The sequence below is a fragment of the Cornus florida genome, unplaced genomic scaffold (genome assembly GCF_030987335.1).
Source record: "Cornus florida cultivar Cherokee Brave unplaced genomic scaffold, ASM3098733v1 CherokeeBrave_3.0.0_Hap2_Chr05, whole genome shotgun sequence".
Lineage (NCBI taxonomy): Eukaryota > Viridiplantae > Streptophyta > Magnoliopsida > Cornales > Cornaceae > Cornus > Cornus florida.
Window position 1 is genome coordinate 105,395,927 of NW_026775575.1, and position 72,089 is coordinate 105,468,015.

A 72,089-nucleotide genomic window follows, 5' to 3' on the forward strand; every position below is an offset into this window, starting at 1 on the left:
TAAATGCTCTACCAACTTTGCTGCCCCCTTCTTGTTTTATAAGAAATTATAAAATTTTGAGTTCACATGACACATAGGATAGTTGCATCAACAATTTGTTGAGTATGCACAGCGGAATGGTTGTGGAATATAATATGGATAAATAATTTAGAGGATGATAAATATATTTAACTTTCTCTTTTATTCAATTTTTACTTATTTTAATTTTACCGAAATAAAACTAAAATCAAACCACAAAACAAAAATAAAGTGCAAATAAAGTTTGAGAGATGATACCAGGATTTTAGTGAGGAAACCCTAATTGGTAGAATAGACTAATTGTAACAGGAAAAACCTCGTTGGACTCTTCAGTCCTGAGATAAACGATCCACTATGTTTGAAGTAAAGTATACCGAATTTTGACTCAGTCTCACACCCTATCGTTCTACTAAAAGCCAATTGTTGACAATTCCTGGCTTTGCGACTTACCCGTCCAACAGCTCTCGACCTCAGGCATACTCTCGATCTCTATAGAAGAGTTGCAGGTAAATCAGATAACACTCCATGAATGCTCTGACCCCTTCAAAGTGTGATCGTTTCACCCCTTTTCTTCTAGATCTGAATTTGACGAAAAACGAATGAATTTTGCTTTTCCGAAATTTCTGAATCTTCAATTATGCTTCAATTCCGATGAGATAGAGAATAACACTACTAAATCACTCTTGTATTTATGTGTGTGCTCTCAAAAATAAAATCAGAAAAATCAGATTGATTTTCTGAATAAAAATATCTCTCAAATGGCTCTCAATTGGATCTAAATTTTCTATGCAAAAGCCGTGTATAAACCTATATGTATGATAAGGTTTATATAAAGTTTAGAATTTCCTAGTCCCTCTGAAAATATGGAAAAATTCGTGCATAGGACTTGGAAGTAAGCCTAGTCCAAAAAGGAATCAAACAGAGCAAGAAAAGCAAGTTACCAAAACTGTCAGGATGCCTTGAACCGGTTTAGAGGGGCTGAACTAGTTCAAGATGGCCAGGAAAGAATCGACATGATTCTTGAACCGGTTCAGCATCGACATGAATCTTGAACCGGTTCAGCCCCCTTGAACCGGTTCAAGATGGCCAGATTTAAACTTTTCACTATTCTGTTAATGTTGAACCTGTTCGATTATTCTTGAATCAGTTCAAGATGGACAGAGAATGCAAAATCTTCCTTAAACACTTCCAAACTCTTCCTATGTGTTTTCACTACCTCTCAAAATTTCTTAAAGCATTGTTCTGATCATTTCGAAGTGTAGTAAAACATGAACACTTGAATTTCTTCAAATCCGCATCCGATCTTTTACCTTGAAATTTTGAACCGAAAAATTACAACTCGATCGAACTTGTTTTGATAACGAAATTAGCCAAAATACAATATATATATTTTTCATAATCTCCCCAAAATATATATTTCACAATCTCCCTCTTTGGCAATTTCGTGACAAAACCCTAAAAACAACATGTAATCTACCCAAGCAGAAAAATCAAATTACAATAATTGTCAAAGAAATAAAACAGAACTCTTCTTGAACATCATAAAGCTTCAACACATGTAGCCACCTGTAAACTACACATTAGCTCAACAAAACTACCCGTGAAGTTTAGTCAAGAAATAAAAACAATAAACATATATCAATATGTAAATATCAATATATAAATCTCTCCCTCAATTCTAGAAACTCTCCCCCCTCAAATATGCACACTTCTCCCCCTTTTTGTTACAAATTGACAAATAAAGGTCAACAAAGAACGAAAAGAAATAATGTGGGAGAATTAACAAAAAAAGAGATCAAAATAATCATCAATGCATAAGATATTGCAATAAGTATAAAAACATGATGATATATAGTAGCAATGGTACCAAAGAGAAGTATCTAAGATAACACATGTTCCATTCACAAGATATATAGAACCAATCATGCTCAAAATCATACATATGATATCTCCATCCAATCAAAAACAAAAATTCCTAATAAAAACTAAAAGGAAAATCTTTTTGAATTTTTTTTTTTCCATTTTTCTGATATTCGAACAAAAAAATATAAGATAGCAATTTCCATGAATTTCAAACATATGTGAGAACCAAAAAATTCTGAAGAATTCAAGAGAATTTTTAAACACAATTTTTAGACTCCACAAATTATTGAATTAGATCCATTCTCAAACATGCAATCACAACATGAAATTCAACTTGCAATTTTTATAAAAATTTAGAAATTTGTCTAGCAAGTTCAAATGTGTGTGTGTGTGTGCGCAATCTAATCTCATCAATTTCAATCAAATCACATTAATCAACTGTCCAAACCATACTGATCGAAAAGTATCAACATAAGATTGTTTTGAGCAAACTTTTCTAAGTAAGGTGGCTTTCACCCTAAAAAGTAGACAGCAATTCCCTATTTTGACTTGTCTCCTCCTTTTTTTTTACTCAATTAGCTTCTCTTCAAAGTCTAGTAAGAACTTTCGAACTAGTCTCAATAGGTAGCCTTTTCCTTAACAAAGATTTTCAACATTCTTTTGATTTTTCTTTTCTTTTTATACTGAAATTTTTCATTTTTTTTTTTCTCAAACACATGCTCTATATATTTTTTTTTTTAAATAATAAACTTTATAGCTTATATGAGCAATATGACCTAGTCAACTTCACAGTGATTTCTAATTAAATTTCTCAGAGTTGGACTAGTGCACATGAAAATATGAACTCAATAGACTCATCTCTAAAAAGAAATAAATAAAGCAAATTATCTTTCAACATATAGATTACACATCAAGAATCTTTTCATCAAATAATCATGTGTCCCCAATTTGCATTCAAAAATAATTAATTCAAGAGAAATAATTATCACTCATGCATTGACAAGAAAAATATGATCATCACTTTCTCATGAAAGAAAAACAACATAAATCCTAAATTACAAGATATGGTCCAATGGAAACAAGATATTCATCAAAGCATAGTCCATGACCATAAAACCTTTTTAGGAATTAGTTAGGGGGGTTTGCACCAATAGATCTACTAGGAACAAGTCTCATAGCATCAACAGGCACATAATTAACCAAGTCTTCCTTTTTGATCCACACAGTCTTTACATTCAACTTTCGAAAAGACTTTTCAATTTCAACCTTTTTCTTATTTGAGTAATCCTTAGCATAAGAATTTTTGTGTTGATTCACAAAATTTTGCTTTCTAACATGAACCTTATTCTTAGCATAAGAACTAAAAGTATGAAATTCAGAAAAAGATTCTCTTCTCTTCCTAAAACAATAATATTAGCTATGTTCATTCCTACCACAATAAGTGTAATGCAAAATAGTAGGCACATAAGACATATTAGCATGTGATGAATCAACAACCTCATATTTATTTTTAGGCACATTCAATTATTGGGTTTCACAAAAACAGTTTTACCAACTACATGAAACCTCATTAAAACATAAGCCAGTTTTGTCATTCATATTCTTACCAACATTAATCATCTCATCAAGTTTAATCTACCCAAAAGTAAATCCAATCAATTTCTCTTGTGACTTTTTCAATTCAAGCTCAAGAAAATTAAATTTGGCAATAAAAGATTCTCTAGCAGAATTAGCTTGACTTACATCACTCTCGAGAATTTTTACACTTCCTTGAAGATTCTGAATTTCAACTTTGTTTTCCTCAAGCAATTTCTGTTTTTACTTATTCTCATTTTTCAAGATATCATTCTCCTTTTTCATCAACTCTAGTTCCTCAGACTGCTTCTAACTAGCCTTTAACATTGCCTCAAAGATTTTCAATGTATTACTTTCACTTGGTTCTTCTTCAATTTTCTTATCATCCGAATCATAAGAACCAACCTTGCTCAATGTCCTAAATTTGTTAGAATCTCCTACACAAAAAGAAGAATCATTAGGAGTATCATTATCAACATGAGCAACAAAAGCAATAGAAGTATCTTTCCTATTTTTCTTATCTTTCAATTTAGAAGGATCTCCTTTAATAAAATTTTTATTCTTTCTATTTTTAAGGAGTCTTCCATATCTTTTAGATAAATGAGAAAGTTCTTCGTCAAAACTTAAACCATTAAAAACAAGATCGGAACTTAAACCATCAAAAAGAATATCCAATTCACCCTTTTTCATAGGATTTTCCATTATAAATTTTTGAAAACAAAAATAATTTTATTTTTCAAAAAAAAAACTTCCACAAGGATTAACTCAATGTATAGAGGTCAGCTCTGATACCACTTGTTGAGTGTGCGCAGCGGAATATTTGTGGAATATAATATGGATAGATAATTGAGAGGATGATAAATATATTTAACTTGCTCTTTTATCCAACTTTTACTTATTTTAATTTTACCGAAATAAAACTAAAATCAATCCACAAAGCAAAAATAAAGTGCAAGTAAAGTAAATAGAGTTTGAGAGATGACACTAGGATTTTAGTCAGGAAACCTCAATTGGTATAATAGACCAATTGTAATAGGAAAAACCTCGTTGGATTCTCCAATCCTGAGATAAACGATCCACTATGTTTGAAGCAAAGTATACCGAACTTTGACTCAGTCTCACACCCTATCGTTCTACCAAAAACCAATTGCTGACAATCCCTGGCTTTGCGACTCCCCCGTCCAACAGCTCTTAACCTCAGGCTTACACTCAATTTCTGTAAAAGAGTTACAGGTAGATTAGACAACACTCCACGAATGCTATGACCCTTTCAAAGTATGATTGTTTCACCCCTTTTCTTCTAGATATGAATTTGACGAAGAATGAATGAATTTTGCTTTTTTAGAATTTCTGAATCTTCAATTATGCTTCAATTTCAATGAGATAGAGAACAACACTACTAAATCACTCTTATATTTATGTGTGTGCTCTCAAAAATAAAATCAGAAAAATCAGATTGATTTTCTGAATAAAAATATCTCTCAAAAAGCTCTCAATTGGATCTGAATTTTCTGTGCAAAAGCCGTGTATAAACTTATGTGTATGACAAGGTTTATATAGAGTTTAGAATGTCCTAGTCCCTCTGAAAATATGGGGAAAAAAAATTGTGCATAAAACTTGGAAGGAAGTCTAGTCCAAAAAGGAATCAAATAGAGTAAGAAAGGCAAGTTACCAAAACTGTAAGGATGCCTTGAACCAGTTCAAGATGGCCAACAAAGAATTGACATGATTCTTGAACCAGTTCAGCCCCCTTGAACCGGATGGCCAGACTTGAACTTTTCACTATTCTGTTAATGTTGAACCTGTTCGATTATTCTTGAACCAATTCAAGATGGACAGAATGCAAAATCTTCCTTAAACACTTCCAAACTTTTCATAAGTGTTCTCACTACCTCTCAAAACTTCTTAAAGCATTGTTCTTGTTGATGCCAAAAATCTCCATGCTCTGGAGACCGTGACGATTCCTGCAAGACAAAAAAAGTGATGACCGGCGTGGTGCCGGTCGAGTGCACTCCGACGGTCAAGTTAGTATTTGACGATTTAATATCTGATAAGGATTACATATAAAATTTATGGCGTACCTTTTTAGGTTGACTGATCCTTTCTTTTATAGAAGCATTAATGGTAATAGTTGTTGAAGCGAGATTCTCCCTGATCCAAGATGATATCGTTCCCTTCTTACAGGAATGGTAACTCTGGTTACATATGGTAACCAGATATTTTTTATGATTCCATAGAGATTTTGGGTAAGATAAATCCCTTACCCGTATCTTATTTCTCTTTTGATTTTGAGTTGCCTATTATTTTTATCCTTATCAGTTGCCCCTCATTCTCGTGCTTGCTTGTCAAGTATCGAGAATGTCAAAAGTGTTTTTTTGAGTGACGTCTCTTTGGCATAAATCAATCTCCTTTTAGGTTAACCCTTGTTGGGCGACCTTTTTTTGGTTGATCTCTTAAGATTTGCCCGAACTTCATGAGCTGAGGGAGTAGGCTTTCTTAAGCTGAATGAGCTTACCTTTTAAAAAAAAAAAGGAAGTATATTTACGAGCTTTACTTAGCTCGCCCCTTAAAAAGGAAAATATATTTTACGAGCTCGCCCTTTAAAAAGGGAAGTATATTTTACAAGTTGATTTCAACCCCTTTTAATACGAAGGACAACAATTATGAGCTTCATTCAGCTCGGGCCCTTATAGTACGGGGCACTTTTATATCAATCCCTTATAATACGGGGATGGTAATTACGAGCTTTATTCAACTCGCCCTTTAAAAAGAAAAATATATTTTACGAGTTTCACTCAGCTCACCCTTTAAAAAGGGAAGTATATTTTACAAGTTGATTTCGACCCCTTTTAATACGGAGGACAACAATTACGAGCTTCATTCAGCTCGGGCCCTTATAGTACGGGGCGTTTTTATATCAATCCCTTATAATACGAGGAATGGCAATTACGAGCTTCATGAACTTATCCTTTTAATATGGGAGGTTCATCTTCATGAGTAACTGATTTTCCAGAGTTTCGTGAGCTCGTGTCTTTAATAAGAGAGGTTAACTTTCTGCCCCCATTCCCAAGCTTGCCTCTCACGCACAAGGAACACTAATGTTCTCTTTCTATTTGCAAAGTTAGCAAAGCAAAAATAAAAGGACAGATGTACAGTTTGAACGGATAATATATATACATATTTATATATATATCAGAATTGGTACAATTAAGGCAAAAACTTATCATTGAGCATCATAGGACCAAAATCATCAATGGAGCTAACTATTGTTCTCTAGATAAGAAACTTTTTTTTTTTTTTTTTTAAACCCTGTGAACAGTACCCGCGGTACTATTCCCGCGGGTACTCACAAAATATTTTTTTTTTTTTTTTTACACCCTGTGAACAGTTCCCGCTGGTACTATTCATGTGAATAGTACTCACAGTTTTTTTTTTTTTTTTTTTTTTTTTTTTTTTTTTTTTTTTTTTTGTGAACAGTACCCGCAAAGCGTAGTATTGTATCGAAGGGTTCCTAGGTGAACTACATCATTATGTAGGTGAACAATATTTTACAGACAATTGGAAACACATAAAAAATTGTTTCTCTTTAAATCATGTGAGGAAGTATACACATATATTTTGATATACACGTAATGCATGAAACTTACCCGGTTAACAGCGATGATGAAACAACTGCTAGCGGTCGGGCGGGGCTTTCCAGCAATTTTACCGGATTGAGCAACTGTATGCAATCTATGAACTGTTCTCTTTCTTTTAGAGAAAGCGAGATTGTAAAGGGACTGAATTGCTTTTAAGTTTTGTCGTAGATTTCCCTTGTACGAACCATGATTTGTTGGGACTAATGTACGTTCCCACAGACGGCGCCAGCTGTTGATGCCAAAAATCTCCATGCTCTGGAAACCGTGACGATTCCTGCAAGACAAAAAAAGTGATGACCGGCGTGGTGCCGGCCGAGTGCACTCCGACGGTCAAGTTAGTATTTGACGATTTAATATTCGATAAGGATTACATATAAAATTTATGGCGTACCTTTTTAGGTTGACTGATCCTTTCTTTTATAGAACCATTAATGGTAGTAGTTGTTGAAGCGAGATTCTCCCTGATCCAAGATGATATCGTTCCCTTCTTACAGGAATGGTAACTCTGGTTACATATGGTAACCAGATATTTTTTATGATTCCATAGAGATTTTGGGTAAGATAAATCCCTTACCCTTCTTATTTCTCTTTTGACTTTGAGTTGCCTATTATTTTTATCCTTATCAGTTCTCATCATCTCGAAGTAAACATGAACATTTGAACTTCTTCAAATCCACATCCAATCTTCAACCTTGAAATTTTGAACCGGAAAATTACAACTCGATCAGACTTATTTTGACAACAAAATCAGCCAAAATACAATATATATATTTTTCATAATCTCCCCAAAATATATATTTCACACAATTTAACTAAGTTGTTCATTTTAGAAGAACTCAAAACCAGTTCAATAAATAGATAGACAATTCTGCAAAGTACAAAGGTTGTGTTTGACGGCATGGAATTGGAGCCTTGGAATTATAATTGGTGGAATTTCAAAAAAAATTGGTTCAATTTCCTTGTTTTTCTCCATTTCTGCATATTCCAATTTAAATGGCTGCCAAACATAATACGTTTGTCTCAGACCTCAATGAAGATGAGTCGCCTATTCATCCAGAGTTAATAATATACAGATTTATAGTGTACTATTATTGTTTGTTTGTTTTTTTTATTTTTCCAGAAGTTAAATGTATTGTATAGAAGAAGATGGAATGTACACACACCATGGCATGCCCAAACATACAAGCCATGGCATGTATTAAAGCATGCTGATTTATCACTAGCATTGCATCTAGCAGAGGCACTTAGCGATTAAATGGAGAAACTGAGACATAGTATTCCGGAAAACTTCCATTCATTAGCATTTGATGTCGGTCTAAAAAAGTCATTCATTCAGATTCTTCTTAGGTCACTACTTAATATTCAGAAATTCAGTAAAACTAGTTGCAATTAATACAGAAATGCTTAGTAGGACAATTAAGTGATGGGATGAACTGATTTCACTACATGTTCAACCATAAACACTTGAACATATTTATCTAAGAAGCTTCAGGGCTTTCACTACTTTTCTGGGTCGTTTGCTGCTGCAGATTTACTGTATTCTTCCATTTCCTTCTTGTACGCCTCCATAGCTTCTGCAGCCTTTGCATTCCAAATTTGTTTCTCTTCTTCACCCAATTCCTATCATTCAGAGAAACACCAAAGTGGTTAGTTTTCAAATTATAAACTATGGCCTTCTAAATGCTAAAACCACCAATAGAGATATATACCTTCCATTTAACTGAGATGAGGGCATTAAGGGTAGAGTTGTTAACTCCGGGCCGCTCTTCCGATAAATTCTTCCTTGCTTCCTTGCTGCATTAAGAAAATTCAGCAATAGGATCAGAAATTTAATTATGCAAATTTCTCATTGATGTATGATATAAACTGTAAAATGAATGACTAGCCTGAATAGAATATATGAAGATGCAGGCCTCTTTGGCTTGTCAGGGTCACCATTCTTCTCTTCCTTTTGCTTCTTCTTCTTCTCTTTTGTTTTCTGCATATATATAGTACAGGTTCAATATTAGCCTGTGCATTGAAGTTTCATAAACAACAATATCCAATAATTCCATGTTAATAATCAATGTATAAGAAGAAAAGAACCTTAATTATGTTCTCTGTTTTCTCTTTCTTCTTCAGCAATTGCAAGGCTTCCTGCTTCTGAATTTTCATCATTTCATCTTCTTCCATTTTCAGATTCGCAGCTTCCTCTTCCTTCTTCTGCTTGTAAACCTCCATTTCTTCCATATATCTCTCCTTGTTTTTATTTCCCATCTACAAGTTTCAATTTAAAAATAAAAAATAAAAATAATTCCATTAGCAAAAAGGTCTTGCTTTGTCCATTAACAAATAATTCCATTAGTTTTATTCCATTAACAAATAAAAAAATGTGTTGGGCATGAAGTAAACCTCTTCATAAGGCTTTTTCTGTTTCTCTGTCATGCTTTTCCACTCTTCACCTGTGATCTTTGCAGCCTGCAAAATAATCCCAAATTCACAAATTAGAATAAAACTAATGGCAAAAACTGAAGAATTTGAAGGTTGGTTGGGTATCTTCATTTATACCTCCAAAACATTCTTGTTCTCTGCAAGTAACACTGTTCTTCGCTCATTCGCGAACAGGAAATATGCTGACATTGGATGCTTTGGCTTCAATGGATCTTTTTCTTTCCTGTAAGAAGAAAAAGGAATAAAGAAAGTTAGAGAAGAGTTGTGGAGGAAGAGAGAGAAGGGAAATGATTGAAATTTACTTTTTCTTCTTCTTCTCTTCTTTTTCAGCTTCCTCTTTGAACTGAAGATACTGTTCAAGTAATTCCATTGCTGTCTTCTGTTTCTGTTCCTCCTCCAATAAGTTCATCGCTTCGTTCTCGCGCTTCTCATTTCCAACAATCTTCAAATAAACTTCCTTCTCAGCTTGATATTTTTCCTCATAAGGCTTCTTCTCTTCTGCGCTGACCGTCTTCCATTTCGTCCCCAAAATGTTGGAAATGTCCTTAAACTCTGCCTCTGGATTTTCTTTCTTGACCTAAAACATCAAAAACCAAATAGACATACAATAGTTCAGTAATCAAATCAACCAGATCGAAACATCTCATATTTACAGAAACGCTTTCTCTGTATACCTCATTCCATTGATCTTTGCACCATAGGATATAAGGTGGAGATGGCCTTTTCTTTTCAGGGCACCCCTTCTTCTTCTTCTCTTTCTTGTCTTGCTCTTTGTCTCTCAGAGATTGTGCGATGGTAAAAGTCTAAGAATATATAATAATAATAATAAAATCAAAGAAACATCAAAAACATTAATCAAAATCTCAACTTTTTTTCATATCATATGCTATCAATTATAATGATCGAGAAAGTAGAAAATCAAGAAAATGGGAATTCAAGAAAAACAAACCATGGTGGGTTTGAACTCCTTCAGTTTCTGCAACTTCTTGAGCTCTGTCTGGAGTTTCTCTTGCTCTCGGCCACGGGTTTCGAGCTCTTCCTCTTTCTGCTTCAACATATCGTCTCTGGCCTTCAACATATCCTCAGTCTTCTCCTTCTCCAGTCGAAGCTGTTGAAGCCTTTCTTGCATTTCTTCCAATTCCTTCTCGAAAGATTGCTTGGATTGTTTCTTTGATTTCGAGGCGGCTCGAGTTTTCTTGGCCGAGAGCGACAGACTCTCGTGGTTCTCTTTCCCGGCAGAGTCGTTGTCCACCGGGGGCAAAACCGGTGAGGGTTGAGAGGTCGTTGCGGCCAAAATGTTGGCCTCATTTGACGATGTGTTTTTCTGCTTTAGTGCCTTCCTGTTCCCTCTCTTTCCACGGATTGGTGCAGCACCGAGGGGCAAATCAGCAGAAATTGCAGTGTCAGCCATGATTGAGAGAGAGAGATTGAGAAAGAGAGAGATTATGAGTGGTGATTTGTGAATATTGGTTACGAGGGGTTTTATACTGAGAGAAAGGGAGCCTAACGGTTCATTTTTCAAATTTGAATGAATTGTTGGGATTTGAAGAACGATTTGAGTTCCACAAATTGGTAATACAAGGATGTTACCGTTTGAAGATCTGACGTGGATACTTAACCTGGAAGGTGGAACTGTGATACACAGGCCCAACACTGCAATTGAATTATTGGCCATAGCATTCCAGCCCTCGTTTGTAGTGTTGGGCCTGAGAAACATTTTTCAATAAGGGTAAATTTCACTTGCCTCCCTGAAGTTTATCAATATTTCACATAAAGTCTCTCTATCTTTAATAATTTCACTTACTTCCTCTATCAGTGATACTTTTACTGTTTTGCTCATGAAATATTTGATGTCATTTTAGAAAAATCTGTTACATAGACCAAAACCTTAAAGGATGTAAGTGAGATTGTAAAATGTAGAGTCATCAATGTGGAATATGGACAAACCTCAAAGGAGGTAGGTAAAATTTATTCTATAGTATATTATGCTACTGCTAAAATGTTTTAGAATGGCTTAAGAAGCTTTTCAAGTCACAGTGAAACAACCTTGGCCTTCTCAAACCTTATGCACTAGATTTGCCCTTTTTATATGTCGTCGATATGGTAGTGATTTTCAACATTCACGATTGGCCTCACAGTTAAAATGTAAATTATGACCAACAAATCCGTCTCCAACACTACCTTGATTACAAGAAAATATTAAATACTCCGGTGGCATGGTACCCGGGGGTCATCTCATCCCTTGGATGTGGTAGAGGCCCACCATCACATCCATGATCCAATGACTCCCACTGCCCCGGAGTATTTAATACCAGATATGGTATCTCGGGTTCATCCCAACCCTTAAATGTGGTGAAACTCGTCATCACACCCATGATCCAATGACTCCCATTGCCTCGGGTACCATACCCGGGGTATTTAATACGTGGCCATCAATAATACCATATAGGAGAGTTATGTTCTTTGCACTACCATAAGGCTCTAAAAAGTCTTGCAATGTTGAAGATGAACCATTGAATTTCAAATTAAATTTACTATAATTAACAAGAATAAGAAACAACATAAGAGTATTACAATGACCATCAGTTTCTCCAACTGGTGATATCTGATAATATGCATCCAGACTATTTAGTGCCGATATAGTAAACTCACGGGAGAGATAACACCTGACAGGTATGCCCTGAAAATCTGATTTAGTATTAACAGTGTAGAGATCGATCATCTGTCCGTTTGCCTCTGAGAAAACTCAATCAGTACTCAATGTGATAATCCTTCTCAAGCATTTACCACCATCTCCATTAGCACATCATTCCAAGAGTCTATCGGCCCAGGCAAACACCAGTGCAAACAGTCATTAATAACTTTTTCTTTTTTGTTCTTCGCAAATGGGTAAAAATGTCTATACGGACCCGGGTGTCCATCAGGTCTTAGTAGTGAAAGCTGCATTAAATCAAGAAGCTTAAGATTCACCCCCTTCTCGGAAGCTCTAGCTGCTGCCTTCTCAAATTCCTCTAATTCAACATCACGAAGAATTTTTATCAACATATTTAACTCAAACTCACCTTCCTTGGCTGGTGTTGTTCGTCTGCAACTCCCACCACTAAACCATTCCCCATTCTCGAAGTGATCTGGTGTTGTTGTCCTATAAAATATCATTCCCTTGTGATTGGATGTGATGATGAAGTCGAACAAATTCCTGAGGACTTTGCGATAAGCAAAATTGAACCCAAGCTCTGTCAGGTTTCTTTTAGGACAGTAATGGCAGCCCAGTATTTTGCCATTCTCATGGTAGACAGCAGTTTTGATAAACCATTTACCGCTTGAGAGTACCATGTAGTCCAAGCCATGATACAGATCAGTCAATTTTGGGTCGAGTTTGTCAAGATACAGCTCAATTTCAGATGTTGAAACACCATTAATATCTTCAAAAATGGCAGCTTTTGCAAGGAATGGGGACCAAATACTTGAGATAGTGAAGTTGTGCCGAGGGAACTTCCATCTTTTGGATCTGTATTCCTCATCATGGTAAACTTCAACGGCTTGTTCCTCCTGAAGAACAAAATTGTTCAATTTGATTAGTCGCACAATCTTCTAAAAAAGGCTTTTTGCTTTCTGATAAAAAAGACATCTGATGCACACTAGGAAGCTGCTTAACAGAACCAGAAGCAATACCAGGATTATTCAGTGTTACCATGTGAGAACCAATCAATATAAGTCAAAACCACAGACGGCAAAGATAATGTCTTTTTTTCAATAGATGGTTCCAATTATATGTCAAGACCACAGAAGTGGAGAAATTGACAAAATCAATAATTTAAAGCAAAAGCAATTGATGTTAAAACAAAATTCATATGATATGTATAATGGAAATCATAACTAATAATGAGAAAGACCCATAACCTTCTAAAAGCCAACTGGAAGCCACCAAAGTCTATAATTCCATAAAGGAACAAAAGTCTGGCTGTAGAAATGGCATATCAAACAGTTGCCTTTTAGAGCAGAACAAACGGAGTAAACACCATTCAAATAATGCAAATCCACGCCAATCAACAAAAAAATTAGAAAAAGAAGCAAATCATTCAATTACTACAAAAATAAATGTGACTAAAATACAAAAACAAATTATATCCAACATGAATTGCACTCCAAAAAAAAATAAAAAAAGAAAGAAAAAGAAAAAAGAAGAAGAAGACCTATTTGCATTTCTCTATAATAATACACAATAATGGTACATCAAGATATTTTATGCTTCCATATAATTGTGTATATACCCTAAGCATTTCGCTTAAAAGTCATAATCTCTCTTTAGCACCAAATAATTGTGCATATACCCTATGCATTCGACTCTGTAGAACAACCACCATATACTTTTTGTGCACCAGTAGTAAAAGCTCAGACCAACTCTAATTAATAATCAATGTCAAGTATACATTATGTTGTGAATACTTACGAACTCTAATTGACAGTCAATATTGCACAATCATACATTCTATCAAAATTAAAATATAACCTTTCAATGCTTATTATCTCATGATATGAACAATTTAAGGATCACTCACTATCTTCTGGGCTTCTGGCTCCTAAGATACAGGACGACCTACAACCACCTTCAAACAAAAAATGCTAATCTTTACTCTTTTTCTTTTTTAATTATTATCCTGACAAGAAACTCACACACCCACATGCCCCTACTGGGACTGGAACCCATGACCTTCTACTTTGGAAGGTAAGGAAGTACCACCGGGTTATAGCCCTTGATGATTAACATCTTTACTTGAACTGCACCAACTTCCTATTTTATTAGAACATGAAAGTTCATCCTCCAAGAAACAACAGAAAGCAGATGGAAAACATAGGGCTCCCAAAGAAAGTGAATTGTCATGTTCACATTGCCGGCCAGGGAGCAATTAAATATACTGAAAATTGGAAAATAACTGAGGAAACACATAATATAATAGAGTGTGCGCCTTGCATAATATACCAAAGTCAACTTAATATCATCATAACAAAGTCAACTGAGGAAACACATAATAGAAAATGAAGCAACTGTCTGGTGTCGGTAGGCAACTTAATATCAACATAACAAAGTCAAAAATCATTTTCTTTTTACTAAAAGAATCAAAATTGAAGCTGTTTAATTGCAGCATGAAAATGAAAATAAATTAATACCAACTCACAAAAGTTATGAACGAAGCCATAAATGAAGTGGGCAATCAAGATCACCAACACAAACGACCACAAATCAAAGGCAATTGAAGAAAGATAATCAATGGTGGCAGATAACTGGAAATCAAAGTACTTGAAAACATATTTTTTGACCAAAAAAAAATAAGAGTCTGAATGGCAACCAGAGATAGTGATCAACAACACAACATATTGAACACCAACAGCACAAATTTCTCAGATATTAATGATGACAAGTTCATAGAGATGATGCTTATAGCACAATCCAAACATAAAGTGAATGCAAAAACCATGAACAAAAATATATTAAAACGATGAGAAATTTAAAGTTGCCTTATAAGTTATAAAATTACCAACCTAATAGAATAAGGTGTTATCAACTGCTACTGGATGACATGAGGAGGCAACCACCACATTTTGTACTAAATGATGACGACGACGATGACGACAACAACAACAACCATTTGAAAACATCTTGGACTACTTTACCTTATCAACTTGTCCATGATTTTTTCTAAAATTAATGTAAGCATATCCATGGAAACATCGTTAACATAACCACGATATAACCAACAGTTTATAGTTAAATTATTTCTTTTAAATTGTTTTCCCCCCTTGAAACAACCTGCTTCAAAATTCATGATGTTCAACTTCTCTTCAAAATATAATGACAATTATCAACTGCTGGTCCTGAATTACCAAGAGAAGTATGTTGGATACAGACCTAACCTCTGGCGTATAAAGTGATTGCCCTCAGATTCAAAACTAACTTGGCAACCAAAAATTTTACCGATCCACCAAACAATGGCCCCTTCCAACATCTATGCAAGATTAAAAAAGAAATCCAAAAACCTACAAAAGCCGCAAGGATCCAAATGGAAGTAACTCCTTTTGATTCTACAAGTAGAATACAAGTTTAAGTAGCCCCCTGAACTTAAAGATGCACAGCAAGTGAAGAAAGCGCTAAGGAATGGGATAATAAAAAAGAACAAAGGTGTGTTTTAGGATTCAAGAAGAGTGGTGAAGGATTATAATCAATTTACAATTTGAATCAGAAATCTAACCATAAAGCTACCTGAAATTACCAGTTGATTCACTCATATTCTTATGAAGGATTAGCTAATCATACTCTTTCTCTTTCTGTCTCTTGCAAAATGGCACAAAATTTTGATAGAGAAAAGGGAAAGAAAAGCACAATTAGATAAGACTCCAATCCAACTCAATTTTATTTGTTACAACTCTATGAGCAGGAGAATGGAAACAACTAAACATGTATGATGACAACTTTAGCACTTTTGAAAATTCTCTTACATGGAATGGAAAGTTTATTGCTGAACATCTCCGTAACAATTCCTTAAAATTCTATCCACCAGCTGCAGCAAAACTATGTAGCAAAAAGGAAAAAGTAAAGGGTAGCAAAGTTCTGCTTTCTCAACCTTGTGACAGTTACTTAGGATTATTACAGGGAAACCAATGCCTCTGGAGTAGTAGGAAACTGAATAAACGGTGAGAATGACTGAATGAACCGAGTACAATGGATGCCAATAAAGATGAGATATTAAGTAATGCTCTTCTAGAAGCACTTCACCTATCTGGGGATCTCATGTGGAGGTGACCATCTGGTGGCACATATCAAGGCCACTGCAGTTTCATAGGGAATCAAAACATGAAAAATTAAAACCACATCATTACACAATCAATTGTGTTCTGTTGCGACCCACGTTGTTTCCCTAATACATAGATATTTGATGTTACTAATTTATAAATAAGAGAAACAACATGTTTTATTTGAAAATATACTAGCATTAGATGCAAGGCAGGTAAACAAGGAACAGGGCTTAATTCAGTTCAAACAGCTAAAAATAACATCCATTTTTCTTATAATAGTATTGGCATTTACCTTTGAGAGAAGGCAAAGGAACGACTGAATGTGGTTTCGAGATATTGAATCGCCAATAAATGCCCACACTTTGTTTCTCATCAGCTCAAGAAATTGTTGTGCATTAAATTGAGGCAACTCGCAATCTCTCGGATTCCATCTCCAGTAAAGATACCCAGTATCCGGCCTCCCATTCTTCATACAATTCTGATGGGCTTCAATGACGTGGCAGCTCTCATTAGAGTAAGCAGGACCAGCCGGGTTCGGTATCCAATCTCCAGTAAAAAGATCACACTTTTCTGCAAGAAATACTTTCAGTTCAATACAAAATCTATAATAACTGTGTATGCATTGGGGAAAATAAAAGTAGGTAACCCTATTAAAGAACGATAACAGTATAGATAAATCAAGCTTGCACTATGAGCTAATTTTAATACAATCCCGCCAAAGTTTTCAGCATTTTGAATCAGAAAAAAGAAATTAGAACTAAACCCATCAAAATCCTAGGTCTTCTAAACCAGAAAAAGGCATTTCTTTTCCGTAGATCTCAAGCTATCTTAATTTATGAATGCCCACTCTTTTTATCATCTCTGCTGATTTAGATTTCTAGTGCATAAAATTGCAAACAACAAATGTAAAAATCAAAGAAAAAAAGTGAAACCCAACTCGATCTAGCACAAGATTTGTGTACCTTTATGAGTAATCTGATCTATACTTTCCTGGAAATCCACAGGCACTGGTGATTGTTGTGCGCTCTCGTTTTTCTCGAGAAAGGGGGTTTCTGCAACAATCTGATCTCTACTTTCCTGGAAATCCTGGAAATCGACAGGCACTGGTGGTGGTGGTGGTGGTGGTGGTGGTGGTTGTGTGTTCATGTTTTTCTCCAGAAAAGGGGTTTCTGCAACATTCGAAAACCCATTGGATCGAGAGTAGAGGAGTCTAAAAGCAAGACCCAAAAAGAGAATTGAAACCCCCAATTTCACAAGCAAGTGGTTGTGCTTATGAAGAGACGACCACCAAGTCTTCCAACCCAACTTCATTTTCTTCACCATATACTCACTCTCTCTACTCAGACCACAGCTTCTCTCTTTCTTTCTCTCTCTCTCACACAATAAAAGAGCTAGCTATTAACACAAACCGATCTCCAGCTAAATACCAATTAATGAATGATTAATAATGAGAGAAACATCATATTAAACCGACAATGCACACTGTTTTCTTCTGGGTGTAGTTTATGAAGGCTGTGAAAGTGATTCATACATATATATATACACACACACACACAGACACACACCTATGGAATAAATTAATAATTTTCAGGCAAACCACAAGAATCACGGAAATGATACGAAAAATAAAATAAAATAAAAAAATGTCCTTTAACAAGACACTCGGCTATAAATTTAAATTAAATTACTCTCTTTTTTATGCTGAATAGTAATGCACCTAATAAACTTTTTAAGCGGTTGGGTTTTAAAAAATTGTAGTAAATTTATTCGATTAAATAATTAAATTTAATTTTTATTTTGATTTAAGAATTGTAAGATCTATAAAAATTAGTTTGTTCTTGGAAAAATCTTTTTACAATAAACTAGTAAGTCATGAATTTGTTCATTGTTGGCTTAATGATGAAAGCATGTTTACAAAAATAATAATCATGACAATAAATACAGAAAAAAAAAGTGTTACCTTATTCTTTTTCCTGTTTTTAAACAAAAAATAAAATAAAAAATAAAATTCATGGTATAATTTCTGCATATTAATGTACGGATAAGCTGGTAAGATTTCTTTCAATGAATCGTAGGAAAAACCTACACAAATACTTGGGCATACCCCAAGAACAAAACAATACGTGGAAACCCCAAGTCCAGTGAAAAGAATCCAAAATGGGGCCCAAAACCAATACAATTTCAGAAGCACAATGACCCTACAAAGTCCAACAACATACAACATAAACAAGTAGTTGAATTTTCCATGATATTTGGCCATTTAGTACCGATCACATACGGTAGAATCTCAAACCAACGACCCCATTTTGCAGAACTTTATAGAATAAAGAAACATTGTAGACCAGTCCAAAGATAGGGTGAAAAAAAAAAAGCAGAATGCTATCAAATAGATTTCGTTCTCTGCATATCCATCTATTAGATTGGTTAGCCTGAATTTTTTTGAAGAGAAATTAATCTGTTCCTAACAACAACAATGATCTCCTTCTGTAACACGTCTTTATATTCATTAGTGCAGAGCCTACTATTCCTTTCCCTCCATAAAGTATAAACTGGGGCACCAAATGCTTAAATATATATATATATATATATATATATATATATATATATATATCTGATTCATTGAGCTTTAGATGGAAAAGGCAATTAGTCAACATTCGTCCTGCTTGCGTGATTTTAGGAGGAAAAAAATTAGAAACATTTTCCTTAACTTATTTTTACACAAAAACTAGATTAAGATCATTTACTTCTTAATTCATCAAAATGGCATCAAATTTAATATTATTTGTCATTTCCACTATAATCCACCACATTACACATGAAATGCACTGATTGTTGGGGAAATTTCTTTTATTATTTAGTATACCTAGGAATTTAATTGAGAAAAACATATCTTTAGGACAACTTTTTACAACATAAATCACACTAATAATTAATATACAAATTAAGAATAAATAAAACACAAGAGATGTAATACAGGTATAAAATTAATAATGAGAAAAATTAGAGTTTAAGAAATAATTGGTCTGCCTAATAGAGAGGCAAATTAAGTCTAAATATATATTTCGTGTTGTCTATAAACACATAAAGTAGAACAATACATATACATTGTATAAGATAGAGATTAAATGAGAGAACCAGAGAGATGAAGGAACTACACCAAAAAAAAGGTGCATATGAAGTGATATGTAAAGGTGGAAGATGTTTCCTTCTTTATAGAGTGTAGAGAGATGTGATGGCTTTGATGAACTTTAATAAAGGATTTAAAAGAAATGAATATGTACTATTTAATATATTGAATACGAATTTAAGATAAAATGTAATATATTTATTTAGTTTTATTAAAATATTCCTAACCTTAGCTACTAGAAAAGAATAGAGAGTGTCTATTAATAACATTTCATTTCCGTTCAAGAATAAAAAAATGTAATAACATTAGAAAAATAATCATAGTGATACAAAGTCTGAGAGGCAAACTATTTACCATTATTATTACTTTTTTGATAATTATGAATTTAGAATCAAATCTTACCTTTGTTTTCGAGTTAAAAAATTCAGCTACATCATGCTTTTCTTTCATGCCAACTAAAACAGATTGTGGCTTCATGCCAAATTTGGGAACATCCATATGCTTTTGTAAAAGAGATTGTGAGATGATTTAGAACTATCTCATCAATAGCTCTCCTGTAACAAAAACTCATTATTGGTTAATTATTGCTCCAAATTAAGATGGTATTATTCCTATTCTGTTAAATAAATAAAACATTATTAGAAAAAATAAAAATTAAAATTAAAAGACTTATTATCTTAGAGTTATGCTACACAAGCAAGGGGGACCAAACATTATTTTGGTTCCACATTCATCTCATCTAAATCTTCATAGTTCAAACCCTCTGTCAAGAAAGTATTATATATATTATACATTATACATATATATTATATTTGTTTTCCTTTCTTTCCTTCTTGATTTATTTATTTTTCCTTTTTTTCTCCTTAATTTATTTCTTTTGTATGCAACTTTATTCTTATATGTTATATATCAATACAATGTAAACATATCAAGAAATACAAACGAGAAATGTAGCTCCAGTGGCACTAAGGTTCAGTGGCTCTTGATGTAGGTCTTAATGCCGAACCATGCATATACTGTGTTGAATAATACTTAAGTCTTCACTAGTGAGGATTTATATCATCCTCACTAGTGATGTGAACCAATAATAAATCACGAGATGTGATTTGGTAAGTGTGTATTTACCGATCATAATAAATCACTATCGCTGTAATAACATGTCTATTTATTATTGACCCAGATCACTAGTGAGGTTGATATAAATACTCACTAATAAAAATCTAAGTATTGCTCACCTGTGTTATTTATTTTTCTCTCTTTCATCTTACTATTTTACATATTTGAAAGTGAGGAGGGTTAGATCCTCGTAATTTAACAACTTGCCAATTATAAATTGGGAAAGATAATTAAAGGGTTGACAATCTCATTATCCATAAAAAAGAAAGAATAAAGAGGGGAAAAAATAACAAAAATTAAGATAAGACAATAATTGTATAAAAAATAAAATTTGGTCATGTCATCTACTGCTCCACTCCTGAGTCTTAAGATGTGGAGACAGAGAGAGAGAGAGAGAGAGAGAGAGAGAGACTTGCAATCTGCCACTATTTTAGGATGAGATTAGGACCATGTTTTTCCATTTCCCAACTTTATTCTCTCTACCACGCATAATAAAATTATAATGGTGTCCTCTAGCAATCACATGGACTGTTGGACTTGTTAATGTCAATATCAATATCATGAATTGATTGACTGATTGTAAGTCTCTCTCTCTCTATATATATATATATCTGCTAATACACATGCAGACATATTTCTAAATACACATGCATAGAAATACTAATCTACGAGTAGTTAGTTCTTCCGTCCCTCTCAGTCAAACCTTCTTTGTAGTGGCCTGGTACCTTTTCTTTAGACAACTTAAACAAACTCATGTAATAATAAAAGGAGTGAAAAGGAAATAAATGATAATCAATTCATGGTAGAATACTTGGTCTTGTTCTCTTTATGCTTCTAGGATTGCATTATATATTATAGACTTATGGTATTCTTTTAAGAGAAGATACAAAGTCCCTTCTCCAAAAGCATATTAGAGTCTGTGCCTTCCAATTGTTTGTTTCATCATGTAAACTATGGGCTGTTTAGTCATTATCGGTCTTCGTGTCTTATTTTCATATGATGTGGAGCTCCCCTCAAAAACATTCCATTTAACTATAGAGCATGGTTAGTAAATGAGAGAAAAGGAAAAATATGCAAAAAAAAAAATCGTGAACTCGACCCAGAAAAATAAGAACAACACATTCAATGAAAAGAATCAAAACAATGCATAATAGATATTGAGAATTTTTTGATATATTTCATTACAGCCTTATGCCTCTATTTATACAAGATTTGGTGGTAAAATTATGATAAGACTCGTCTTGCTTGCCCTCACAATTTATTCACCATTATCCTTCAATATTTTGTTTCATATGAGGTTTTTTTCTATACAAGGCTCTTTCTTCATATAGCTCCTTCTATATAAAACTCCCTTAATCTTGTGACTAATTGATTCGGATCATAAATTATATTTGTCAAGGCTCTATGTTTGACCGAGAACAAGTTAGACTGATCCTGTGATAGGCTAATCATGTGATGGGCCAATGATGATTCTTTTGAGCTGATCAAATTGGGCCTTGGAAATCCAGTGACCCAAAAGAAATTGGTCGTAACTCATTTGCTGACATGGTTAGTTTTTATTGGTAGGGGGATTTTTCCCTCCACACTATTGAATCTCTTAGAAGACAAAGTTGCGATGAGGATAATCGAGCTATAAACTTAAAATTCTTCTTCTTAACGAGTATCGCTCTCATATTTCGTGCATGTTTTCACTCTCATTTTTATACTGTATGACTTAAATTTTACCAGTTTTGCACTCCCACTTTCAAATTTCTTCCACACCCGCTATATTAATAGTCTCTATTAACACTCTTTAAATCCTAAAATTGAACATGTTGCACTAAGTTCAACAATTATAGCTCCCTGACATTGAATTCATGAATCTAACTCAGTTCACTCTTAGCTTGAGCCCACAAGAAAAACATGCAGTAATGATTAATTATTATACCAAGCATTCAAAAGAGTCATTAAACATACCCTTTATTGAGCTCATCTGAACAGAATTTTTGTTTTTTTTTTTTTTTTTTTTGTTTTCCCAATAGATATGTTAAGTCATCAGCAACATCCCAAGAAATCTCGTAGTAACCAAAAGTATATTCTTCAGATTCAAGAACAGATTACAAAGTTGCAGTACGAGAAAATGAAGGAGACAGACAGACTTGAACCTAAAGACCTAAGGAATCAAAGAATATATTACTATCTGAACTGTTGAATGATGAAGGAATAAAAGTACAAAGATACAGCAAAAACAAACAAGATGGTGATTATGCACACCATACACAAGAAGTCAACCAAACAAGACAATAACGCAATTTAATTCCCATAATGTCTGAACTGATATATGATGAAACTAACATACTCACAATATATTATAATCGGCGGCTAATGCTAGTGAGTGTTCCAACAACATAAAACCTGCCTTATTTAACAAATGAACCCATCATAAATAATAGATACATCAAATAAAATAGAAAAACCAGAATAGACATATGACAAGAAGAAAAATGAATCAGAAAATTTTAAGCTGTAATCGGCCTTCTTCTACCACTCATCTTTGAAAGCATGTCTTTGAGATAATCACAGCGATCGCGGTGGTAATCAATCCATATACACAGCTGTCTAATGGCCTCCCTCTTCTCCTCCCCGAGGCCCAAAATCCCCTCATCCTTCTCATTCATTGTCTTCTCTAATTCTTCTATCTTCTCTTCAAGCCGTTTAATAGCTTGCATTAGATTCCCCTTCTCCTCTTCATCCTTCTTCAACTTTATCTCCAACTCCCCAACCTTCTTTCTGTACACCGTTTCCTGTTCTTTCTTATTTTGCAGTTGCTCAACCAGGCTGTTAACCTCCTCCTTTAGCTCTTCTTTCTCACCACTTGTTTCCTTAATCCAGTTCTTTGTAATCTGCACCTCATTCGTGATTTCGTATACACGGGTCTCAAAGTGTCCATGATCTTCTTCAAACTTCATGGTAAGTGTTTCCACTCCATTCATGGTGTCATTTATTTTCTCTGAGATTTCGTTTATCATCTGGACTTGAGCTTCTTTGTAAACGGCAATCATTCCAGACAATGTACCAATCCTTTCTTCAAGCAACCTACTCTCTTCAAGGAGCTTATGTTCCTTATTCCTGTGGCTCTCTTCTTTCTCTGTCAGTAACTGTTCTGTCACTCGCAGCTTCTGGTTCGATAGACGGAGCTTAACTTCAATGTTACTGACATTCTCTGTCAATGTACTGAGTTCATCTCCTTTAATTTCCAAATCTCTTTTCAGGTCTTCAATCGACTCTTCCAAATTGTCAATCTTCTGATCTTTGGATTCAATACTCTTGTGGAACTCATCTGCCATTTCTTCCATCTTCCTTTCTGCAACTTCCAGATTTGTCTTGCACTCCTCAAACAGAACTTCAAGTTGTTTGTGCTCCCCAACCAATTTGCTGAATGCATCTTCCTGTTCTTTCAGCATTCTCTGATGCTCTGTGGTCTTGCTTGCAAACTCAACATTTCGATTCTCCAGCAGGGTCAGGCTTCCCAAAGATTCTTGTTTACCTCTCTCGATCTCCACCTCCAGCTGGCTTTTCTCAGCCTGCAAGGAATTCAAGTCTTGCTGCAAATTGTTAACTTGTGCTGATAAGGCCGCAATCTGAGCAGACGCCTCATTCTCTGCATCCTCGAGTTTCTTCTGGAGAACAACGAACTTGTCCCTTGTCTCTGCTAATGACGTCTCTAATTCAAAAACACTGGCCAGTAGACTCGCCCTTTCGTCTCGCAACCCTTCGCTCTCACGGTCTCCATTTCTTATCTGCTCTTCCAGTTCATTTCTCTGGTTGCAAACAGAATCTACTTCCAGTTCCAGATCCTTTACCTTAGCCGTCAAACCCTCATTCTCTTCCAGTAACCTCTGTTCATCCAGAGTCTTGCTTGCTAACTCCTCTTTCAAATTTTCAATATGAACTAGGGAATCTGATATTTCTATAGTCTTTTTATCAAGTTGTGATCCTGATTCAATTTTCTGAGTTCGCAAAGAATCCAGCTCCACTTGCAAATCGTTCACCAATGCTGTTAAGGACAATATTTGAGCAGAAGATTCATTCTCTCCATCTTCGAATTTCTTCCGCAGGGACTCCAGTTCCTGTTGCTTTTCATTGACTCGATCGGTCAAGTCCTTGACTTGAGCCAATCCTTCATTGCTTTTATGCACCAGTTGTTCTTCCAATTCACCTTTATGAGCACGTAATGATTCCACCTCCAGTTGCAGATTCTTGATCTGTGCCGCCAGATCCTCCATTTGACACAATAAGTCTTTTTCCTTATCTTCAGATTTCCTCAGGAGAGCGGAGAGTTCATCATCTTTTTGCTTTTCTATCTCTCTTCTCTGGGTGTGCAATGAATCCAGATCCAGCTCCAATCCTCTCATTCGAGCAGCTGTTTCACTCTTGTGGGCCTCATGCTTCTCTGTGTGAATCGAAAGTTGTGTCTCTCTCTCACCCAATTTCTCCTTCAACTCGCTAGATTCAGTCACGAGTTCTTGTATTTTGTCCCGTGCCTCCTTGATCTCGCTTGAAAGCTTTCCCGTCTCTTCCACCAATCTCTGTCGATCTGATGTCTTGTTATTTAACTCCTCTCTCAGAGTTTCTATCTGAACCAGACACTCAGAAATCTCTTGAATTTTTTTCTCCAGTTGCAACTCTGATTCAGTTTTCTGGTTGTGTAGGGACTCCAGTTCCTGTTGCTTTTCATTGACTCGATTCATCAAGTCCTTGACTTGAGCCAACCCTTCACTGCTTTTATGGACCAGTTGTTCTTCCAATTCGCCTTTATGAGTACTCAATGATTCCACCTCCAGTTGCAGATTGTTGACCTGTGCTGCCAGATCCTCTATTTGACACAATAAGTCTTTTTCCTTATCCTCAGATTTTCTCAGGAGAGCGGAGAGTTCATCATCTTTTTGCTTTTCTATCTCTCTTCTCTGGGTGTGCAATGAATCCAGGTCCAGCTCCAATCCTCTCATTCGAGCAGCTGTTTCAGTCTTGTGGGCCTCATGCATCTCTGTGTGAGTTGAAAGTTCCATCTCTCTCTCACCCAATTTCTCCCTCAACTCGCTAGATTCAGTCACGAGTTCTTGTATTTTGTCCCGTGCCTCCTTGATCTCAGTTGAAAGCTTTCCCGTCTCTTCCACCAATCTCTGTTGATCTGACGTCTTGTTATTTAACTCCTCTCTCAGAGTTTCTATCTGAACCAGACACTCAGAAATCTCTTGGATTTTTTTCTCCAGTTGCAACTCCGATTCAGTTTTCTGGTTGTGTAGGGACTCCAGTTCCTGTTGCTTTTCATTGACTCGATCCGTCAAGTCCTTGACTTGAGCCAACCCTTCATTGCTTTTATGGACCAGTTGTTCTTCCAATTCGCCTTTATGAGTACTCAATGATTCCACCTCCAGTTGCAGATTGTTGACCTGTGCTGCCAGATCCTCTATTTGACACAATAAGTCTTTTTCCTTATCCTCAGATTTCTTCAGGAGAGCGGAGAATTCATCATCTTTTTGCTTTTCTATCTCTCTTCTCTGGGTGTGCAATGAATCCAGGTCCAGCTCCAGTCCTCTCATTCGAGCAGCTGTTTCAGTCTTGTGGGCCTCATGCATCTCTGTGTGAGTTGAAAGTTCCGTCTCTCTCTCACCCAATTTCTCCTTCAACTCGCTAGATTCAGTCACGAGTTCTTGTATTTTGTCCCGTGCCTCCTTGATCTCACTTGAAAGCTTTCCCGTCTCTTCCACCAATCTCTGTTGATCTGACGCCTTGTTATTTAACTCCTCTCTCAGAGTTTCTATCTGAACCAGACACTCAGAAATCTCTTGGATTTTTTTCTCCAGTTGCAACTCCGATTCAGTTTTCTGGTCGTGTAGGGACTCCAGTTCCTGTTGCTTGTCATTGACTCGATCCGTCAAGTCCTTGACTTGGGCCAACCCTTCATTGCTTTTATGCACCAGTTTTTCTTCCAATTCACCTTTATGAGCACGTAATGATTCCACCTCCAGTTGCAGATTGTTGACCTGTGCCGCCAGGTCTTCTATTTGATACGATAAGTCTTTTTCCTTATCCTCAGATTTCCTCAGGAGAGCGGAAAATTCATCATCTTTTTGCTTTTCTATCTCTCTTCTCTGGGTGTGCAATGAATCCAGGTCCAGCTCCAATCCTCTCATTCGAGCTGCTGCTTCACTCTTGTGGGACTCATGCATCTCTGTGTGAGTCGAAAGTTCCCTTTCTCTCTCACCCAATTTCTCCTTCAACTTGCTAGATTCAGTCACGAGTTCTTGTATTTTGTCCAGTGCCTCCTTAATCTCACTCGAAAGCTTTCCCTTCTCTTCCACCAATCTCTGTTGATCTGCCGTCTTGTTAGTTAACTCCTCTCTCAAAATTTCTATCTGAACCAGACACTCCGAAATTTCTTGGATTTTTTTCTCCAGTTGCAACTCCGATTCAGTTTTCTGGCTGTGTAGGGACTCCAGTTCCTGTTGCTTTTCATTGACTCGATCCGTCAAGTCCTTGACTTGAGCCAACCCTTCATTGCTTTTATGGACCAGTTGTTCTTCCAATTCACCTTTATGAGTACTCAATGATTCCACCTCCAGTTGCAGATTGTTGATCTGTGCCGCCAGATCCTCTATTTGACACAATAAGTCTTTTTCCTTATCCTCAGATTTCTTCAGGAGAGCGGAGAGTTCATCGTCTTTTTGCATTTCTATCTCTCTTTTCTTGGTGTGCAATGAATCCAGGTCCAGCTCCAATCCTCTCATTCGAGCTGCTGCTTCACTCCTGTGGGCCTCATGCATCTCTGTGTGAGTCGAAAGTTCCCTTTCTCTATCACCCAATTTCTCCTTCAACTCGCTAGATTCAGTCAGGAGTTCTTGTATATTGTCCCGTGCCTCCTTAATCTCACTTGAAAGCTGTAAAAGTTTCAAGGACAGAGAATTATTCTCTTCTAAGGTAGCTTTCTGTGTCTGGCTTAAATTTGCTACTTCTTGTTCTGTGGATTCAAGTTGCTCCTTCATTGCAGATAGTTCCCCTTTAACAGCTTGGAGTTCCAGCTGGAGGCTCTCTCTCACATTTGTAAGTTGATCAGTCATTGCTCTTAAATCTTCAGTAATTTTCTCTCCCTCTTCAACCCTTTTCATAGCTGTCTCTTTCTCCATGATTAGACCAGCGTTCTCTCTACTTATATCTTCCAATCTCTGATTCATTTCAGATTTTGATTTATCAGCATCATCCAGTTTTAGACTCAGGTCCCTATTCTCAACCGAAAGATCTGATTTCTCATCTTGCAACTTTTCAGCTTCAGCCTTTAAATCTCTGATCATCTTCTCTGCTGCTTCTATTTTGTTCAAAGCAGCCTGATATTCTAAATGTAAAGCTTCCTTCTCTTCTACTGTAGCTATTAATTTCCTTTTCAAATCAGCAACTTCTAGGTTTGCAGTTTCAAGTTCTTTCTTAGTGCTGTCTGCTGCCATCTGAAACTCGTTCTCCAGTTTTCCATTTTTAATACCCTTTTCCCTCGAAGAATAATCCGAATCTGAATCTGAGCTAGACGAGGAACTTCCATTCTCGTGCTTGCCATGAACTTTTTTCCTAAGCTCCCCTGTGAGATGGTCGTAGCGAGCATAGAGAGATTGATATTGTTTGTGAAAATCCTTGATTAATTCGACAAGTGGCTCTTTCTTTGAATTTCCTACTTCATTTCCATCCAGTTCCTCCTCATTTTCATCTTTGATGAGCTTCAAGATTTTCTGAACTTTGTCATCGATTTCTGCAATATGAGGGAATTTCTAAATGTGAAATTCAACACTTGCTGAAGGTATCAGGGAATCAGCAGTTCATGACACACAGCAAGCATGGTCACTGATAAGTCCACAAAAATAAAAGCCCTGGCAATTTGAACTCTCTCTCTCTCTCTATCTATATATATAGAGACATATATATAGAGAGAGAGTTAGAGATAAACATATATACACGCACACAATTATTAATATATATAATACAATCCCAAAAGCAACAAAACCATATTGATTGCAAAACAACTCGTCAAATGATCAATGAGCTCTATCTAGCGCAATGGTAAGGTTGCCCTACTGCAACCTGGAGGTCGCGGGTTCGACACAAGACAGTCTCTCCGCATGCAGAGGTAAGGCTGCGTACATTTGACTGTCCCCAAACCCGACAATGTCAGGAATCTCACGCAATGAGCTACCCCTTTTTTCTTGTCATCAACACGAGAATTGGAAAATAAATTTAAAATAAACATGCGGGTGAAAGTAACCACAAATAAGGCCTGTCAATATTGTATGTTAAAAAATTACTGAACATGAAAATTATTGTATCATCAAAATTGAGGGTGATGCAGGAAACCTGGTATTAAGATTTGAAGTTGAAGAGGTGCAAGAAGGTCAGAGGCAACAAACTGCTGCATTGAAATAAGAAGCTCTCTTTTCTAATTTCATTTTAAAACCATCATTTCTCTTTTTTACTTTTTTCTTTCGGTTTTTATGAAAGAATTGACTTTGGTCATCAAAGCATTGAGCATCAATTTTTTTTTTTTTTTCATTAGCAAGAAACACACACACACCTACTGCCCCTATGGGTACTTGAATCCTCAACCTTCTACTTCAGAAGGCGAGGAAGTACCACTAGGCTACAGCCTTTGGTGGTTTGAGCATCAATTTTAGTTCAAACTGAGACCATCCTTTTGTAATCAAGCATCGAAAACAAATAGGAGTTCCTTAGAAGCTAGAGCTACAAAACTTACCAAATGCAGCACATACATCATCAATTTACAACAGAATCATAATTATGCAGTGTAATATGCTAATAGAATATCTACAGTGCATTCTACTATTTTTTTGCGGAGCCAAATCACGGCCACTATCAAATTCTAGTGTTATTTCTCAGCAAATATACCTATTTTAGATCCTTTTAACTGTTCGTCTCCTTCAGGATCAATATGACTTCCAAAAAAAGACTTGATTGATTCCTTCCAGCGATGCTTCGTCATCTCTACTTTTATTTTGTTAGCAAATATTCCTTAAACACACATCAGAACAAGGCGATATCCATTCAAATACCATAGACTCCAACCCTGAAAAACATAAAAGAATATATTATTATGAAGTTTCATACAGCAAAAATCGTAACCCTATTGACACACAAACTAGTTTGGGATTTGACACCTACTTGTATGGAGTATATCAAGTTTGAGCAAGTAAAAAGAGGAAAAAGAGTCTCAAGTGGAATCTATGTCTTGTGAACCAAAAACTAGCATGATATTAGGTCTTGTGATTTGCAGTGACAAACAAATTCTAGTCGTTGAAAATTAGAGAAAGCATAGTCAAATCTGTCTTAGTTGACAATGTCATTTACCCTGGTTTGTCATCATTGATGTCCCCGGAATCTAGTAAGGATGGCCAGTCATGCCATTTCAATACAGTTATAGCCTTGTATATAGTCCAGCACAATTTGATATTAAATGTAATAAATGCTATCAAGTCCATGACAATACAATTCGACTAAGCAGGACAGAAGAAAAAATATATAAATGTGTAAGAACAGGGTCTATATACCCAACTAGTACTATACAAGCATCCATCAAAAAGGAAAAATGTATAGATATTACGCGAAGTGAATGTTCAAACAGCCCACAATTTTAGTTGGAAACTAAAAGTTGTTACTAATTCCTTTTTTTTTTTTTTTTTTTGGAAGGTCAACTAAACACACACTCCCATACCTCCATGGAGGCTCGAACGCCCGACCTCCCCTTTGGAGAAGAGAGCTTGCACCAGCTGGGCTATTTCTCATTTGGTAAGTTGCTACTAATTCTGCAGTTGCCATTATTGCCAAAGTAGCATTAGTTCTTACCCAACCATGTTCTAGTATAGACGATTGTATCAACTGCATTTACATTATGCATAAATTTAGCAACACATATACTTCTTTGACAAAAGGGCCATGCTAATATTTCTCTTATATGAACTCCCATAAAAATTGTATTTCCCATATCAAAACTATAACAAACATATCATATATCCAGAGAGAAGAAAATTCCGCACTGCCCATTTTATGTCCTGCCTACACAGGGTGCTAGGAGGGGTAGATTATAGACAGTCCTATCTGTTGTTCTTATTTTGCACTAAGTGGCCAAATTCAACCACCCCAAAAAGCAGCTGCAAAAGCTGATAGTGACCAACAGCTGAACATTATCTGAGTTCCCAAATAATTCAAGACCCCTCGATGGTAGGGATCACTTGTGAGCTTGGTGTAGTGGTCCTAATCAAAATACCCCATTTTACTAAAAGGAAGAAAAGTGAAAAGCCAATCCATTGTTGTAACACACATTTTCAGCAAAGCTGTGCAGGACATGGTACTGTTAGGGGTGAAGTTAGAAGTTCATTGACTCAATAAATAGATAAACATATACACGCATATAATACAGACACACATATATGCAATGTTAAAGATATTGAACCTATGGAAACTGGACTAAAATAATATTCTTAGTTTCACAATTAAGCCAAACACGTGAAAAGGTCCATCCACAATCATAATACTAGTAACTAATTCATAAAAGAAATGTTATCTGGTGATGTTAGTTCCTGACTGATATGGTCCTGGCCCATGAAAAAATGGTCCACCAATGAATTCAAGCCATCCTTAGATGGACCTAGAAACGTGACATTTAATGTACAATTTAAAATGCTTCAAAGGCATTTCATCAATTGGTAACGTTCTTAGCTGGGGTCCCCTTAATCAGTTCTAAATTCAGAAGACAGCTAAAATATCAAAAAAATGATCTGTTATTATTATTATTCTTTTTTGTAAGCTTTGTCATAAAAGGCCATAAAAGTGTTATTATTTAGAAATTCAAAAGTAAATTATGTAGCATTTTAGGTTAATTTCGATTTTCTAATATAAACATTTAACATATGACCTTTGATTTTCTTTTCTGTAATTTTTCTTTTTTTCTTTTGTAAAAACAAGAAATTCAATTGAGCTTTAAAGCCTAAATTAGAAGAACATTCACCTCAAACTTTAAAATAATCTCAATTATTATGTTGTTAATTGAAAGAAAAAGACAGTCCAAAAGTTGCAACATGCTTAAACATCTATTAAAACTACAAAAACGCAAATATATTTGAATATATCAACACAAAATCCAAGTTTTGAGTATCAGATAACTGAACTAATCGATCAAAGCTTAAAAAAATAATAGATAAAAGACAGAGTTTTGGTTATGTTTTCAGGACTCTAATTAAATTATTAGACAGAGAACTTCATCAGCTTCGTCTGAATTGTGAAAACTATATCGAAGCAGACAAGTTGAATCAGTCAATCAATAAAACATGACAATTCATTCAAAGCCAATTGAATTTATCTCAGAAGAGCTTGATCTAATCGATTTAAACCCTTGAAAATTTGAAAGGAAAAAAAAAAAAAAAAAAAACAAAAACAAAAACAAAACCCCTCTAGATTCAATCACTAAACGAACGATTTATTCAAACTCAATCGCATCTGAAGTTCAAAGAACCGAGAAATGGAGGAGTTAGTGATCCATCACACCCAATTCACACTTCAGAAGTTCATCGACAAAAACTTAAACTCAATTTACAATTTTTTTTCGCAACTCAATTAACACTTCAGACACAAGTTTTTCAAGGAGAATTTCAACTTGAGATCAAAACTTTCTTTTTGGGTAAAAAACAGTTAAGAGATCAAAACTTCAATGAACTGAAAATCAGAAACTAGAAGTTGAAGTAGACAACTAAATTCAAAGTTTTCGAAGCTTAATTAATGAATCAATTCATCTATTAGTGCCAAAACTTGTAGAAACAAAAAGCGAAAATCACAAACTAATTAAAGATTTACCTGAGAATCAGAGCTCTAAAACTTGGTCCCCCGAGACGAACCTCCTTATTTTACAGAGTCCAAGACAAGGACAACAACGAAAAAACTATCCAATTGAGATGTGAAAACAAAGAGAGAGAGGGAGAGACAGAGAGAGAGATCTAATATTGTAATTTTGAATATGAATTGAATAGAAATAAAGAATAAAAAAGAGGTTTTGTCTGGTTCAAATCACTCAAAGCGACTTGTACCGCATTTGTAGCTTCAAAGCCGAGGAGATGGAATCTTTGGAGCTTCTTGCAGCTAAAATGACCTTTAATTTCGGGATTTATTACAGAAATGCCAAGGAGCGTCCGAGTTCGACTCGGTAAATCGGTCAGATTCTGTTCCAACCTGGTTGAATTATTACACAATTATTCGGCTATTTTTTATGCCATTGCCACGCCGGCTGCTCTACTGTGTTTGTTCTTTATGTTGGCTGCTGCAGGAAAAGTAGGAAATGTTTTTACTGCTTTCTTCGCCTTTCCTTTTTAACTTTTAGTACAAAATTTTGGGTCTCTTTTTTTTTTCCTTAACAGGATGAGGATTATATAGTAAAAAATTTAAGTATGATCTACTGTGTTTTTTACCATTTACTTTTTAATTGAATAGTCACATTTGACAAAGTTAGTACTCCGTATAATTTATTTTAGGGTATTTTGATATTATAATTTTATGACAAGATCTTTTAATATAAGTAACAAAATGATCTGTGCATAATTATTTTTTTTTACACGGTGTGTTAACTTAGGAAAAGTTTATTACAGTTGTCATGAGTTACATCTCATCACAATCTTTTTTAAAATATATACTTTATATATGAGAAAAATATTGTAACGAACCCTTAATTGGATCCCTTTGTTATTGTTGGGATCAAGTTCATTAAATTATCTTTATATAAGTTGTTGGTTCGCGTATGCATGTAAATATTAATATTTTTTTAAAAATGTCTATCTGATATGCAATCTTTATAAAATTAGAATTAGCATTTTTTACCTGGGCATCCCATCATAAAATTACCAATTTGACCCAAGCTCTTGAAATTATAATTAATATAATTTTGGTCGTAATCATAGAATCTTGCATAGCTTCTTCATATAACAAAATAAAAAGCACACTTAGTGAATCATTCAAAAATGATATAAGAGTCTAATCACCGTGCATCAAGTTATTTGAAAGAGACTTCTCAAGTGGTCAAAGTTAGAATGATTGAATGTGATCTGAGTCCAATGAGAGTCACCTTGTGTGACAATAGTGTCAATATTTTATTTTCATATTTTTTTTTTTTTTTTTCCCTCTCATCATTCTTGATTAATTTTACTCCAAGCTTGGGTTTATTATATGAAGTATAAATGTAGTGCTTGAAAACCCATTACAAGAAATCTATCATATTTCTTCTCTGTACTTGGAAAGTTTTCATTTTTTTTTTTTTTTTTTCCCCTTTTTTTAAGTTAAAAGCAAACACAATATCTCTCTTGGAATTCGAAATCTCCAATTGGGTGGAGGAATCATGCCATTGGACTAGTAGCCCTTAAGCAAATCATCAGAAAGTTTAAGAGGAGAGGTTCAAAACACAATTTAAAAATAATAATTAAAAAAAAAAAAAAAAAGTCCACTATCCAGACAATCACATTAACAAGGCCATCAGGATATGCAGTAAACATTGCAAACCCCCGTAACACTTGTGAAAGAAAAATATTAGTTTAATAATGACATGATTTGCTGAATACAATTCCACATTTACAGAGAGAAAGCAAACAGAGCAGAGGATTGTACTTTCCTGTACACTCTGGTTAGTGAATAAGGAAAATTGAGGCTGCAATCAACTTTGATGCAGTTCCATGACTATGAGGTTTGCTGGAGTCTTGATAATGTTTACTCCTCATTAGCCCCACCTGTCTTGTTGAAAGAATGAACAAATTGTTCATGATTTGCTAGGTAACAATTGTCCGTCCTATGGTGTCCTCTTGCTTCTAACAGACATTTTTAGCAATTTCTTTACATAATCAGATCGGTTGCGGTGATAATCAATCAACAGACATAACTGCCTTATGGCCTCTCTCTTTTCTTCCCCCACAACCATCACTCCTTCCTCTTTCTCTTTCACCATCTCCTCCAGTTCTCTAATCTCATTCTCTAACTTCCAGATCTTCTCCCTGAGTCCCAATATCTCTGCTTCCTTAACATCCAGCTCTCTAATCTCATTCTCTAACTTCCAGACCTTCTCTCTGAGTCCCAATATCTCCGCTTCCTTAACATCCAGTTGAGCAACTTCATCAGTTATAACCTTTTCTTTGAGGTCTACGTGTTCTTGCTCACACCTCTCCTTCATCTTCACATAGCATTCTTTGTTCTCAACATGTAGTTGTTCTGCAACTCGGATCCTCCTGCTCAAGATACGCAGATTATCTTCAAATTTCTTGCGGAATTCTTCTGCCATTTCTTCAATCCTCTTTTCAGCAATTTGGAAACTTAACCTGGTCCCCTTCTTGCCTTTAATTTGTTTATGCTCCTCATTTAACTTGTTGATAAGATCTTCTTGTCCTTTAAGGGTTCTCTGCTGATCTGCAATTTTGCTTGTCAGCTCGATGTTCTGTTTCTGCATCTGAGTCAGGCTCTCCGAAGACTCTTTCCTCTCTTTCTCTATTTGCAACTCCAATTGGCTTTTCTCAGTCAGCAAGGAATCCAGCTCCTGCTGCAGATTGTTAACCTGTTCTCCTAATGACTTGCCGTGATTAGATGCATCATTCTCCAAACCCTCAAGTTTTGTTTGGATAGCAGAAAGCTCATTACTCCTCTCTATTAGTGATTTCTCCATTTCCAATATTTTAACACTCGACCTTTCCTTTTCTTCTCTCAAGTCATCATTCTCCAAACCCTCAAGTTTTGTTCGGATAGCAGAAAGCTCATTACTTCTCTTTATGAGTGATTTCTCCATTTCCAAGATTTTAACACTCGACCTTTCCTTTTCTTCTCTCAAGTGATCAGCCTCATTATCCTTTACTATTATCTGCTCTTCCAATTGATTTTTCTGGCAAAGTAGAGTATCCAACTTTAGTTCCAAGTCCTTAACCCGAATTTTTAGACTCTCTCTCTCTTCAAGGGTCTTGTGTTCATGTTCAAAAATACGGGCTTTAAGTCCTAAATTTTCCTCTCCCTCTCTTTTAGCTTCAGTTGCTCTACGTTCAGTTTGCTCTTCAAGTCCTCTTTTTTGAATGCGTAAGGTCTGTAGCTCAAGTTTCAAGCTAGTTACCTGGTTCTCCAACTTCTTTATCTGTGCTGATGCTTTACTCTCTTGAACCTGATGTGTCTTCTCTCTTTCAGCCAATTTCTCCTTTAATTTTCTAGATTCAGCAATAAGTTTTTCTTTTATGCTCTTCGTGTGCTCAGCTTCAATTGTTAGACCCTCAATGATTTTCTCTGATTCTTGAATCTTGTTCAAAGATGCCATATATTCCAAACCTAAACCTTCCTTCTCCATACTCATCGAGGTTAATTTATTCCTCAATTCAGCGACTTCTGCATTTGATGTTTCAAGCTTCTGCTTGAAGCCATCTTTCACCCTCCGACGTTCACCTCTTGAGTCACTAGTCCTACTACCTGTTTCATCTGGGGAATAATATGATTCCGAGTCTGAGCTGTGTGCAGAACAGCCTTCCTTCTCTTCTCTGCTATTAACTTTTCCCCTTGCCTCTCCTATGAGATTATCATAAAGTACATAGAGTGATTGATACTGTTTGTGGAAATCCTGAATGAATTCAACAACTTCGGAGTCTTTTCTTGAGATCCCATCTTTCTTGCCTTTGTTTTTATTCTTTATAAGCTTCGTGATCTTTGCCACCTTGTTATCAATTTCTTCAATAGACAGGAAACATCTATTTAAATACTTGAACATCAAATGATAAGATGAAGAAAAGATCGATAGCTTAGGAATTAGGATGTAACAGAGAAACATGACAAATGCTCAAATCTCACACCAGTAAGGATAAACTTTGATGAAAGTCAAGCAAACTATAAATGCATTTAAAAGTTCTATAACATGAAATTATATTGATGCCTTGGTAACAGAATTAACCTGAACAGTGAGATCGAAACTTATTAGAATTATTGAGGTAACAAGAAAAAAAAAAACTCTGAGTGATCCAATAAGTTGGCACGTCGAAACATAATTCAAACAAAAGCCATGTATCAGCAAGTAATGGAATTGCAGAATGTAGTAAATACATATCCTTTAGTGGCACCGGCTGTTGCCTTGTTGCTCACATTCTCTACTTTTGAGGGCATCACATAAAAAAATAAAGAAGAAAAAGATACAAGCTTCTATTAAGTTTTTGCCTACTCAGAAATTTTATTGTTTTTTAAAAAATTAACCTTGGAAAAAGAAACAGGTGCATCTATTTTTTTCAGATTTTTGGATGATGTAAAAAATTATTGAAATTTGTAGTGATTTCTCTCTTCAGTTGTCCTGCAACAGAAATATATAAAATATTAAATAGCCTGTGAGAAGAAAAATGGACACAGATAAGTCCACAATCAATATCTCTGATACCAATCGAGAAATTTAGGGACCATGACCCAAAGTCCCATGGTTTTTCTCCCTTGGGGTTTTCCACGTAAACATATATGTCCTTGATTTACATTATTTTAGTGCTTTGTGGTTTGGATTGTTTGATAAGATGATGCTTTGCATAAGCATTTTAGTTGGTTAAATTGTTCAAAAATGAAATTAAGTAAAAATTATCAAAGTTTTGAAAAGACCCATTCAGAATGTGGTACCCTCCTTCCACAAAAAACTAGATTTGGCAACCTAAAACCATTCTTATTGCCTTAACGTCCTTTTTTAAGAGGTAATATCAAATAATAAATCAGAAGGGCAGAAACAATTACTCATCAAGATACAGATGCATATGAGAAATAAAAAGTTGTGTATTGGCATAGTTCATTGATATCAGACATGCTTTTGAAATGAATAAAGAATTTGTACCTATCCCTTATTAATGGAATTAAATTTGTAATTTTAACATAATGTTTTCATGTATCATTTTCTACTGAATAATATAAAAATAAAAAATAAAAAATAAACAAAAAAAACTACATTTACAAGTACCTTACTGTATTCTAGCTTCAAAAGCTCAGAAATTTATATAAGAGTTTCGTCATGTCCAAAATTTGAAAATGGAAAAAAAAAAAAAATATATATATATATATATAAGGGAAACAAGTTATATGAGGCTATGCCACCATACTACGTTAGCGAATGAGCAACATATCATAAGCACTAAGGTTGTTAGAGAGAAAATTTACCTATTTTAGTACTTTTCAGTTCTTCGTCTTTCTCAGGATTGATATGACTCCCAAAGGACTTCATTGAGGCTTTCCCGCTATTCTCTGTCATCTTTTAGAATTCAGAGAAAGAAGTCTCAAAAGCAGGGCATCAAGACAAACCTCTACCCGAAAAAGAAAAAGCAAAATAAACTTATGATCTGAACACAAATTCATAGAATAATAATAGTTTCATTTGTGAAATTGCAGTTGCTAGATTAAAAATATCTAATTCAGAAACTGAATCCAGGAATATTTTCCAAACATGCTTGCATATATAACCAAAACCTCACATGTATAAAATGGAAATGTAAAAGGGTTAAGAGTTCACAACCAACACATAGAAAATCATGGAAGTTTATCAGTGTGATTGCAATGGAAAATCATGGAGCAACGATTTTTTGTCATACAACACATATATGAATTGAACCAAAAATAAATAGAAACCGAGGTTCAGGGTAGAGGATTCTGGTTTTGTATATCACACAGAGCAAAATATTTGAACTAACACGATTGCATCATTTGCTATACCCAATGTTGACAAAAACATACATAACAAAAAATGGAAAATAAAATATTTGATTTTATAATTTTAAATCCCCTGATTCTTTTTGGTTTTTTAATCTTAGAGTCCTAAATTCCCTGAACCTATTAGGTTTTCTCCGTGGCTAAAAATCGCAGTCCAAAGACAAACCTCATTTAATCCTAAAATGAATGACAATATGATAATCAGATCATTCAGATGGCAATATCATGTGCAATGTATATAAAACATTTTTTTAAAAAATAAATAAGTAAATAACATCTTTATGGTCACTATACATAATCCGGTATGAGCATATGAAAAAATGAACCTGTAAATTTTTCCACTGAAATGAGATTAATGCATGGGCAAATACTTGTCCGTGCACGTACATTCACATATGATACAATAATGAGAAATTTTGATAATCAATTGAGAGGTGAAATTTTAGACTTCGTCAAACTATCTGACAATAAATTCATCAACTAACACCACCAGGAATAGACCCAATCATTTACTAGACAAATGCTGAATTCAAGCATATAGAACCCAATTGTGCAATTCCCATCAAACATATCATCTAATCTAATCCAACATTTTAAACCAAAGTACTAGCAATTCCCACTTTATAAGGAACTTCTGGGATCATTGTTTTTAAAAATTCAAACACATTCATCAAAACCTAATCCTCCGTTTGGTTTTTCATTCGTTGTGCTCCTAAAAAACACAAGAAGATTGCCTTCTATTATTCTGACAAACCCAAATAAGATTTCAATTTTTTTTTATAAAGATACCTAGTTTCCTTTAGTTTTCCCAGCAAACAAACAGAGATAAAAATGTAGTTGATGCCATACGAAGCCATAGAATCAAAATAATACCTGAAAAATGAAAACTGGGAGCTAATGGTGCTCTGTTTTCTCAGCAAACAAACAGAGATAACAATGTAGTTAGTGCCATACAAAGCCACAGAATCAAAATATTACCTGAAAACTGAAAAGAGGGAGCTTCTATATCAATGACGACAATGTCGACCTGAACAAATCGATAAAACCCCAAAAAGTTAAAGAGGTGAGAATGGTATAATTAGTCTTATTTTATTTTTAGGTAAACCCAGAAACAATTTGTTTATAAATATATTATTAGTTTCCCTCTGTTTTCTTTTTCTTTTTTTTCATTCATGTTTATTTATTTATAGGGTTGAGGGTACTGCAGTCAGGTGGAATCTTTCCTGCCGCTTTCATGTTATGATACAAATACCCTTTGATTTGCGTATTATTACTGTAGTACCATTGATTTTTTTTTTTTTTTTTTTTTTTTTTTACCGTTATAAAGAGCGCCATATCGCCTATCCTTATTCTCTCCATATAGTTTAGAACTTTTGAATTTTTTTGGTGTGTGAATTTCTTAATTAACTTAAATTTTTTTAAATGAAAAAAAAAATATTATTAAAAATTGTCAACTTGATGGATTTTTTAATTATAATTGTATGCACCCATATTATTGAAAACGCAGTTGACAAATTCTACGAATGGTAAACTAAGAAAGAAACTTTCTAGAAAAAAGTTCTCAAATTAGTTTTTTCTTCACCAAATCGGTTTTTCATGCTATTCACGTTTTCTTTTTCTTTTTCTTTTTCTTTTTTATCATCTTATGTTTTCATCATTTCTACAAAAAACAGGTCTCATTCAAATGAGCACTAGAATGTGAATTCGAATTTTAGCATTTTTTTTTTTTTTAAGGAAATAATATCAAAACATTTGAATGTGTCTTTCAGGTCTTCTCCTTCTGGCACAATGCACAATAATAGCCTTCTGCTGTCAACAAACTAAAACTTTAATCAAGTTTGACCTGCCATTTTAAGAAAACAGTATTTTATTTCACTGCAGAATACAAATACCCTCCAATACAAACATTTATCTCATTTCTTCCGATTAAAATTCGTGAGGAATGGAAACAGAAAAACAAGATATAAGACATTCAACAAGTTGGTCGTAGGCCATTGTGCTTGCAAAATTTTGGAGCCATGTCCAAATTTGACTAATTCTCTTCTTGAACAACTTTTTGCTTCTTCCACTTGTATGCAGCTTCCAAAATTTTCAGATTTGTAGTCTGTGTTTCTTCAGGGAAGAGGTAGTCTATATACTCCTCGTACCTGCAAATTTAATAAGTATTAGCAGGTGCAACCCCAATAGATAAAAATTAAGACGGGCATACAAACATAAGACCAAGGACACCAGTATATGCATGGGTTTCATGTCTTCCTGGAAGTCGATAACTATGCATCTTAAAAGATGTTTAAAATGTAAACATTATGAATTTTGGAGTCTTGAAAATCAGATCAGCTCAGCTTCTTGTTCATATTTTGGCTCGTTCAAATTCATCGGTACCTTAAACAAGCCAAGCTCCAGTTCAGCTAGGAGATCGATTTTATTTGCGAGGTGATCTCAAGAAACCCCTTGCTCGGGCATGGAATGTTCACAAGCTGAGTGCCTATGGCACTTAAAACAAGACACTGGGATACAGGAGGGATTTGACTCTACTTTTAAACGACAAAAGAAACTATGACTTAAGATTTCTTTTAATATGCTTCTATCCAGGCTTACTTCAATTGTTAAACAGACTAATCTCGAGATCATCTGCGGAGGCAGGAATAAAATTTACACGCTTTCCAAGCGAGATTCATCAGAGGTTCTCTTAAATATTCGTGTTGAGGTGATGACCACCCAAGCGTGAGCATATTATCTAATTCTGGCTCAAGCTCAAACTGACATGGACAACAAACAACCTGAACTCAACAGAGCCCGAGTTGCCTAAAACTCAGCTTGGCTCACATGAGACTCGAAAGATTAACAGGTTGTTGGACAGAATTTAAAATTTGGGCAGTGGTGGGTAACATATGTGAATCAAGTTTTATGATTTCAAACACTGTTGAAAGAAGATAATTTCATATATTGGCCTTTTTTGCAAGGGGTCCACCCACCATCCACATGTTAGAGACAATAAACTAACTAAAACCTTAGAATGAAACATAGAACATCTGAGTTGATGAGCATACCCGGCCGGACCGTCATCAGTTTCTATTTGCCGTCTCCTTTTGAGTTTCTTTGGAAGTTTAACACGAACTAAATTAACATCGCCTAGCTCACTAAAACTGGTCTCCATGATTAACCATTCTTCCAAAAGCATGGCCCTTTCTTCCTTCAGTTCAGGTGCAGATGTTCTAAAGTAGTTAACAGCTTTCTCGAAAACCGCTGAATTGCATGAAGAAAAAGAGAATTTCAGTTCCAAAAAGAATGAGAAATGACCTTGTTTGGGGGGTTTGAGGAGGGGTGTGTGATGAGAGTATCAACTAGGAAAAATAAATAAATAAATAAATGACAAAAATGATGGAAATATAATAGTAATGAATATAACAATTGTAGAAATCAAACTTATTGGCATCCTTTACCTCTGGCTCGCTGAAGGCATTGCTGCTTCTGCTCACGAAAAGATTCTTCTTCAACATCGTCTGCCAAGTCTGAACCCCGACCATCCTCTTCTATAGCAGATGCCTCGAACTTTGCAAAACTGATCCACACCTTCAAGTGCTTCGTGCGGTCTAGAAGTCTCTCATAGAGCTCTCTAGTTCTCTCAAATTCGCCTTCTGATATTTCAAAATCAATGTATGCCTGTTACCAAATAAATAACAAGTTATTATCCATTCTCAAAATGGTTATTATACTTTTTTCTTTTCCTAAATGGCTGAATATTATATATATATACACACACACACACACACACATATAAATATATATACAAAGAAAATAAGAACATAGAAGAATTGAAGGCATCACTTCACGAGAGAGAGAGGGAGAGGAATGGATGAATTCTACCAGGAAAAACAACAATAAATAAATAAAAAAGAAACCAAGTTCTTAGAATAAAACTATTAAGAGCAAACTATTAAAAGAAGGCCTGCACATCTTTTAGTTTCAGTGCATAAACATCAAGTATCTCCTAAAGAATTGAAATTGCAACTTCAGAATCCTTTCTACTACAGTTTTAGAACATCCTAGCATTTCTTTCTGTCCATGGACTCCAAATAACAGCAGTGAAAAACCATTCTGAATATACAATCCTTAGTAGATGACACCACTGTACCAATAATAAACCACTCAAACAGCTCCTGAAAATGTTGGAAAGAAGGCCCATTCCAATTGAAAAAATTTCTGAACCAATCCCAAACTGCTATAGCAAAGGAGCAATGTAGAAGGAGATGATCATCTGAATTATCATTTCGGTAGCAATTATGACATATAGTAGGAATAATTAATCCTTTTCTCTTCAGATTCATATAAGAAGGAATGGTTCTATGGAGTACAAGACAAGTAGTGAAAGACCTTATTTGTCTGCATTAATTCAAAACAAGTCTGCTGCTCCTCAATGGATGTAATTCAGCTCTAAGCATACATATTCCAAACAGGCTTGAAAAAAAAGAAAAAAAGTGATGATATCTAGACAAGCCCCAACTCAAATCCAATTATACCAATCAAATATGTCTCCCTTAGTACAACACTATTATTTGATTAAGCAGTCATTTGTAAAATACCAGAAAAGGGGAAGAAAGGAACAACGAATTCTTTTCCCTCAGTTTCTTTGCAGAGTGACTGTGGTAGGGAATGCAATTTTGATAGTGCGGTACCATATTTTTTTTATAATACATCATTTACCAGTCAATAATATCAATTTTTTTCAGATAGAAATCTCTAAAAGTTTATGGAGATGCGATATATCAATTCTTTTCCAGATTAAAAAAAAAAATTCCCCCAGAAAATCAAGCTAGTGTATATATATATAATGGAGAATGTACAGAGGGAGCCAGATATACAAGGAAGGAAAAAAAACTTCCTCAAAGCAAATGGAGATGTAGCATAAATAAATAAATGCTAGACCAAGTAAATCTAATCAATAACTCGATATTTTGATCAATTAATGTCATCAATGCCATGAATATGAATAATCTACATCATATCTACGTCAGCCACACTTGATACTTGACAAATATTCGAGAGTACATTATCATGTTAAAAATGGGGAAGATATGAATGACAATTCCCTTCCCTCTGTTTCTTTCCGCGGAGTGACCGTGACAAGGCAGAGGGAGGCCCACCCCAAAAAAAAAAAAAAAAAAAAAAAAAAAACTATATTACTTTTAGCCCAGCCCAAAATAAAATAAAATAAAAATAGTAATATTAGCCCATCCCAAAATTAGCCCACTCCATTCAGAAATCCTGGATCCGCCCTTGCGTGACAAGGAATGCAACTTATAGGATGCTGCACCATGCTTCTAACTAAATATCAAATCCGATCAATAATATCATTTGCTATATCAATTTTTTAAGATAGAAATTGCTGAGACTAATGGAGATGTACACGTTTGAAACAAGTCAATATATTCCATAACTTGATAAGTCGATATATTCATCAATCATATATCAGTACAAGTACTTCACCAAATCTATGTCTGTCCTGGTTGATATTCAACATACAGAGTCCATTGGTGATATTTCTTCCCTGGTCATAACACAATGAAAATGATAGACTGCCTGAACTAGAACCAACGGAAAATATTTGGACATCAGATGAATCAAGCGCTTAAATATACACCTGGAGCTTAACAAGACTGGACACATATACAGGACACAGCCATAAAGTATATATGTTTTATATGTAAAAATGACGTTTTGCACTACAAACATTACTCCATGACAACTAAATTGATATTCTATGACCAGATGATAATCAGTTATCCTTGACATAGAGAAAATCACAAGGACATGACATATATATAAATATGTACCTGTATATGCATCCAAATGTACATGTACATGTACACAGAATTGATGACAACTTTTTATAATTTTATATAAAAACCCGATTTGATTTTTCTTTACATTTATTCTTTTTTTTTTCCATACTATCCGATGTACAAGAGTGAGAGGTTGGCAACAGGCAGAGAAGTATACGCCATGCGTCCAGAAGTAAGACATTTTATAGACATGTCCAGAAATGTCCAAGAAGTAATGCATGTGTTTGATGTATGTTTGACACAAGCACCACTAGTTAGAAGTTTTATTGCTTCTTAGCCTGCAAAAATGAAACTAGGACTGAATTTTATATAATACAGTCAACCTTTTTTCTCTGTATCATTTTTTCCCCTCTTTCAACAAGTATCAATTGCTTCTCTCAAGCCTCTTCTTCCCACAGTTGAATAATAGTATTATTAATAATAATATTTAGCAACCGTCCTCTTTTCTCATTATGCCTTCATTATCAAATACGAAGCTAATAAACTAGTAGGGATGATTATAGCCACAGACAATAGACTCAAGAGTATCTAACACAGCAACAACCAAAACTAAGAAAGGACAGAAATAAATCAGGGTTCTTTTTTATGGTTTCTAGTTCTTCTGGACCTTGCATTTAAGATGAACACGCCTTCACCTTAAATTATGCTAAAGAGCTCTGATCCGGTGCTTGGCTCTTCCATATTTTTGGTCCAATAGAAAGGCTTATTCATGGGACATGACTATAGGAATTCAAATGCATCTTGTTGTGTTTGTCACACATAGTTCTGCCATTAATAGATTGGCACACACTCTGTGCCCACTTAAATAATCTCTAGCTTTTTTAAGTTCGAGAAACAGGAAACGGGCCTGCTTGGTTTGGAACTTTGAAAACAGTTATAAGAGAACTGAAAATCAGAAAATTATATAAAAACTCTGCTTGATTCAGTTTTATAAAAACTTAGTTATAAAAATGTCTATTTTCAAATAACTGTCTTTTATAGTTCTCTGAAATTTTTTTCCATTTTATGACTTCTTGAGACCTGCTTTTAGAGTTACAAACCAAGCAAGCCCGTAATTTCCACCACAGGGAGAATCAAGAGGTATTGTGGTGGGTGAAGGCTCCGCGTCAGAGAGTAAAAGCATTATCACAAGAAACATCATTGCAGTATAATCATCCAATTTTAAGAGTTCGATTATCTTTATTAAATTTTAAGACATATTCCAAGCATGTTAAACGGCCAGCTATAACTTCCATAAAGAAGAAGATTTAACCAGGGGAATGGATCCAAATAACAGATTTAGTATACTAAGAACCTTTAACCATATAAAACATTTCAACTATATATAAATTGGTAGATTGTCATGTAAGTACCTTCCATAAAACCTCTGGCATATCCAACGCAGGTTGTGCAATTGCAAGCTCAAAAATAGATCTAGCTCGCTCAGTTTCGGACAACGATCTCTCTAATTCTGCGTACTTACTCCATGCATAGCAGTTTTCTGGTGACCACTCCAAATACTTCTCATACAACTTTCTGCATCGATCTATGTTACCAAGATGCAGCTCTATCTCAATATACTTCTTAAATATCTGTTTATTAACAAGAAAAACAATAAGAACACAAGAACAACTTTTGAGCCACAGTTACAACCAAAAAAGAATACACTGCCACCTACAGAAGTTAAAGTATTAATCTATATGATACCTTATCTTTAGGAGCCTTCCCAATTGCATTGCCAAGAATTAGTCTCGCTCCCTTTAGATTTAACTGCCGTATCTCAAACTGGGCAGCCAACAGCCAAATTTTCGCAAATGAAAATTTTTCATGAGGAATCAGCTTGAGCAACTCCCTGGGCAAATTAAAAGCGAGAGAGGAAACTCTTACAATTATCAAACATCAGATTTTACTTCCACTATCACATTTATACAATTATAAATAAATAAATAATTATATTCCTTACAGGACATGTAACTAAACAATATACATAACCACCAAGGGTTGTACCTTAGTCATATCAACTCTGCTTTCCAAAGTGAAAAGTGAGGGTTCAAGTTCCTAAAGGGTAAATGAGTGTGTGAGTTCTTGCCAAGGAATAAAAACCGCATGTACATTCTTTCTATTTACATCTCTAAGTTACCACCAAGAACTTAAGCTCAAGTGGTATGTCTCTACTTTCCAAGTCAACGGTTGAGTGTTTAAATCCCAGTAAGGGATGTCTCACATCTTCACTTGCCAAAAAGTATTATATTTCTAATTTTTTTTAGGGTAAAGTGCAAGAAACCCCCTTCAACTATTACTCAAGTGCAACTAACCCCCTGGAATTACAAATAACCCCCTTTAACTATTGATTTCGTTTAATTTAAGGACAATCAGACAGTTGACTTGGTCAGAAAAATCAAAAGACATATTTGCCCTTATTTAAAACTACATAGTTTTGAGGGTTATACAACTAAATTGATGACGTGGCAGCTAAGAATCTCAACAGCAATCAAAATGAGACAACTCAACACATCTCACCCAACCTTATCAGTTATCCACAGACCAATCCAAAAATAATAAATAAATAAATATGAGTTAACTTCTGGGGGAGGTATCAACAGGGAAGAACACAATGCCAATTGGAAGGCGTCAGAGTGGCTGTTCAATGTCATCAACGTTTTTAAAACGATTAAAATTTTAATGTTGAATTCGAAATTGTGTTTCAGATCAGTATCTATTGTTATTCAGAATCGAAGAGATCCCAGTCTGAAGAATATTAGGAAAAGCAATAAAGAGACCCAAACAACTCACTTTCGATTGGGTTTATATGTTGGGATAGCTGTGGTTGATTCAGTATAAATTGTTTGAGTTTCTAAGAGTAGAATGTCGTGGTTTGATTTGTTGACGTTGAGGCGGCGGAAGTGGGGTGGTGGCAGTAGATTTGCAGTGTTAAATTGGTTTTATCACGTATGAATGTTGGGGGTGGTGTGTGGTTGAGTATGAATTACTTGAGTTTCCAAAGACGATAGAAAACGTTGTCCGCCAATTCATTCACGTCATCGTTAACTACAGACAAACAGTCTACAATAGTCGATGGCGTTGGGTTTCAGATGACGAATCTGTTGTAGGTGCCATCAACCGCTCTTCCACCTGTTGTCATCATCGTTGAAGAGGAAGTGAACTCCACGGACGATGCTAAGTGGATATGCTTTTCTGGGCAGTGCCATTGTTGCAAGAAAACATTAGTTGATACCATTAGGATTCAATCGCATTTGAATTTGGGGATTTTTAGGAAATTAGGGCTAGGGTGCATTTGAGTGTTATAAGATAGGCACTATGGTCTTTTAGTTTTCATAAGGGCAGTTTGGTCATTTAAATAAAATTGGGTCATCACGTGACCAAGCATGCACAACTTCACAGTCAAATTCAATTCACCAGATTGGGTAAACTGCAACCAAATGGTTAGTTCAGGAGGTTTGTTGCCACTTTTATAATTGAGGGGGGTTATTTGCTAATAGGGTAATAGTTAAAGGGGGGGTTTCTTGCACTTTACCCTATTTTTAAATAGCTTACCTGTACCTTGGTGAGATAACTAGCCTAAAAATGATAATGTGGAAGGATAATTGCAACTATTTTTTTAATCTAAAGCACATGACATTCACAACTAGTAGCTCTTCTAAGAATATTAATAAAGATAATATGAATTCTTAAATGATTATTAGTTGACATCTAGACAGATATTAAAGTTACTAGCTTTCTACCACTAAACCAAATTAGTTATTAAAAAAAGTATACATGTATTGGGACATCTCTCTTGGCTGGAGCATTCAAAAGGGGAACGCGTCCCTCAAAAGCTACACAAGGCCAAATAGGGCCTCTAAACCCTCAACAAGTCCAAAAAATCAAAAATATCATCCATGGATTTAAAAATTCTCCCTAGGACCCAACAAAAAGGGTGCAAATAATGGAGAACTTCAATGTCCTAATAGGATTTCTTTCCTTTGAAGGATCTCCTATTTCTCTCAAGCCAAACACACCACCAGATGCACAAGGGTGTAACCGTCCAAAATCACAAACTTGAGCCCCCACTGACCACTATACAACCTCTCCAAACCTCTTGAAGACCTGGGCATAACCAAACAAGCCCAGCAACAAAACCCAACAATCCCAAGCTACTGGACAATGCAAAAGAATGTGATCTATTGTTTCCTCATCATTCTTACACATAAAACACCAATTGACCACAATATGTCTCCTCCACTCTTCCGTAACAAATCACAACAAATCACAAGAAACAAATATTTTACAAATTACAAGAAACAAGTTTTTTACAAATTAAAAATTATACTAGGTCCAAGATTATGTTACCTGTAAACATCTCTAGTACGCTCCACGTCTTGAGCATCGAGCTCTTCATATAAAGCATAGTTAACCCTGGAGTACAAATAAAATGAATTAATCTACAACGGTACAACCATTAAACATGTCATTCTTCAAACAATCAACAGAATTTAAACCAAATCCTCTATTTCATACAGCGCAAAAGACCACTAAAGACCTGCCAACTTCTTATATGAATAAAGAACTTACCACAAGTAAATGTACCGCTGCCAATAACGCTTCTCTGCAGCTGGAGGAACATTGGCAATAGCTCGCTCATAAGCCTCCCTAACCCTCTCCTTATTACCCACACTCTCTTCCAACCGAATGTAATCAAACCATGAGTCGTAATTAAGTGGATTCTTCCTAACCTCATCTTCATACTGAAACCTCCTCTTACCAACAATTGCATCCTCTATTCCTTCCTTGTCGCCATACTGCTTCTCAAATGCCACAAACTTCCTATACAAATCCTCAGCCCGTCCCTTTGGGATATGATCAAGGGCAAACTTATATATACACCTTGCTCTCTCCGTTTCTTTACACCGCTCTTCAAACTCTGCAAAAGCCACAAACAACTGTTCGGCCTCCTCATCATCAGCCAACTTCTCCACCGCCCTCTCGTAACAATTCCTCGCCCTCCCAATGTCCCCATTCTTCATCTCAAACTTGGCAAACCTAATCCAAGCACTGACCTTTGGATGGCATTCAACAAATCGCTCGAAAATACCTCTCCCCCTCTCAATCTCGTTGTATCGGAGCTCGAATTTGATGTATGAGAGCCAACCTTGCTGATCAGGCTCCCAACTCATCCACCTTTCGAAGACTTGCCGAGCTCCGGCGACGTTCCCAAGCATCTCCTCCATATGAATGTATTTGTACCATAGCTGATCAACCCTGGGCAACAATGATACAGCCCTGTCCCAAACGTTTCGGGCGTGATTGATGAACTTGTTCTTCATCTCGACCTCTGCGTACTTCAACCAGAGCGTGTGGTTGCGGTAATCGACTACTAGGGCTCGTTCCCAGACGGAGCGAGCCCGATCGAAGTCTTTTTGGGACTCTTCCCACTGGGCGTACTTGATCCAGACGCCAATGTTCCATCTCACGCGGCGGATTAGGTCTTCGAACTCTTTACGCTTCCGTAGGCGGTAGTCGGCGAGCTCTGTGGGATCTGTTATTTTCTGTTTAGGCGGTCGAATCTCCGCCTCCTGGCGTTCTCGGGCCTCCCGGAGGATTTGCTCGGCGGTGATTTGAATGGGTGCCGGGGTCTTGTTTTTAACCCTAGTTGGTCTAGGTAGCTTCACCTCCGTCTCTTTCCGAGTCAGGTATCCCAGCGTCGGATCGGAGTCTCTCGCGTCTCTCGCGGCCGCCATGTTACCTGTTAGTGAAAGATTTTGCTTCTGCTCTTCGCCAACCGAGACCCTCTTCGTCCCTTTTCTTAACTTCTGCTCTTCGTCCCTTTTCTTTCTGTGTATCAGCTGCAATCTTGTTTTAATCTTTATTCCGGATAGAATATAAGGATTAAGTGCACAAAAAAAAATATTCACTCGCGCTAAAAAAAAAACTAAAACCTATTGAAAAAAAATTTTACATTATAACTTTGAATCATGTGCTTTAAATTGTTTCGTTTTTTTTTTTATTATTTCCTAATACTATTCAGTCTATTCTCCTTTTCCAACTTATATTCTAATTCTAGTTCCTAAAACCTGAACGCGTATGATAAATTTAAAATAATAATAATAAGAATAATTAAAGCCCAAAGAAAATTACTTATAAAACAATATGTTATAATACATACTCTTTCCTAAATAATATATTCCCTTTATGATATTTCTATAATGTTTTGATTTATTTCTAATCTATTCTCCTAACAAATTTTTTTTTTTTTCCTGATACTATTCTCCTTTTTCTAATTCTTTGTAGTTACTTCTACCTTGACTTGTTAATTCTTTTTCTTTGGTTTAAGTTTAATGTTGATTTGGTAAGTTTAATTTGGGTTGTGAACTTGTGATTTCTTTTTCCTTTAATTTTTATTTTTTTATTTTTAAAAATATCATGAAAGTACTTTATTTTTTATTTTGTGTTTTATATTTGGTTTTAAATTTAGTTGGTTGATTCTTAATTTATTATTTTGAATTGTGTATGGGTTTTAATTTGGTGTTTGATTTTAATTTTATTTTAAATAATATTAGGGTTGATGTATAGAATTTTGGATTACTTACGACGACACTTCATGAGGTTTCTCATATTGAAAGTCATATACAACTTAGTTATTTTTTAAACAAAGACACCCCTTTAGATTTGATAGGGTTAACAAAGAGACCCCAATGGTCGTGAATTGATATCATTGTCCTTTGACACATTCAATTACCAATTTATCCAAATACAATTCTTTTTTATTGACCAAAATACCCTAATAACCCTACTCATACCAGTTCACACCCATCACCACGACCAGTTCACACCCACCACCACCATTTCATATCCCTACCATAGCCGTCACCACCTCCACCAGCACTCGAAATAAAGTTATCAAATATCACAAAATACAAAATAGAAAGTGCAAAGATCAATTCCTAGTCTCTCTCTATATAATATACGTACATATATGCGTATTTATAACCCGCAATCCATCTTCTTCCCTAAATTCACTTATCCCAAATTCCTGTAATCTATCTTCTTCCTACATATATGTGTTTATAAATTGTGATTAATCGAACCACCGCTGCCATCATCGTTCTTCTCGCCGAAGCGGTGAAGCCTCGGCATCGGGTCATTGTCGGGAACTTCTCTAGCTATCAACGTTGTCTGGTATGATGGTCACATTCGTCGAAGCATCCACTGGTCGTCGCCGTCATCGGGAATCACGGTTGGATCACAAGCTTTGGTTTGGTGGTAGGTTAGCGTCGGTACGATAGTGGTGGTGCTTAAGTATGGATATGTATATATGTGTGTGTGTGTGTGTGTGTGTACAGACGTATATATGCGCTAAGGTGTGAAATTAGGGCTTGTAGTTTGTAGAAACAAAGATAATATAAGGCACAGATCACCAATGGTTGGAGAGAGATGGTGGCAACGACTGTGGTTAAGGAGAAGTGGCGGCGGCGGCCGTGGTTGAAAAGTGGTGGCTGTATAAGGAAGGAGATGATGGTGATGACGGTTGTGGTTGGGGAGATGGCGGTGGTTGAGATGGCGACGGTATAAGGAAGGAGACGGCGGTGGTTGTGGTTGGGGAGATGGCGGCGACGGCAGATGTGGTTGAGGTGATGCGGCAATAGCGGATCAAGACTCTGATGCAAATTAGGGTTATATATATATAATTTATATATGATGGTGCTAATGTAATAGTGTGTATGTATGTATGTATATATATATAGGCAAATTTGATTTTTCATGAGTTCTGATATTTAACCATAAAAATGAGTTAAATATTGAAAGGCAATCTCGTATTTTCTAACGTTTTAAGGGTTTGTTTGGATCAAAATTCTCACAGGGGGTGTTTTTGTCCAAAAATCGACTAAGTTGTATATGGCTGTCAATATGGCAAATCTCAAGGGGTGTCGTTGTAATTAACCCTATAATTTTTGTTAACTTAGACCAATTTATATACATGGTGTTATTATATGTGTATGATTAATTTTGTAGGTTAGGCTTAATTTAAGAATTAATCTGAAGAGTTTAATAATATTTTTTTCTAATTTTATTCTCTTTTATTTTAAGTTTCATTAGGTGAAACAGAAAATAATCACTTGTATGTTGTTTGGTCTGATCATTTAATTAATTGTGTTTGACAAATAATATTAATTATTTATGCTTCCATCTCAATTGATTTTTTGATGTTCATACATGTTGATATATTTCATCTCGTGTAAATTCTTTGGTGTAACGTGATACCCCCGGATTTCCGGATACGGGTTGGCCAGGCCCACACCCAACTGCCCGAGGATATCAAACCAATCAGCAATAAATGAACACATAATACAATTAAGATCACAAGAATAAATAAAAATTTGCTGAAAATAAACTAGAATGATAATCCAAATACTAAAACTTCAGAATAAAATTTTTATAAATAAAGAATTATTCTGGTACATCCAAATTCTTCATTTCTAATACAACTCGAGAATCCATTTGGTGGACCCCTAATAAAAATCCAATCCTGAAAAATGAACAACTGAAAAGAAATCCAATGCTAAACCATGAGGAATACTCCTACATAGTCGGAAGAATGAGTGACCGTCTTTGCTCAGCACGAACAAGCTCTAAAACCTGCAACTGTCCGTTACCTAAAAAAAATAATAGTGGGTCAGGCCCACGAACAAGTTCTATCCTAACTACAATCCAAACAGAGACCCGATACGCAGATACATCCTAGATGTCTCAACCATATCTATATAATCCGTAAATATATATGTACAGATATTCACACTACATGACATTAACTGGACTATACAGGGGGTCTCAACCTAAATAGAAGGCAACATGCAAAAACGCACCCATAGGTAGGCATGAGTATCTAGACCTAACAGGGTACACCTCAACCTATCATGGCCAGCTACGCATCCACTGCATATACGCGCCCTAACCAACGACTCTGAGTCTCAAGCTTATATCGTGGTACCATAATCATATATTTAAAATCCGTTCCTATCCATCCATAAGAAATCCCGTTGGCCATTCAACTTGTGGGCCTTTTTTGACTCAACAAAGATAACAAGTAATTCAGCTAGTCATTCAGCTTGTACAGCTTATTTGACTTAGCATAAATATAAGTAGGATTTATTTATAATCCATTCCCTTATTTCAGTAGGGTAGGTCTTAGCATTTCTGAGCTAAGCCATCCTAGTATGTCACCGTCCCATACCGGTGCATACAATCTTCCATATCCGTGTAAATTACAACAATTAAATAATAGTTTAACAATTTACAATCCATAACCATTCCAAATAATTGCAGAAGAGTATTTCAGCAATTTAAATTCAAAACTATGTAAATTACAGATTATGAATAATAGTACAACAATTTTAATATCCAAAACCATAATCCAGATTAATTGCAGAATAATTTATATAATATTTCAGCAATTAAGGTTCAAAACCATACTCCAGTTAATTATAGAATAATATATCAGATTTCAATAATTAACCTCCAAAACATGATCCAGTTTAAAAACCATAATCCAAATAATTGCAGAGTAGTGCTTAATATTATGGCAATTAAAATCCCCAACTCAAATCCATGTATTGCAGAAAAATATTATATATTTCAACAACTAACATCTATGATATGCATAGATCACACTTGTTAATTAAATGATACTAGCATGCACCTACAACCAAATTTATAAATATATACATACTCCATTAAATTGCTAAAACTAAATTAAGCAATTAAACCTCTTCCATCCGTTAACAACCTGCACTGCTGTATACATTCCTACAGTTAAATCCATGAGTTCAGAGACATTAATTTATCAAGTATGGCTCTAATGCAGCATGGTACAATGATTAGAATCCATGTTCTATCCCTTTTTAATTTCTAGACACCGTTTGCACCATTATATCCTTTCGGTTCATCAAGTCCGTAAACTGTTGCGACTTGCCCTAGATTTTTTCTACAGTTTAAAACCTTAGCATCTAAATAAGTTTATACATCCTAGGGCATTAATATTCAATGGTTTAGTGTTTAAAACCATCACAGTAGCCTAAACATAGTTCTGAAACCCATAGTTCAACCAAACAAGCCCCAAACTACTTCAGAATACTTAAAGGATCACAGAGTCTGCTCTTAGAATCAAAGAGCAGGCTCTAACCTGCCTAGAGCCGGCTCTCCCACAAGGGGGAGCCGGCTCTCCTTGCCTAGAGCCGGCTCTCTCCATGGGAGAGCCGGCTCTCTCCCCTTTAAGAGCCTCGACTTTGTTCCTTCTTCGTTTCCGACCATCTGCCTCGTCTCCAGCCCTTTCCTAACCCCCTGTTCTTCATTAAAACTGGTCCTCACTGTCTAATATATATACAATGTTAATCCCCAGTCCTTAATTTACCATAATACAAGTTAATATAGTGATATAAAACAACGACCACTTTAATGCTTTGAAACAAACAACGAAGAACAGAGTTGCAAGAATTATTTTCAGACAGTATGCACATATACAGATGATCTAATTAACATATTCCAAACATGTAAGATTCAATTAAAATTCAAATACAATCCTAGAGATCATCAAAGGATGCACAGAACATAGGCAAAGGGAGAGAGACATAATAGAACTTGCCTTTCGGTTTCGGTTTGAAACCTTTCAACATCGTCTTCTTTCTAGGTTTTCCGGTGACCTTAGTTGCCGTTGAATCTCCTTTACTGCTCTTGGTTTAACTCCATGAGCAACTCAGTCCTTTCTCCTTGGTCCAACCTTTAATCCATAACTGAAATCCTAACGAAATTCTCTCTCTCTCTCTTCCTCACAATACCCTCTCTGTTACTCTATGTCTCTGTATACGAATAGGGTTTTAAAAAAAACCCTTGCAAAATTATCACAGTATATTTATAGGCATATATAAAACCTACGTCTACTTATATTCAGAGATGGAATCCCAACTAAACCCTAGTCGGCCAATTTTGTTATACGGTTTAAAACCCTAGAATTTATAATACACCTTAAATGACGGTAATATTATAATTTAATTAATAATAATTACTAATTATTAACCTAATCCACATATACATATATACCCATATATACATGTATCTACTTCCATGGGTAAATACTGTACCCATTTACACTATCCAAAAGTCCATGAATCCTAACCAACCCCAACCTTGTTTTAAAAATAAATAAATGAAACAATGCATTTAATTAAACATTTGAAAGGCCTCTTAAGCATATAATTCAATTAGAACAAAGAATTCAATTAACCAATTAAACATTCCAACACAACAACTAATCATTTAAATCAAATCAAAAAAATAATTAAACACAAAATCAAATAAAGAATAAAATAATGAAACCCATAATCAAATAATCACACAAAAATGCCCTAAAAATAATTTAAATTCCAATTTTATCCTTTTAAAAATTAGGGGTATTACATGTAATGATGATATGTTTGGTGTGATGGAATGGAATGAAATGTTCATTCCAATCTATCATTTAATTGGAATGGAAATCCATTCAACAACTAAACTTATGGAATGTAATGACCCTGTCATTTTCTTTCCTTTCATTTTTCTCAAATTTTACGAATGAATTTTTTTCGTTGAATTTTCTTTTCTGAATTCGGTTACTCATCACTTAGTGTCGTCTCGAGTGCTCGGAAATGGTTCCGAGACTCTTGCCTTTGGATTGATAACTTCCTTTAAGGATCGAGTCATTTCCACATTTTCATTTGTCGGACACTATTCACTTTTCGTCTTTTTCCCGTTTGTCACTTTGTTGGCACAACCTCATTTTTAGTGTTCGGAGTTGAGTTTTGACTTCATGAGTTTTCATTCCAGTTGATTTCCTCGAAACGCATAACTTTACTTTTGGAGAAAAGCTCGTCAATTGTTCCTTTTCCCCGTAAGGCCCTGGAGGAAAGGATTCTTCAGAAACATTGATGTTTATTGGGATTTTTTTGTAAATATCTTTTGAAGATATTTATTTTAGAGGTTTTTTAAGAAAATATCTTTTTGAAGATATTTCCATTATGGGCAACTTTGCATTTATCCCTTTTTGTAGGGGCCATTGTGCAATTAACGAAAGTTATTGCAAAATGCCTCGTTTTGAGCCTGGATCCTCGTACGGGATTCATTTTTACATTTCGTAGAGTCGTGAACTCTTAGGATTGACTGCTGGTTATTCCTTGCAGTTTTCGTGTTTCTAGCCCTTGTTGCTGCCCAACTTGTTCGGGACATATCTTCCTGCACGGGACTCGGTTTTCAATAATGTTTCTTTCGTTATTCATTTTTTTTTTTCCTTTCGGTTCTTTTTCGTTCGCCATGTTTTACCATTTGGGCACATCTGCGCAAATTCCACTTTTCCGAACCCGACGAGGCCTGTTCGGGGCATTTTTTGAGATTTCTATAAATATGGGGTCAAAAAAATAAATCTTTTCATTTCCCCTTCTTTTCCACTGCTATAGGTCTACTTCTACAACCCAAAGGGGGCTAGGTCTAGTTCTACAACCCAAAGGGGGCTGCAACCTTTATTATCTCAAATCAACCTCATTCCCTCTTGAATTTTGTCGTAGTGCCTTAGTGTTTACCGTAGGCCTTGGCGAGACAGTCATTTTCCCTTTATTAGAAGCCGTTTCTGACCATTTTTTAGTTCGGATTTTGAGGGCAAGTTTGGATTTTGGTGGTGCCTCAAGAGTGAAAGTTGTTTCCCTCGTTATTTCCGACAAAACCTAGAAGTATCGTCGAATTCGGAGCGATTTTCTTTCGGTGGAGATTTGTGATTTCATCACAAAATAAGGCAGAGGATGTCTTAGGCTTATATAATTATTGTATTGATTATTTTATAAGTTTATACAACTTGTATGCATGCCTGTGTAATTTATCTAAAATTTAATTTAATTATTTTCTTTGTATAAGATTTAATTCTCGTGATTGTATATAGTTTGGAATTAAATTGTGGCATACTATTAAATTAAGTCTTGATATGTTCATTAACATATATTAAATTGGGAGTATTTGATGAAGTAATGAAACTTTTATTTAATTATTTTTTTGTATGAAAATTTAATTCACATGGTTGTAACTAGTATGAAATGAATTTGTAATGTGATATTAAAAAAGACATTGGTGTGTTCTTTAACCTCTGTTAATTTGAGGACATTTGGAGTTGTTTTAAAATCTAGAGAAAATTAATTAATTAGATTTATTAATTTAATTTTAATTGTTCTATTTACTTGAATGAATTTTTAACTTGATATTATTAATGAACTTGGCATGTTGTATCATATATATTAAGTAGAGAATATTTGAATAAGTTTTGAGAACTTTATTTATTTCTTTTCTTGGCATTAAGTTTAATTTACATAATTGTAGCTAGTGTATAATTAATTTGTAATATGATTTTAAATTAAGTTTTGATATGTTCATTAACATACCTTGAATTGAAAATATTTGAATGAGCCTTTAATACTTTATTTAATTATTTTCTTATATAAAATTTAATTCACCTAGTGATGCCTAGTGTAAAATTAACTTGTATCATGAAATTAAAATAGGCCTTGGTATGACATTTGACATGTATGATTTGTAGAATTTTTGGAGTTACTTTGTAATCTAGATAATTTAATTATTTAAATTAATTAAATTCCCTTTTATGCTTCCATTGAGGTAATTAGGCATTTGTAATACCCCTAGTTTTCAAAAAGCTAATTTGGGAATTTTGATTGAGGATTTTATTGTATTTTTATTTAATTATCTGAATTGTGTGCTTGATTTCTTAATTGATTAAGTGAGTATTTATTTAAGTTGTATTTGTTTATTTATTTTAAAATTAATTGTTTAATTGGTATTTAGTGAATTTATTTTAAATAAATTGTTAGATTGTTATTTGGTTTAATTATTTGATTAATTGGTGATTTAAATGACATGTTTTATTTTACAGCTTGTATGGATTATTTGTATTAAGTTTTGTGTACTTAGGTGGACTTGATTGTTTTAAATTATTATGTGTGCCGTATAGTTTAGGTTTAGGATTTTGATTAATGAGGTTGGAGTAGCCGATTTACATTGGGTTTAATTAAAGCTTATAGATGTACGGTTACAATCAGACTTAAGATTGGGAAGCCTATATATATTCTCATACGTTGCTAGGGTTGGGAAAAACCCTATTCACGTACTTGTGTCTTGAGAGGAGAAAAAACAGAGAGAGGCTGGAGAAATAAACAGAGAGGGTCTAGAGAGTTTGGTTAAGGGTGTTGCTCATGGGTTGAGTCAAGAAGCAACAGAGGGAGAAGAACAGTGAACAGAGGAGGAAGGAACGATCTTAGGATTCGCCAGAATTTAGAGACGATGTGAAAGGTTTCAAGCCGAAACCTTAAAGGCAAGGTTCAGTCTATCTCTTTCCTATAAACTTGTGTTCTGTGCATTCTTTATAGACTCCAGGGTTTAATTCAACTCTTAAAATGGATGGTTGATGCATGTTTCACCGGACTATAACTTGTGTTATATTTATTTAAACTGAAAACGGTTTCTTGCTTAAACTGGTCTGTGTTTGTTTTAAACTTCTGTAAATCAATTAAAAATTAAAATTGAGGTGTTCTAGGACTGTTGGGACTTATCTTGAACCTTAATAACTTTAAGGAAACTTTGGAACAGAGGTTAGAACTTTACCGGAATCAAGGAAGACGAACAGAGGCAACATAAACTGTTTTTGGTTTTGGTTTAGATTTTTGTTGATTAATTCATACTGGAAGGAGAGGAGTTTCTAGGACAATAAGAACTTAAATTGAACCCTAGGTATGTTAAAAATATTTTGGATAGGGATGTTGAACTTCGCCGGAGCACAGAGATCACCGGACGAAGCAGAGGGGGCTCTCAGGGGAAAAACCGGCTCCCTAAGTGTGGGAGCCGGCTCCCATGAAGAGAGAGCTGGCTTTCTATGGGGGAGAGCCGGCTCTGGAAGTGTTAGAGCCGGCTCCCTTGAATAAAACCCCTACGGGGTGTTTTCGGGTAAGTTTCTGAGTTAAGGGGCTTAAATGGAATTTTTGAAAATTGTTGTGGGGTTTTAAATATTTAAAATTAACTTGATAAAACCCTAAAATAGTTGGTTTATGCTAGGGTGCTAATCCTAAGGGGCGTCATGAAACCTAATCATATAATGCGCATGCTGTCCGAGAAGAAGGAGGATTGAGTTGCTATTTGTTTTAGCAAATTAAATGAATTAATATAAAAGGGATTTTTAGGATTTTATATCAATGATATCTAAGACATACTTAAGTCTCAGGAATGTTGGTTAGGTTGTGGTTATGGGCAGCATGAAATCTATACACGAATTGGCATGCTGTCAGGGATTTAGGAGGATTTAATTGCTAGTCTTGTTGTATTAATTCAAGTGAACTAGTATGGAAGGATTGGTTGGAATTTCTAGTATAATGTTGCTCAGTTTATAATTCTGATAATCATTATATCATGCTATGAATGGTAATTGCTGAACTGTTATAAATTCTTGTTCTGTCAATTATATGGAGATGGATGGATTAAATTGTTTATTGTTTTAACAATTTCAAAAGGAGTTTTCATTATAAATATAGTCATATACTGGATGCATAATAGGATCTTGTCTATAATTGATTTCTATTATGTTTGGTTTTGGATGGATTAGATGTTTGAGTGATTCTGCATTGTACATGAATCATATGCATTATATGTACCGGTATGGGACGGTGACATATCAGGGATGGATTAGATCAAAATGCTAAGTCCTACCCCTTCATACATAAGGAATGGATTAACTAAAACAGTTAAATCCTACATGGATGCATGTCCTGTCAACTAAAACAGTTGAACGACATAATGGATATTTGTTTTATCTTTCTGCACTAGGAAGGAATTGTGATACCCCTCGATTCTAGAGCCACGGGTGATCAAGTCCGAGCACAGATCCGAGGGATACCAAACAATTAATATGTAAACAAGCAGAAATAAAACTGAATTAAGAACAAATTAATAATACGCTGAAAGAAATCTAACATAAGAATCCTCAAACTTGAAATAAATAAATTAATATGATTTAAAATGGTACAACTCGGGAATCCACCTAGTGGACCCCTAATCCCAAATCCTTGAATAAATTTACAGAATTAAAATCCAAAATTTAAAATAGAAAGGAAATCCTATGTAACCGGAAGAGTGAGTGTCTGTATCTGTATCAATACGATCCAGCTCTAAGACTGGTACTGTCGAACACCTGAAAAATAATAGAGTGGGTCAGGCCCACATGCAAGTCCCGATCTACTACGATCCAAACAGTAATCCGATACGCAGATACATCCTAGAAAGACTCAACAATATCTAGAGTAGTCCATATATGTATATATAGTACACACTATAGGACGCTCGCTAGTCCAGTTGGTCTGTCTCAGCCTGAATAGAAGGTAACATGCAAATATGCACCCTAAGGTGGGCATGAGTACCTAAACCTACCAGGGAACAATACCTATGTCCAGTTATCCATCTTAGGCAATATACGCGCCCTAACCATGGTCCTGAGATTCAAACTCATACCATGGCATCATATAATATATATATAAAATCCTTATACTCCTAATACAAAATATCATCCATCTGTATAATGGTCTGATATATGTATAACAAATCCATCCTGAAATCATAATAGGTCATTTAATTTATTTGATTGACATGACACAAGTAGGTGATGGACTTAACCTTTATGGTTAATCCATATTAGGTAGGATTTAGTGTTTTGAACTAATCCATTCCCAATATAGGTAGGTCTTAGTGTTTTGAACTAAGCCATCTCTAATATGACACCGTCCCATACCGGTTCATATATATCCATATAAGTAGGACTTAACCTTTTTATGGTTAATCCAACTCATTCCAAATTAGGTAGGATTTAGTGCTTGAGCTAATCCATACCTAGTATGTCACCGTCCCATACCGGTACATACAATCCTCCAGTTAATATAGTTGACAAAACAATATTAAGTAGTCATCAGCCACACTCCACAGTATGCACAAGATAAGTTAATCTATATACATAAATATTAGACATTCAATACAGCCTAAAATCCAACTCCAATAATGTAAATTGCTACAATAAATTCAAGCATTCACATTCACCATCATAGTCCATGAATTGATACAATTAACAGAAATTTAAGCATCAATTACACCCAAGCTAAGCACAGGTCATTCCAGTTAATTCACTTTACTTCTAATACCCCAGAAATATGATTTATTATATATATTTAAATCATATTTAAAAACCTTGTTAAGCTCCAATATATAAAACTAGCAAATCCTCCAACATAGCATAGTTACTAAAACAACACTATATAATTAACTGCCATCCTCCAAAACATGCACCAATATGAATTCATAGATATATATCAACATTAGGTATTCACTTCAGAACCTAAATATCATGATCCAATAATTTAAATAGCTAAAATAGGTCATAGCATTTAAATTCCACATATAGTCCATAAACTGATACCATTTAACAACCATTGAGTACCAATTGATTCCAACCCAATCATAGTTGAAATTACAGTTAATCCACTATGTTTATAACATGGTGGACAATATGATTAAATATAATTAATTTATATACCAACAATTTGCTAAGTTCCAGTAATTAAATCTCTTAGCAAAATAGTGCAACGTATAGATTTTTCTTGAGCTGTATTTTACTCCTTTCCTTTATCCAATATTGTAATAATGTTTTTCACTATTTTAATAAGTCCCTAACATTTAATTACACCCCTCAGTATCCTTTAAACAACTTTAGAATTCACTGTACAGCTCAAACTACGCACACAAACACACTCAGTATGCACTTTCTGGGCAAGAGCAGGCTCCAAAAATTTAGAGCTTGCTCCATTTATGTTAGAGTCGGCTCCCTAACTTAGGGAGCCTACTCTTTTAGCATGGAGCCAGCTCCATGCTCCTTGGAGCCGGCTCTTTGTGTGAGGGAGCTGGCTCTCTCATTTTGAGAGCCTGCTCTCTCCCTTTTTAGCAGTTCGTCCGTTCCTGCCTCGTCTTCTCCAACTCCGGTGATTATCTAAGCCTCTATAATGTTTTTAAATCCTTGTTTAAGGTTAAATCTTAGTCCTAGACAAATGTTAAACCACTGATATCCACTCATAACATGTATTGAAACCAAGATCTGGAACAACGATTTCAGAATTTCAATTAGCAATTCAAAGCAACTCATAACAGATTTATTCCTGAATTTTAAATACCGTTCTAAATACATGTTCTAGAGTTTAATCTTAGACTCAGATCAATTTCAAGGCCTTTATTCGCATTACCAACCTCCGTTAAACAAAACTTAAAAGTAAACAACCAGAGGAACAAATAGTAGAAAAACATAAGTTCATGCAAAACAGTTAATTCAACCGGATCAACTAAAATCATATATGCATAGAGGACATGTTTTATGTTTGTTTAAATCCATTTTAGCCTTTATTTAATCCCTGGAGTCTAACTAGGCATGTACAGAACACGAATTAACGGGAAAGAGAAGAACAAAGACTTGCCTTGAATTTTAGATTTGAAACTTTAAACCATCGTCTCTGAGGTTTTCTGACCACCTTCTAAACTGTCGTTCCACGCCTCTGCTACTCTTGGTTAAACCCAAAAGCAACCCCATTCCTTACTCCTTGAACCTCTCTATTAAACTCTCAAGGTTTACTCTCTGTTTTTCCTAAAATTCCTCTCTATTGCACTCTGTATTTTTTCTCTGTTTCTTAGGTACGTGAGAAGAACCTTTTGTATTATCTAAAACCCTAAACCCCAATAACTATATATTTATAGAACCAAAATCTTAACCTAACTTTAATTCGTTTACAAACAGGAAAACAAAAACCCTAACATTCATTCCCTAATATGTCGGCGACATCCGTGTAAAATAAAACCCTAAGTTTCCATAAAGAAAATACAGTACATTAATTAAATAAAATAATTAAATCAGTATTAAAAATTAATCAAGTAATATATCATTAAAGCAATCTCAATTAACATGCAAATTAAATACACACAAATATTAATTAAATCAATTAAGCAACCACAATTAATCACTTAAGAAAAACAAAACAACTAAGTCACATAACTAAATCAATTAATCAATGAAAAATAAAATTAAATTTCCAATCCTATCAATTAATCAATGAAAAATAAAATAAAATTTCCAATTTATCATTTTGAAAACTATGGGTATTACAGGAATTTATATATATATTTATGATATCGTGATACGAGCTTGAGTCTCCTGATCACGGTTAGGGTGCGTATTTCGCAAAGGTTGAGTAGCTGGATATAGCTAATGTTCCCTGATAGGTCTAGGTACGTAACCCCTGGAAAACGTGTTTTATATGTCACCTTCTACCCAGGCTGAACTATGTTATAGGCTAGTGAGCATCCTATAGTGTGTATTTATATATCTATGGATTATTGTAGATATTGCCGAGCTATCTAGGATGTATCTGCGTATCGGGTTTATGTACGGATTGTAGTAGGATGGAACTTGCATGTGGGCCTGACCCACCTTTATTTTTCAGGTATTAGTGAGTACCAGGCTTAGGGTTTGATCGCGGTGATGCAGATACAGTCACTTACTCTTCCGACTACATAGGATTTTCTTTCTTATTTTGGTTTTGGATTTTAATTCTGTAAATGTTTTACCAGTTGGAATTATTAGGGGTCCACTAGATGGATTCTCGAGTTGTACAGATTTGAAGGATTTAAATGTTATTTGTAATACCCCGTAATTTTAAAGAGTTTATTTAAATTAATTTTGAATTAATTTTGTGTTAGGTTATTTCTTTAAATGTGTAGATTTATTCACCTTGTAATTATATATGTTAAATTAGTTAATTAATTTTATTTATTTGTGCATGTAATATTGATTTTTATGTTCTATATAGTATAATGATTAGTTTTGAAATTTTTATTGGTTATGTTTTAGATTAATTATTATTATTTAATTAAAGTATTTAATTTGTATTGCATAATAATAATAATAATAATAATAATATAATAATAATATTTATAATAATAATATAATAATAATATTTATAATAATAATAATTGTAATAGTTTAATAATAATAATAATTATAATAATAATAAATAATAATTGTAATAGTTTAATAATAATAATAATAGTATTAAATCAATGTAATGATGAAGAAATTAAATCTTAGGATAGGATTTACCTTAGGACATCTTGCTTGACTTGGCTTGCTTGCCTTAAAGCCTTATGGTTGGGAATGTGGGTAAGTAAATGCAAAAATAGATATTTGTAATATTTATATTATATAAATTGTATATAAATTAGCTAGTCTACCTTAGAAGGAAGGAAAGGGAGGTAGAAACAAATTATAAATTTTAGTAAGCCATTGTAAAAGTGTGGAAAGGAAGAGAAAGAAAGAAAGGAGCTTGGACCGGTGTAGGAGAAATTTACCCGACTACGCGCAACCGGCGGATTTATTTTAAATCCAAAAAGGCAAGTTATTATCTACTTTTTCCCTTTGAATCCATAAATTATTCATTTAATTTATTTCGGGTTTTAGAGACTAGAAACCATGCTAGGAATTTCAATTAATTATTTTTAGTTTATTAAAATAATGTGTTTTTAATTATTAAAGAGGTTAGATATTTATTTATTAGCCTATGTGATTAAAATATAGCTGAAAATAATTAAATAAGGCTTTAGGGATTTTTCTAGAATTTTCTAGATTTTTCCGGGGCTTTTCTGCAATTTCCGGCGAGCCTCCGGCGAGGTTTCCGGCCACCGGCAGTGAAGAAGATGACCGGAGTGATCCGGTGTGATGCGGCGCATTGTAGGTTAGTGCCCGCGCACATCCTGGGCCTTAGATGAAGCTGATTGATCCGGTGCATCGCGGTCCATGTTACCGCGGTACACCCGGATCATTGACCCTTGGATTAGGTGAGATGAGATGATAGATGATCCGGTGTGGCGCGCATGTAGGAAAGCTGATGCAGCCAACCAACCGGAGGACACCACGTCAGCAGGAAGCCATCAACGCGCGCGCGCGTGGAACTCTCCAGACGCGCGTGGGAGCGCGTGCGCGCGCGTGGCTGATGCCAGACGCGCGTAGAGGCGCGTGGGAGAGTGGGGAAGGTTGGGCTGCGCGTGGGGAAGCTTAGGGCGGCGCGTGGGGCGCGTGAGGGGCCCTGTCAGCTGCTAGAAATTACCAGATTACCCCTAGGGCCTGTTTTGTAAATTCCAGAACCTTAAACTTGGATTTTTATGTACTGTGTTGGTATTTACGGGTTTAACGGGCCACAAAATTATTATTTTAATACCCGTTAATTATTCTTATGGCCAATTAATCTTTTCTAAGCATTTATTGGCTCGTTTACGGTACAGATATTAATGTGATTTATTTAATGACATTGTTAAATATAAATAGTGTTAATATCTTATTAAATGGTATCAAACATTACTGTTAAATTAAATAATGCCATGTTTTAGTCATATAAATTATCCAATATATATTATGGGATATTTATACTGTTAATCATATATCAACCATGATTATTATACTGTGTGCATTTCAGGAAATAAATGGACTGTTTAATTATGTCACATTTATATTATATGGATGAGTTGCCATATAGAACCATGTGAGCTGGCTAATAAGTTTAGACTTATTTATACCTTATGCATTCGTTGCTATAGACAGATGTGTGGCTGTCGGGGTATGTGGTTTAATATTATTGGCATGTGTTGCCTAATTGACATACTCAGTATGTTTAGTAATATTATTGGCATGTGTTGCCTAATTTATATGCTCAGTGTATTCATCAGTACTTTGAGAGGTGTTATCACTGTGTAGTTCGTTATAGTCTGTGTTGTTAGTACCGTGCACCATGTATAATAGCTGATTTCCCGGGTAGGGAAAGGCAACACTTAACCACCTAGTGTGAGTCTAAGTGATCACCGTCTATTCTGGTTGAGGTCATGTTATACATTGGATATTTCCCTTAGGATGTATACAGATATAGTACTCGTCCGATTCATAATGATTAATTTATTTGATTCTCTGATTTGGGTCATAGTAGAGAGAACTTGCTCGTGGGGTTGACCCACCATTGTTGTTATTTCAAGATACGGTCAGTACCCGTTCCAAGGTTGAGGTTAGCAGTGTGGGACCACCATCCGAACTCATCTACTCTTACGATCCAGTTCAGGGTAGAAGTTTTATGTATTACTTCAGTTTCAGTTTTTAATTACTTTTGACGTTGAACTCTTAGGTTTATATTTAGGGATCCTTGATATAGGATTTCCAAGTTGTAATGGAGTACTGTATTTAAATAAAGGATGGATGGATGTTGTATTATTTAGTGTTCATTTCCTGTCTAAATTCTTTTATTATTATCATTTTGTATTCCATGCTTGTATATTGCCAATTATTTTTGATATCCCTCGTTTTTCGTGTATAAGCCTGATCAACTTATGCGTGGAAAATGTTGGGGGTGTCACAGTTTGTATCAGAGCCTTCCAGGTTCGAGTGTCTTAGGGATCTGTGATTATTATACTTTCGCGTTGTGTATTCTGATAATTAGAGCCTAAGTATTAGGGTTCTTTGTATTCTTTTAGTCGGTCCATTATAATGTATTGACGTTAGATTTTTCTGAATTCAAAAGAAGGATGTCTCGGCGTGGGACAAGGAATGCGAACCAGCATCGCAGTATGTCCCCAACTCAAAATGAGAATCAGGAATTTTCCCCTCAAGTTGCGGATATTATTGCACGAGCTGTAGCAGCAGGAGTAGCATCTGCTCTACGAAACCAGCAACCTCCTCCGATAGTACCTGTTCCTGAACCAGTGGCACAGCCAATGTCATGGGACAAAGTTCGTCACTCGTTCATCGGGGGAAATCCACCAACATTTGCAGGGTCCACAGATGTCCTGTTAGCATATCAGTGGAAACAGGAGAGCGAGCGTCATCTTCGGATGGTAATCTGTACCGAAGTGCAGAAACAGATGCTAGCTACGTTTATGCTGATAGGCAATGCATTGCAGTGGTGGGAGTCTATTACTACTGTCGAAGAGAGGACCAGATTGACTTATGCTGAATTTCAGACTCGCTTTGATGACAAGTATTTTCCTATGTCAGTAAGATCAGCGATGAAGACTGAATTTCTGGATCTGCAACAGGAGGATATGACTGTGGCTGAGTATGAACAGAAGTTCATTAATTTGTCATTATTTGCACCAGAGGAGGTCAATATGGAAGAAAAGAAGCGAGACCGCTTTGTGAAGGGGTTGATATGGCCGATTAAAGTGGTGATCATAGGGAGTCCTGCATATACTACTTATATCCAGGTGGTTAATGCCGCTTTACAGCACTACCAGATGAGGAGTGATAACCGGAAGTCCAAAGGAGATAAGCGGACTAACCGAGACTACCCGACAGTGGAGAAAGGAAGCAGCAGTGGTACCAAGTCCAATGATCGGGGCAGATTTCAGGGACATCAACTGTGGAAGAAAAATAAAGGAAACCCAGATGTGCAGAGGGATGGAGTCCCTAATCAGGGTAGACAAGGTGGGGTACCTCAGACCGGACAGGAACAGTGGTCGGGAAGTCAACAGAGGAAGCAGGCAGGTCCTTTTACGGGACGTTGTTATCACTGTAGAGAGATTGGGCATCCGGCCAAGATGTGTCCCAAAGCTAAGCAGGGACAGTATGGGCAGCCGAGACCTAATCAGCCATTACCTCTACCGGCCCCACCGATGCCACGTGGGCAAGTTCAGAATTTTTCGGCACTTCCAGCACCACCATTTCCTCCGGGACAACCTCCACAGCAGTTGCATCATGGCAAAGTTTATAACTTCATGCCACATAATGCGCAGGCTCCTCAGGCTATTGAGGGTATGTTTTCTATACATGGTAGAACTGCTCGTATACTGTTTGACACTGGTGCATCACATTCTTTTGTGTCTAGATCTTTTGTTATCTTATCTGGTATGACGACTCAGTTATGTGACCAACCTCTTAATATTTATACACCATTGGGAGTTGGCGCAATTTTACGAGAGTGTAGCGGTGATATCCTTATAGATATGGGCCGGCTTCGATTTCTTGCAAATTTGTTAGTGTTAGATATGCATTCGTATGATGTTATACTTGGGATAGACTGGTTATCTCAGTACCATGCTCAGGTTAATTGTTACGAAAAGTCTATTGTATTTGCTATACCAGGACAGGAGATGTATCTTCTTGTTGTACCACAACCTGATAGATGGCCTAGCACTTATTTATTCGTTCTTGAAGAGGACTCACAGGAAGCAACTGCGGTATCTCTTGACAGTATTCCGGTAGTACAGGAATTCCAGGATGTATTCCAGGAAATTCCAGGCTTGTCACCGAGTCGAGAGATAGACTTTGTCATTGATTTAGCTCCAGGCACTACGCCTATTGCTAAGGCGCCGTACAGAATGGCACCAGTGGAGATGCGAGAGTTGAAGGATCAAATTCAGCAGTTGCTCAGCCAGGGATTTATTCGCAGGAGTACTTCACCATGGGGAGCACCAGTACTGTTTGTCAAGAAGAAGGATGGATCTCTTCGTCTTTGTATTGATTACAGAGAACTGAACAAGGTCACTATTCGCAACAAGTACCCGTTGCCCAGAATTGATGACCTGTTTGATCAGTTGAAGGGAGCTACTTACTTTTCAAAGATCGATTTGAGGTCTGGTTATCATCAGCTACGAGTCAGAGAACAAGATGTTCCAAAGACAGCATTTCTCACAAGGTACAGATCTTATGAGTTTCGTGTTATGCCTTTCGGTTTAACGAACGCTCCAGCTGTCTTTATGGACTTGATGAATAGAGTATTCAGAGAGTACTTAGATCAGTTTGTCATTGTTTTCATTGATGATATTCTGGTTTACTCTAAGTCAGAGAAGGACCATGCCAGACATTTACGCACAGTGTTACAGACACTTCGAGAACATCAGTTGTTTGCGAAGTTTGAGAAGTGTGAATTTTGGCAGAAAGAGGTCAAATTTCTGGGTCATGTAGTGTCAGAAGAAGGGTTAGCAGTAGATCCAGCCAAGGTTGCGGCCGTTATGGAGTGGGGACAACCTACCTCACCGACAGAGATTCGCAGTTTTCTGGGATTGGCGGGGTATTATCGCAGGTTCATCCAGGGGTTTTCCAAAATTGCGGGTCCACTTACTCATCTGACTAAGAAGAATGTACCATTTGTATGGGATGATTCTTGTCAGACTGCTTTTGCTGAATTGAAGAGTAAGTTAACTTCTGCACCTGTCTTAGCCACACCTCAGAGTGGAATCGAGTATTTAGTATTTACCTACTCTTCTCTGAAGGGTTTGGGTTGTGTATTGATGCAAGAAGAGCGACCAGTTTCTTATTGGTCTAGGAAGCTTAAGCCTCATAAGCTTAATTACCCGACTCACGATCTAGAGCTCACAGCAGTGGTTTTTGCCTTGCGTATTTGGAGACATTATCTTTTGGGGGAGACTTTTCGATTATTTAGCGATCATAAAAGTCTACAGTATTTGTTCACACAGAGGGAACTGAATATGAGACAGCGCAGATGGTTGGAGTTCGTGAAAGACTATCATTTCTCTATTCAGTATCATCCAGGGAAAGCGAATGTTGTAGCAGACGCACTCAGCCGTCGACCCTATGTCAGCCTTTCAGCTTTGTTTGCAACAGAGTGGGATGCTTTGAAGACTGTTGATGAGTTAGCAGACGCTTTTATGGCATGTGTGGTAGTAACTCCTTCTATCATTTATCAGGTCATTCAAGCGCAACTCTCAGATCAATAGTGTATTGATCGGGTTTCGGAGTTAACCTCCGGAGATGTTCCTTTTTATTATATAGGGACTGATGGAGGATTGAGGTACAAGGGACGTTTAATTGTGCCTTCAGCTGACAATTTGAGAAATGTTGTGATGAAAGAGACACACACTTCTCAGTTCTCTGTACATCCAGGGGGAGAAAAGATGTATCAGGACATGAAACGCCAGTTTTGGTGGGCCGGCATGAAAAGAGATATAGCTATCTTTGTCTCTAAATGTAGCACCTATCAAATGATTAAGATTGATCATCAGAGACCGCCAGGATCGTTACAGCCACTTCCTATACCATAGTGGAAATGGGAGAGTATTTCTATGGATTTTATAGAGGGATTACCTACTTCACATCATAATCATAACTCTATTTGGGTCATTGTTGATAGATTGACCAAGTCCGCTCATTTTCTGCCTGTTCATTCAAACTTTACGTCAGAACAGTATGCTAAACTTTATATTGCAGAAATGGTGAAACTTCATGGCGTACCATTGTCCATCATATCAGATAGAGATCCGAAGTTTGTATCAGGATTTTGGAGGAGCTTTCAGCAGGCTTTGGGTACAGAACTTTATCTTAGCACGGCCTATCATCCTCAGACAGATGGACAGACTGAGCGAGTTAATAAGATTTTAGAAGACATGTTGCGGGCATGTGTTCTTGATTTTAAGGGCAATTGGGAGGAATATTTGCCGCTTTCAGAGTTTGTTTATAACAATAGTTATCAGAAAACTATTGGTATGGCACCATTTGAGGCTTTGTACGGTAGACCGTGTCGGTCTCCTGTCTGTTGGCTTGGAGTTGGTGAGAACAGCTTTTTGGGTCCTGAATTTATTAAGGACACGTCAGAAAAGATCGCTATCATTAGGGATCGGATGCGTACAGCTCAAAGCAGACAAAAAAGTTATGCTGACCGTCGAACACGTGCTTTGGAGTTTAAGGTTGGTGATCAGGTTTTGCTTAAGGTTTCTCCTATGAAGGGAGTAATGCGGTTTGGGTCAAATGGTAAGTTATCGCCTCGGTTTGTGGGTCCTTTTATGATTACGGATCAGATTGGGGCAGTAGCTTATCGTCTGGCTCTACCAGATAATCTTCATAGGGTACATAATGTTTTTCATGTATCCATGCTGCGGAAATTTCTACGGGAAGAAGATCGATATCAACACATTGATGTGGGTGAGATTGAGTTGCAACCCGATGCAACCTATTTGGAACAACCTTACTGTATTCTCGATCGTAGGAATCAGATACTGCGCACGAAGACTATTCCATTAGTACGTGTACAGTGGAGTCATCATAGTGCGACAGAATCTACTTGGGAACGGGATGATATTATCCGTGCCAAGTATCCAGAGCTCTTTAATACAGGTATGTAGTGAATTTCGGAGACGAAATTCCTTTATTAGGGGGGGAGAATGTAATACTCCGTAATTTTAAAGAGTTTATTTAAATTAATTTTAAATTAATTTTGTGTTAGGTTAATTCTTTAAATGTGTAGATTTATTCACCTTGTAATTATATATGTTAAATTAGTTAATTAATTTTATTTATTTGTGCATGTAATATTGATTTTTATGTTCTATATAGTATAATGATTAGTTTTGAAATTTTTATTGGTTATGTTTTAGATTAATTATTATTATTTAATTAAAGTATTTAATTTGTATTGCATAATAATAATAATAATAATAATATAATAATAATATTTATAATAATAATATAATAATAATATTTATAATAATAATAATTGTAATAGTTTAATAATAACAACAATTATAATAATAATAATAGTATTAAATCAATGTAATGATGAAGAAATTAAATCTTAGGATAGGATTTACCTTAGGACATCTTGCTTGACTTGGCTTGCTTGCCTTAAAGCCTTATGGTTGGGAATGTGGGTAAGTAAATGCAAAAATAGATATTTGTAATATTTATATTATATAAATTGTATATAAATTAACTAGCCTACCTTAGAAGGAAGGAAAGGGAGGTAGAAACAAATTATAAATTTTAGTAAGCCATTGTAAAAGTGTGGAAAGGAAGAGAAAGAAAGAAAGGAGCTTGGA

The 72,089-nt window shown here is 35.4% G+C and overlaps 5 protein-coding genes across 6 annotated transcripts; all 5 read right to left on the reverse strand.

Annotated features, from left to right (window-relative positions):
• Positions 1-8,371: 8,371 nt before the first annotated feature.
• LOC132308231 (high mobility group B protein 6-like) lies at positions 8,372-11,017 on the reverse strand. Its single transcript, XM_059806249.1, has 9 exons — positions 10,474-11,017; positions 10,199-10,327; positions 9,827-10,101; positions 9,642-9,747; positions 9,486-9,551; positions 9,180-9,350; positions 8,981-9,072; positions 8,804-8,888; positions 8,372-8,714 (listed from the first exon to the last, which is right to left on the reverse strand). Exons 1-9 carry the CDS (start codon positions 10,933-10,935, stop codon positions 8,595-8,597), a joined length of 1,506 nt encoding a protein of 501 aa, XP_059662232.1. The 5' UTR covers positions 10,936-11,017; the 3' UTR covers positions 8,372-8,594.
• A 1,020-nt stretch (positions 11,018-12,037) lies between these two features.
• On the reverse strand, positions 12,038-17,918 carry LOC132308232 (protein trichome birefringence-like 23). The gene is made up of 3 exons (XM_059806250.1): positions 17,279-17,918; positions 16,609-16,886; positions 12,038-13,073 (listed from the first exon to the last, which is right to left on the reverse strand). The coding sequence occupies exons 1-3, from the start codon at positions 17,637-17,639 to the stop codon at positions 12,300-12,302; spliced, it is 1,413 nt and encodes a 470-aa protein (XP_059662233.1). The 5' UTR covers positions 17,640-17,918; the 3' UTR covers positions 12,038-12,299.
• Positions 17,919-22,825: 4,907 nt separating this feature from the next.
• LOC132308233 (COP1-interactive protein 1) lies at positions 22,826-32,617 on the reverse strand. 2 transcript variants are annotated; one of them, XM_059806252.1, is made up of 4 exons: positions 32,443-32,617; positions 30,308-30,398; positions 29,485-29,662; positions 22,826-28,336 (listed from the first exon to the last, which is right to left on the reverse strand). In XM_059806252.1, the coding sequence occupies exons 3-4, from the start codon at positions 29,576-29,578 to the stop codon at positions 23,058-23,060; spliced, it is 5,373 nt and encodes a 1,790-aa protein (XP_059662235.1). In that variant the 5' UTR covers positions 29,579-29,662; positions 30,308-30,398; positions 32,443-32,617; the 3' UTR covers positions 22,826-23,057. The 2 variants fall into 2 exon arrangements, with proteins under 2 accessions (XP_059662235.1, XP_059662234.1); XM_059806251.1 differs by lacking the exon at positions 30,308-30,398.
• Positions 32,618-33,590: 973 nt separating this feature from the next.
• Positions 33,591-37,903, reverse strand: LOC132308234 (COP1-interactive protein 1-like). The gene is made up of 2 exons (XM_059806253.1): positions 37,765-37,903; positions 33,591-36,315 (listed from the first exon to the last, which is right to left on the reverse strand). Exons 1-2 carry the CDS (start codon positions 37,853-37,855, stop codon positions 34,415-34,417), a joined length of 1,992 nt encoding a protein of 663 aa, XP_059662236.1. The 5' UTR covers positions 37,856-37,903; the 3' UTR covers positions 33,591-34,414.
• Positions 37,904-40,159: 2,256 nt separating this feature from the next.
• On the reverse strand, positions 40,160-49,997 carry LOC132308235 (uncharacterized). The gene is made up of 7 exons (XM_059806254.1): positions 48,705-49,997; positions 48,483-48,548; positions 45,840-45,984; positions 45,506-45,724; positions 41,754-41,973; positions 41,361-41,556; positions 40,160-40,457 (listed from the first exon to the last, which is right to left on the reverse strand). The coding sequence occupies exons 1-7, from the start codon at positions 49,868-49,870 to the stop codon at positions 40,343-40,345; spliced, it is 2,127 nt and encodes a 708-aa protein (XP_059662237.1). The 5' UTR covers positions 49,871-49,997; the 3' UTR covers positions 40,160-40,342.
• Positions 49,998-72,089: the final 22,092 nt, after the last annotated feature.

Bases quoted from the DNA above. Each gene is read 5' to 3' on its own strand.
- LOC132308234 (XM_059806253.1), bottom strand. From the start codon at position 37,855: ATGACAGAGAATAGCGGGAAAGCCTCAATGAAGTCCTTTGGGAGTCAT. The intron at 36,316-37,764 runs GTAAATTTTCTC...TGTCTATTGAAG, and splicing joins ACTGAAAAGTACTAAAATAG to AAATTGATAACAAGGTGGCA.
- LOC132308231 (XM_059806249.1), bottom strand. From the start codon at position 10,935: ATGGCTGACACTGCAATTTCTGCTGATTTGCCCCTCGGTGCTGCACCA. The intron at 10,328-10,473 runs GTTTGTTTTTCT...ATATATTCTTAG, and splicing joins AGGAGTTCAAACCCACCATG to ACTTTTACCATCGCACAATC. The intron at 9,073-9,179 runs GTTCTTTTCTTC...ATATATATGCAG, and splicing joins AAACAGAGAACATAATTAAG to AAAACAAAAGAGAAGAAGAA.
- LOC132308235 (XM_059806254.1), bottom strand. From the start codon at position 49,870: ATGGCGGCCGCGAGAGACGCGAGAGACTCCGATCCGACGCTGGGATAC. The intron at 41,974-45,505 runs GTACTTACATGA...ATTTGGTAACAG, and splicing joins TGCCAGAGGTTTTATGGAAG to GCATACATTGATTTTGAAAT. The intron at 41,557-41,753 runs GTAAAGGATGCC...CATGCAATTCAG, and splicing joins ATGCCTTCAGCGAGCCAGAG to CGGTTTTCGAGAAAGCTGTT.
- LOC132308232 (XM_059806250.1), bottom strand. From the start codon at position 17,639: ATGGTGAAGAAAATGAAGTTGGGTTGGAAGACTTGGTGGTCGTCTCTT. The intron at 16,887-17,278 runs GTACACAAATCT...TATTTCTTGCAG, and splicing joins AGATCAGATTACTCATAAAG to AAAAGTGTGATCTTTTTACT. The intron at 13,074-16,608 runs GTAAATGCCAAT...TTTGTTCTTCAG, and splicing joins TCCTTTGCCTTCTCTCAAAG to GAGGAACAAGCCGTTGAAGT.
- LOC132308233 (XM_059806251.1), bottom strand. From the start codon at position 29,578: ATGACGAAGCATCGCTGGAAGGAATCAATCAAGTCTTTTTTTGGAAGT. The intron at 28,337-29,484 runs GTATATTTGCTG...CTCATATTGCAG, and splicing joins GTTAAAAGGATCTAAAATAG to AAATCGATGACAAAGTTCAG.